Source organism: Antechinus flavipes, chromosome 4 (genome assembly GCF_016432865.1).
Source record: "Antechinus flavipes isolate AdamAnt ecotype Samford, QLD, Australia chromosome 4, AdamAnt_v2, whole genome shotgun sequence".
In the NCBI taxonomy this organism is placed as follows: domain Eukaryota; kingdom Metazoa; phylum Chordata; class Mammalia; order Dasyuromorphia; family Dasyuridae; genus Antechinus; species Antechinus flavipes.
The window spans coordinates 177,720,806-177,792,894 of NC_067401.1; the positions used below are offsets into that span (position 1 = coordinate 177,720,806).

The window sequence follows — 72,089 nt, forward strand, 5'->3', positions numbered from 1 at the left end:
GTTCTCAAAGTATGGTCTAGAGAATCCTGGAGATCTCTGACACCCTGTTAGAGGGTCTACAAATTCAAAAATAGTTTTTATTTCCAATATGGTAAATGTCTATAAATATAATCAAGATAAACAAAAACACTTTGGAGAGATCCTCAATAATTTTTAATAGGATAAAGATACTGAAAACCAAGGTTTGAGAACCACTGGTTTACATAATTAATTCTTGAATAAAATGAAAATATTCCTTTCACAATATTTTATTTTACAATAAATTTCCCTCATAGAAGAATTCCCTCCCCTTCCCCCCACATACATACATATAAATTTAAATGGATATTTATGAGTAATGTATTAATATATCAATAGATGTAGATGTAAATATAGATATAGATATCCATATCTATATATCTTAACTATTCCCCACTTCATGGATACTCTGTTTTCAATTCTTTGCTACCTCACAAAGACCTATACATATTTTTGTACATACTTAGTTTGAATGTGTTTTATCTAAGGCCAATCCCTCCCTTAATCTATTCTCCATCTTATGCCTCTTCTCCATTCTTTTTGCTACTTTAGGATTATACTCAGTTTTAAGCAGTATTCTTGCTTGTAAATCTTTATTTTTGCCTTTTAGAATATCATATTCCAAATTCTCCCTCTCCACCTTTATAAGAGTGGCTGCTAAATTATGTGTAAGGTGATTTTAGTTCCTCAGCACTTAAATTCTTTCTAGTTGCTTACAGTAATTTTTCTTTATTTTGGAATCTGAATTTTGGCTATAATGTACTTTGAAATTTTAACTTTTGGATTTCATTTGGGGCTGCCTGGTAGGTTCTTTTTTATTTTTCACTTTGCACTCTGGTTCTAGGATATCTGGTTGCCATTTTGAATTTCTGGAATATTTCTCAGTGCTTTTTTTTAAATCATAGTTTTCAATTTGCTTTTCATGCCAGTTGTTTTTGCTATGAAATACCCTACATTCTTTTTTTCAGTCTTTTAGTTTTGTTTTAATATTTCTTGTTGTTTCATAGATGCAATAGTTTCTATTCAGTCCATTCCAGTTATTAAAGAGTTTGTGGTTCACGCAGGATTTTATATTTCTTGTGTCAAGTTGTCCATTCCCTTTCCAATTACTTCTTCTGTATTTTTCATCATTTATTCCCCATATATTTTCCTCTAGAACTCTCATTTCAGTTGTTGTGATATTTTTATTTTTGAAATATTCCTCTTTCATGTTTAGATTTAGGGAACCAAAATAAATTAAGGTTTCTGGTGGTCAGGAAGTTAAATGATAAAATCTAGTGGCAGATTTGGGGTTCAGGGAACCAAATGGAGAGGTTTGGCTCCCTGAACTCCCTTGGGATTTGACTCAAGGGTAGGGAGTTTTGGGGACTCCCTTCTGGCAGCACAGAGGTTCTCTGTAAAAGAATTGACAAACCCGAAAACCTAGGTTGATAAAAAGAGGTTTATTATAGGAATTGGAAGTAAGGTTGGAAATCCTGACAGAGAGGCATAAAATCTGGTTAGGGAAATAGGCGAGGATAAGGAGAGGATAACACTGGAAAAGAATATTATTCCAGCAGGCAAATCTGTGGAAAATGGAGTTTTGTACTGAGAATGCAGTTCTCAGAGGACAGAAGGTCCTGGCAGAAAAGGGAACTGCCAAGATCCATCTGCAGAGACCTTGGTTGATGAAAGCTCATTATATTGGTTGTCTTGATGGGGGTTGGGAAACCTGAGCAGATCAGAACCAGATGGGGGCTGGGAGAGCCCAAGTTGGCTCAGATCCGGTGGAGGCTAGGACAAGCCCAAAACTCCTATTGGAATTCAAAGGGATGCTTTTGACCAGGATTTGTGAATCAAAGGCCTTGAAATCCTGGATTGATATGCCTCACTCAGGAGGGGCTGGGAATTTGAAAGGAATCACAGATCAATAGGAAACATAATTTCTTAAAGAGACCACAACCCACTTCAGTTCCACTATCTTTGAATTGTTTCTTTCTGGATGCTTGTAATATTTTCTCCTTGACCTGGGAGTTTTGGAATTTGGCTATAATATTCTTGGGGGTTTTCATTTTGTTGTCCTCTTCAGGAGGTGATTGGTGGATTATTTTCGTTTCTATTTTGCTCTCTGAATCTAGAATATCAGGACAGTTTCCCTTGATAATTTCTTGAAAGATGATGTCCAGGCTCTTTATTTTAATCATGATTTTCAAGTAGACCAATAATTTTAAAATTATCTCTCCTGGATCTATTTTTCAGGTCAGTTGTTGCTCTAATAATATATTTCCCTTCCTCCCCCCCCCCCTTTTTTTTTGTTTTGCTTTGTTTTTTTCTGAGTGTGTTTTGATCTTCCTTGTCACCATAGTCCCTTTCTAACTGCATAAACTTTTTCTGTTGCCTGCTCATTTTCCTAGTCGAGTTGTATAATGCTTTATGTAGTGTCCTGGCTAAAGCCCATCCCATAAAGTGTTCATCTCTTTGTCTCCCTGTTGGAATCCTTACAAAGTGTTAACTCATTAGAGTTCATAGAGACAATAATTATCTAATTTAGCATGGTTCAATATGATTGATCTGATGTCACAAGGAGATGTTATGGGCCAGAAGAAACAAGGTACTAAGTGGAACTGATAGAAACACCTTTAGAGAGCTCATATAAGCAAGAAGCTCTTAGGGCCAGAGAGCACTCTGGGAGGAAACCCATAATCCCACTCTCAGAGATGCAGCCAGATTCATTCACTTCATCTCACACCACTGTGGTGGCTGGGCTCCTGCACTTCCCCCACTGAGACCAAGGCTGGTCTGAAAGGCTCTCCAGAAAACTAGCCAAGCCCCAAGTGAAGGAGGCAAGAGAGATTCATTCCATTTTCCACCTGGCTGGCTGGAGATTGAAGAAAGCAGAGGCAGAAGCAAAGGACAAAGCTCTTAGAACCAAGGATAGAGAGAGAGATGCCTCTAAGAAAACTAACCGGGCTATTTTGGAGGAAGCAATAAAAGATCTGAACTTTTAGCACCTGGCTGCATTTGGGTAATTTATTACTTTTAACTGAAACTAAGGCTGCCTTCAGAAAACCTCCCCGAGAAACCTGCTCCCAGAGAACCATTATATTAAAGAAGAGAACACCATATCTCTCCATACTGACTTCATTTATAAGATAACTCACTGTGATTTTTTTCATTTTCCAATCAGAATTCTGCCTAAGTGATCTCTAGATTTGTTTGGAGTTACAGTGGGGAGAAGGGAAGGAGTTTGAAGTTCTTCCTGTTACTCCCACATCTTAGCTCTTCCTCTCCATTTAGTAAGTGGCCAAGAAAAAATTGTTTTCCATATTAGTGATGAGTAATTATTTACTTTGGTTCTATTGCCGGTCCTCTTTTCATTTAGTTCAAACTCTAATCACAGGTACTTGTCCTTTCTTACTTCCATGTAAAATCCTTATTCTTAGTCAATCTGCTGGGGGGCAGAGAGGGAGAAGAGCGCATTTTACTTATTACTAAGCCCTTCCTGAATCAACCTGCCATCTTTTGACCCTCTCATCCAGTTTCTTTCTGTTTTTCTATCAAAAAATACAGCAATTTCTCTCTGTCTCTCTCTTCCCCCCACCCTCACTCCTTCCATATTTATATAACACTCTTCTTGTACACCTTATATATTAAGTTCCATCCCTTGTCTTTCTAAGTTTATTGTTTCCTCTCCCTTAATACCATCAAAACACAATGAAACTATTCTCATGTCTTTTTTAACTCTCTCCATGACACTTTATGACATTAAAAGTGATCCTTCTGAATAGATTGCGGTACTCATGACACAGCATTTATACTCAATGTGCATACCCTGAAACTGCATAAGGCCGGTGCCTCCATTAAAGTCTTTTCTACATTCTTTGCATTTGTAGTCTCTGGTGTGGACTCTCCAATGTTCAATAAGATTTTAAGATTCTCCTAAAGGACTTCCTATCTTCTTCATATTTATAGGGTCTCTCCCCAGTATTGATTCTCTAATATCCTATAAATAGGCAGGTTGGCAAACAGTCAGATAGAGAGCAGTACTGCCTTTCAAACAGTGGATATATTTAATTATGTAGAGAATGCATTTAGTTGGTAGGGAGAATGAATATAATTAAAGCAAAGGAACTTATCTCAGCATTTCAATATAGCTTGATCATCTTAATGAGAAGAAAAACTTAAAAGCCTGTTCCACTATTTTATATACTTTTAAATTCTACTTATTTTTCTCATGACAATTCAACTCAGTTTTCATTAATACTTAGTTTCCTAGTAGTTCAGTTCTCTAAATTGTTTGTTCAGTTTCTTATTTTCTCAGACTTCTTTCTGTTTCTATTATTTACTACTGAAATTTGTACCTTATTAACTTAAAAATGTAATTCTTTACTGTTGACTTTAGTGATTGGGTCTATTCTTGGGGTTTTCCCATTAACTAATAATTAATAGCTCTGGTCTGATCTTACCAATTTCTTACACATAACAAAATAGAAAGCTGTTCTTTCCCAAACCAGCCCTAAAAAATATTGCCACATTTATTCTAATCTTTTCTTATCCATCTAGACAACAATAAAAAGAGAAATTGTCTCTGTTGGTCTCCTGCACTTCCCCCACTGAGACCAAGGCTGGTCTGAAAGGCTCTCCAGAAAACTAGCCTTTAGTCTACTAAAAAGATAAAGTAGAAAACAGCTTCAAGCTCTAATAATGACTATTTTCTGATAATATGTGGGGCTCCTGCTTTGTAATCAACATATGTCATTTCTTTACAAATGGTTTCCTACCTTTGTGGAATCTGAATAAAATTAAATATATTTGGATTTGTTAATAATCAAATTTACCTAACAGGATGGTTGTGAGGATAAAATGAGAATTGTAAAAAGTATTTAGCAGGGTGCCTAGCACATAGTAGGTGCTATAAAACTAACAAAAGCAAAATAACAAAAAAAAAAAAAAAAAAAAAAAAAGATAACAAAAGTATCTCTAATACAGATACAATTCTTCATCACTGTTGGGGTGAATGAAAGGTGTAGACCTGCACCCAAGTCTGAAGTTTCTTATCATGGTTCTAGCATTGCTCTTGCACTAATAGTGAAATGATTTATTCCTTTGTGTGCATTTCTGACCTGAGCCATTGATAGATGGCAAAGGTCCTGCATTTGGCATTACAAGGTTCAGATGTCTCTTGGTAGCAGAACTGCCTGGAGTTTCAAGGAGTTTACGGGGCTCTAAGAATTATCATAATCTGCCCTTTTTACTATCAGAAAGAAGCCCCTTCTGTTCATCTGGAAAGTGAATAGCTAACACTCCAATTATTTTGCATCGGAATTTCTTCCATTCACCTCTAATTGGGGTGGTTGGGAGATAGTTCCTTTGAATCACGCTTCTTTAAGTGAATTCCTAAGAGAAATGAATTCTCCATTTAAGCAGAATAGTACCACATACCAATGAAAAATACAAATAAAGAGAACAAAAGTATTTTATTAGACAGTAACGGTATAAAAGTGACAATATAAGAGAACAAATTTCAGCTGGTCCTTTTTCACCTTATGCTCCATATATCCATTTAAGTACCATGAGATAATGGCATTGTGGCAAGCTCTTCAAGGTGGGTACTACTAGGTCTATAATGTTAGGAAGATGGAGCAAGGAAGAAAATTTATTTTGGGACAAAAAAAGATTGCGTAGAAAAACAAAGATAAAAGGAAAGTTTACTCTCTGCTGCCTTTTTTGAATACATATTAGAATTTATGTTAGCATCAGATAGGGGCCAGGGTATCAGGCATCTATGATCTGGCTTACGTTAATGAAACGCTTTTCTATACTTAACTAGATGCAACAAATAAGAGGGAACAAAGGAGCAAAACAACAGGTTGAATTATACAGATGTAGTTTAGGGACAGTAAGCTCTTCATAGATATTCTTGATATCACACGAATACGAGGGCCGGAGACCGGCCATACCTGCAGAAAGAAAGGCAGGGAAGTGCAGTTCCAGTGCGGCGAGATCACGCCTCTGCCCCGCTCTACAAGAGACTTCGAGCTTTGAACGAACTCCTGCTTCCGGGCATACCTATCCACTTCCAGTCCGAGAGGGCACGCCGTACATTCGGACTCGTGGGTTGAGCTTCTTTAGTTACGAATACACGAGGAACCCACGGACCAAAAACCTGGAAGCTTATGGGCTTAAAGTCCGGAAGAACCAGAAAACGCCGCCTAACACTTGCACTTGTTAACTTCCTAGGTTTCCTAAGCAGCCAGGAGAGGAGAGGGGAAACAAACGGCTGCCCACATGCTTGTACTGCATTAAAATGCCAGCTTTTCCGGGACAGGAACAGTTTCGTTTTTGTTTGTATCCCCAGAGAATAGCATTATGTCTGAGACTCGGTGTTTAATAAAAAGGCTTGCTCATTGGGAGAAGCTGAACCATCGTGAGGCTGGGAGGAGGGAACAACGCCCCCCACCCCGGTTCCCGCCGTTTTCTTTCTGGTGCCTGCTTCCAGTAAATGAATGCTATAGTGCTCAACACAACTTGCTTTGCGAATTGCAAGCAAAGTTGATTTTAAAAATATTTTTTTTCTTTGCCCGTTTCTATCTCAGCCGAGACACTCGCTCGTTGAATTTTCAGTATGAGTATTTGCAACTCTGAAATATGCAAGTTACAAACTGGAGTTTTATTTGTCCTTTTGATAGTCTAGACTTGTGATGGAGAAAATATTATTAAAATGAAATTTGTGTCTATACCTCTACCCTCCACCGCTAAATTGGTTATTAAACATTTACCGGCACATCTAAACCACCCAGGATCATAATAAATTCATTTGTCTTTCAGACTTCCGGGTTTCTTCCTATCTTTTCACATTTAACTCTTCTACAGGCACTTTGGGTTCCAACCTACACGGGCCCTCTTACTATTCCTCCATGTCATTCCATCTTCAGGCTTCATGATTGGATATTATTTCCTTACCTAGCTATAATGTAATACCACCTTAATATGCTTTTTGGTTTGCATATTCTTCAAAACTCAGCTTAAATCCCACCTACTCCAGGAGGCCTTTATGCCTTGCCCCCTTCACACTCAGGGATGATTACCTTGTCAGGCTGTATATATTTTGTATGTATCTAATTGTATACTTGTCTGTCCTCTTGCTCTCACCCTTTGAATGTAAGCTCCAAAAAGGCAGAAACTTTATATAGTTTTTCATTGTATCCCCAGCACTTTTTAGTGTCTGGGACACTAATGCCTAGTTATAGGCATTATACTAGATGTTAGTTGACTTAATCTCCCTATGAATACTGGAATTTTATCCAGTAATTTAAGGGTAACAAGCTCATATAAAACTGGTATTTCAAGGTTGGAACTCTAAAATTGTCATGCTGTGGTTGATTTTTTATCTCCACACTCGAAGATGAAAGTTACTATAAGCCTTCTCATGCCATGTGATTCTTCTTTCAGGGTTCCCATAAATTTTTTATAAGAGAGCAAGGGACTGAAAGCTCTCTAGTGCTTTTTTTATCCTCTCTACTCTGCGACTGATCCTGATATTTGATATATATGAACAATGCAGGTCTCTAGCCACCCTGGAGCAATGAAATGACTAAGTGATTTTCCCAAAGTCTAGCAGGTAGTTTGTTCTGCTGTGTCCCACTCTTCATGACCCTGAAGACCAAGCTGTTCATTGGAGTCTAGTGGATTTGGAATTTGTGGCAGCATCAGACTGGGGCCAGCTGGAGTAAGGCAAACAAAGGTGACTTGTCTAAGGTCATATGGTTAGTGAATGAGGCTGGACTTGAACTCATCTCCCTCGCTTCAGGCTGAGAGCTCTCTCCACTGAAGCATCTGGACAGCTAGCAGGACTAAAGATGAGACCTTGTCCTGTAAAATGGCATCTCTACTCACAGTAGTCATACTGACTCTCCCTTTCATTCACCAACATAAATACAGAACTGTGTCTTATCTTGCTTCTCACACCCCCACAATTCCCACCTTTTCCCATCAGAGAGGTCTTCAGCAATTTATATTTTTATAACACATAAGCACTTTTTGTTATTTCTTGCACTAGTCATTCTTAATAATGTGTTGCTATTTCCTTATATTAAGGAGACGTTATATTTAATAATTTGGATTTCAAAATTTTGTATTTTGTAACCATGTGGCAATCAAGAGAATCTTAACTTTACAAATACACAAACTTCTGTGAAAGCATGAAGTTTGGGATAACTAAGAGCAGTGCCCAATTTCCCCATGTCCTTCTTATCCTCTGGCTCAGTTTGGGGCCTAGCTCACTGACCATTAGAAGTTCTTTAAGATTATTCAATTGGTCCCAACCAGCAAAATGTCAGCCTCTGGATAAGATACATTTTTTGCTTCCTTTTTATGGATATGAAGGATTTGATTGTGTCATTACTATGGATTTCATCAAGAAAGCAGTTCAGAGACTTTAATACTATTAGGACCATGTCACCTGAGAAGAAATTACTAATAGTGAACCTTTTCATGTGAACAGTATTTTTCACAATAATAGCAGACACCAAAAGATGTCAAGTAATCAAAGACTGCTGAGCTAACATATCTGTCAAATCTGTCAAATTCTTGAATTATTTTCTCCTTCCCTCTCATTTTTCTTGCATGACTTTGATGTGAACTTTGGAGGGAAAAAAAAAAACTTAACACGTTTAAAATTGCACTTTGCTTTGACTTACTTTATTCAAATCAGTAAAAATATGAAGGATCTTAAATTATCTTAAGTAGCTCTTTGTGTGAAAGTCATTGTACTAGTTCAAACCCATTTTGACTACAAAAGTTTCTGAAATGTTTTCATTTTCATTTTGTGGAGTCATGTCTTCATAAACCTTCAAAATAAGAGGACTAAGTGTAGCTACTTTTTGTCAATATGCTAAAAGTTCCATTAAATCCCTACTCTATTGCTTCAATAAAGGATGGAGGGGATTCTTGGTTCTTAAAGCTCTGATGACAATGCAATCTCTATCATCTGTCATAAAAAGTTTTGAGTAAGGGCCTGATGATGTACTGTCCATAGTCTGGAATCCAAACAGATTAAGTTTAGAGAGGCTTGGCCATTAGGTGATTTTTTTCCCCCTTGTAACAGCAACTTATAGACTTCAAGGTAAAATTCAAGAAAAGAGATCCTAAAAAGCAGAATGGCACTGAGAGCTAAAGAATGTGATAGCAGTAAGAAAGAAACAATACAGAAAACTTTGATACTAAGTATTAAGTTCTTTGCAAAAACAGGTTAAGATGGATGCTCTGAAGAAGCAACTGCTAACATTCTAATAAGTGATAATGAGGTTCCATAGGAAGATAGATTATCCCTTGAGGGTTGAGAAGGAAAAAAGATGAGTATTCAGGTTTGTAACCTGAGTGTCAAAGCAGATATTTGTTCACTCATAAAACTGACAATAGTGAGAATTACTGTTTTAAAGGCAAGAAACTGGGATATGAGATGAATATTTCCCAAGATTTGTGATTCATGAAGACAAAAGAGAAGGAAGTTACAATAAAAAGCATGAAAGTGAAGATGTTAGGAACAGAGATGATATCTACTACGAATACCAGAAACTTTAGAAGAAAAGGTAGATTTGGAAAGACGGTTTTGTAGTGATGTTTAAAAAAGAATTTTTTTTTTTGAATTGCAAGTTAAAACACAGGAATCATAAATTTAGGGCTAGAAGAGCCGAATTCATCTAGTCCACCCCATCTTATTTTATAAATAAGGAAACTCATGCTGAGATTTGCCCTACAGATAATAAAAAGAACAGATTCAAACCCAGATTCTCCTACTCCAAATCCAACAATCTTTCATATCATGCTGGCTCTTTGATAGACTCTTAGTCATTGATGTAATAAATCAAGGACTAGTAAAAAAAAATTTTTTTTTTGCCAAGAATCTTGCAATTGCAATCAAGAGGACTGTAAGTTGAAAAAAAAGAAGAGGAAAAGGACAAAACTTCCTATAGCTATCAACCAATCCAGATAGCACAGAGAACTATATCTACTCCACAGAAATCACAAAAATACTTTAAAAATCTAAAATCCAAGTCTTTTGCACAATAAAATCCATGGCACAAAACGCAGATTAATAGGCAAGACAAACTAGAGAAATTTGACTTCCTTAGGTATCCTTGAGATTTTGTGAAATAGGACTAATGAATGGAATATTTTTTGGAATATTTTTGAAGGGATATATAATTTATTGAAAAGATAAATAGGTAAAAAAAAAAAAAGTGGCAGAGAAACAGTGTATTAAGGAAATATGCTCATTAGAAAAAATCCAGGAAGCATATTGGGGAAATTAATGGAAAAGCATTTGGGTAAGATCAGCAGAGAGTAAAACAGAAGCAATAGTGTTATAGAAGTATACTATAAGACACCAGGACAAATGAAGGAAATGGATAATCTTTTAGAAACAAATCAGAAATCTTTTATAAATACATTAAGTAGGGAGAGAGAATATCTGTGGGAAAAGTGCTTGCTGCCAAAAACAAAGCATTTAATGATTTCTGGGTCTGGGTCATCTTAATGATATTTTCATCCTTTTGAAAGTTAAATTAAGACAGGTGGGAAACTGCTGTTCCTGAACTAATTCTGCCAAAGAAAGGGAATTGGTCTTGAAATAGAAATAATAACAGCCAAAATGTACACAGCATTTCAAAAACGGCATAATCCTCTTTCTTTCTTTGATCCTCCCAAACAACCCTGTGAGCAAAAACTATCATTTTTTTGTATTTCTTTTTTAGTGAAAAAAGTGAAGTGACTGCCCAGGATAACATGGTTTGTGTCCGAGGTAGGATTTGAACTGGGGTCTTCTCCAAGAAAAAAAAAACAAATTGGGATTCTTAGAGTGGTCACTTCTCCAATTTCAGTATCTGTGATGTATAAAATTCAACATCTGGCACATACCCTAGATTCAGAAAAAGTAGCTTTCAGAAGATTCAAGAAAAACAGCTTATCAGCTTAAAAGTTTTTAGGGTGAGTTAGCCCAGAAGGGATGGGAGATAATCTTAATAATGAAAATTTTAAAATAACAAAATATTCCCAAAAGAAAGGGGAAAATGACATTCTGTGAAGATACCATTATGAAGACACAGAAATTCATCAATCAACATGATTTAAATAAGATATGTTAATACTTGAGGGTGAATACAAGACCATGGCATAATCCTTTAAAAATATCAGGACTGCTAATGCTTGAAATGAGCAAAGGCTGGCAAACAATGCTAATGAAAACAAAAGGTTATAGGATTTGTTTGGCTTGGTTTTAGTTTTAGAGTATGTGGAAAAGAAAAAATACTTAGTGGGATAATGAACATAACAAAAAGATGCTAAATACTCACTGTACTTGTTTTCTTTGGAAAAATAAGAGACTTGTACTAGAAATGACAAAACAAAAACTGTTAATAAAAAGCTCCAAATATTTGCTGCAATTCTCTATGGCAACATATAAAGGACTGCTTGCCATCTAGGGGAGGGGGTGGAGGGAGGGAGGGGAAAAAAATCGGAACAGAAACGAGTGCAAGGGATAATGTTGTAAAAAAAAAAATTACCCTGGCATGGATTCTGTCAATATAAAGTAATTATTAAATAAAAATTAAAAAAAAAAATTCTCTATGGCAAAAGCAAAAGCATATCTTAGTATCTTATAATTCCATCCTTCAAAAGGTGGAGGAATCCACTAAAGGGAAATTATATTGTTCTATTTTTTATTGCATTATGCTGTATTATATTACATTGTGTTCTGTTTTCTGTTCCATACCACTACTTGAAAGCAGGTATGGATGCCATATAACTATAATCCTATTGAGGCGGCTTAAGATTAGTAATCTTCTGAGCTAGGGATATATGCAATATGGAGAACTGAGCTGAAGTGAGGTAAAGTGATGAGTGTTCAAACCACATCTGGCACCAATAAGGGTGGCTTCCCTCTCCAGATGATTAAGAAAGGGCAAACTGGCTCAGGTTGGAAATGAAGCAAATAATCCATTTTCTGTTCTTCATAAGGGGGTTCATAAAATGTTTCACAAACATCCCCTAAATGACTAGTCTAAATGAGGAAGGAATAAAAAGGAAAAGGAAGAGAAAGGAAGAAAGGAATGAAAAAAGAAAGGAAGAGAGGAAGAGAGAAAGGGAGGGAGCAAGTAAGAGAGAGAAGGAGAGAAAAAAAGAAAGAAATCTATATAACTGAAGATAAATATAAGATCAAGGCATAGTCTTGTAGGAAGTGTCAGACCTCCCATAATTTTTTTTAAAAGAGGGAATGTATCCATTACATAAAGTCAAACTTTTTCTATTATTGATCAGTTTTGCTGGAAGAGAGGTTGTTGTTTAAATTATGGGTTTTTTTTTAAATCTGAGTTTTCTGATCACTTTTTTATATCCATATCTGTCTCTTCAGACAAGTCCCATTTTTCCTTTTTCTATATATGGCAAAAAATGTCATTCCTGAGGATCTCCCATACCTCCTAGACTGACTTTTTCTTAAGAGCATTTTAATTTGTGAGATTTTCCTCTGAATAGGAAGGAAATTTATTTTCCAAAAAAGTCAGACTATATCTAGATTTCCTCTCTGCTGTCACAAATTCTAAGAATGAGTAACCATTTTTCATCACTTATGTTTCAACGAATAATAAGAAATGAAAGTTATATTTTGATGTATTAACAGTATTATATTATATTGATAAATGGTATCTAAGCTCAGTTCTTGCCTTATTTTAAATTCACAATGACAGATGAATGAAATTCTAAGATATGAAAATATTAAATTCTAAGTAAGAATCAACTCCCTGGCAAGGAGAGTCAGAGAAATAAAGAAAAAGCAAAAGAATATCAACATGAATTTTTAAAAGAGCAATTTCAGATAAGGGAAGATAAAAACAAAAAAAGTTGCTTATTGCTTAATGTTTTTAATATTGTTTTTAAAAATTATATTGGAAGATTACTTGGACTGAATGGGATAATATGTGGCAACAAAGAGAAGATAGAGCTTTCCAATTTTTATTTTTTATATTTTCTCGTACAAGAAAGATGGCCCTTGCCCTGAAGATAACACAACAAAAATGCCTAACAAGAGTTAAGAAAAGTAAACAAAGAATGTGAAAAAAGTTTTCTTCAATAAATTAAAATTATCTAGTTCAGATGAACTACATCTATGAGTCCTGAAAGAATTGGAAGATGTAACTGCTGGACCATTGTGAGTGATAAAGAGTTTGGAAAACAGAAGACAAACTAAAAGACTGGAAAAGGGCAAATATACCAATTTTCAAAAAAAGGAAAGTGACCAGAATCTGAATACTATATAGGTCAGTGATCTTGAATTTCTGAAAAAACCCCAGAGATCATTTAAGAGATAATTGGCAAACACAGAAAGAGAAGTGGTGATTTCATGAACGGGCCATGCCAGATTATTTCCTTTCTGTTCTTGACAAGATTAAAACTAATCTGTATCTAGATTTCCTCTCTTCTGTCACAAATTCTAGGAATGAATGATCAGGGGGATGCTGTAAATATTATTTACTTAGATTTTATAATAATTATTGACAAAAATATCTTCCACTATTCTTATGAGGATGTGGATTAAGAACAGAATTGATGGGCGTATTCAGAGAATTTGTAAATGGTTCAACATTAACATGATAGGAGACCTCTAGATAGAATATACTAAGGAGATGACCTAGGCATTGGGCTGTCTGACAAATAAATCAATAACTCAAATAAAGTATAGATACTTATTAACTGACATAATTAAAGCAAAGAGAGGTAATCAACATTAGCAAAGTGGATGACAAAATTGATATCCAAAAAATCTTGACAGGCCGTAACAGGGATCTTCAGTTTTTTATCTGTGTCAGGAAAAATTTCCTAACAAAGTTTACCTAAAGTGGAATGAACTATCTACAGAGTGATGTTTCCCCTCCTTGGAAGTCTTTAAGGAAAGTTTAGATGACTCCTTGTCAGATATGTGACAGTAGGGATTCCTTTCATCCTCTGAACTCTCAAATGCTGTAATGCTTGAAGTTAAAACCTAAGTGGGGTAAGATTAACTTGATTCCTAGAAAAATTATAGATTCTTCTACATACATTTACGATCTCTCCCTCCCATTCCTCTTAACTCCACTGAACAAAAAAGAAAAAGAAAACTGTCATAACAAATTTTCATAGACCAACTTAAGAAATTCCTATATTGACTATATTCCAAAAATGTATGTTTAAATCATATTATTAAAGAGATTTATGATAATCTAGAAAATGAAGTAGCAATTATCAAGAGCCAAGATGGCTTCATCAAAAAGAGACCATACTTGACTAACCTCATTGGTTTTTTTTTGTTTTTTTTTTTTGGTTTGTTTTTGTTTTTGTTTTGTTTTTGATAGGTCTGCCAGACTAGGAAGATCAGGAGAATACTCTGTGTGTGTGTGTGTGTGTGTGTGTGTGTGTGTGTGTGTGTGTATAATTTAGCCAGGTTTTGACAAAGTCTGTGGCAAAAGTCTCACACTAGCTTTGTGGAAAGGATGGAAAGATGTAGGCTAGGTGGTATTCTATTTATGGGGAAGAAGAACTCATTAAATGATAAAGATGCAAAGTGTAGTCATTGATGACTCAATGGAAACTTGGTCTTCATACCATTGCTGTATCTAGTTACTGAAATGCCTATTAGATTTGTGTGTGATTAATCTGGCAGAGACAACTAACAAAGACAAATAATAATGGATAAGAATCAGAATCCCCAATAATATTAACAAGCAATAATTATGGTTCAAATCTAAAAGAAATAAATCTTTAAAATAGATTTAAGTATAAAATGGAGGTATGACTAAGCAGCAATTTATGAAAATGCCTGAGGTGAACTGCAGGGAACTACAAAGATCAATATAAGTCCACAGTGTAACAAAACATGATTTTAACCTGTACTGATATAATATCTAGAATTTGGGAATTGATAGTTTCATTGTATTCTGCTCTGGTCAGAACTATTTCTGGGATACTGTGTCTAATTCTAGGTATCCCATTGTAAGAGGGACTGTAAATTGGAGGTGCATTAAAAGGAGTAAAAATTTGACTAATTAGGGACTTCATTCCATTTGAGGACCAGATGAAGGATTTGGTATTTATCCAAGGCAGAGAGAAGTCTTAAGGGTGAAATAAGCCCTCGAAGAGCTATACAGAAGAGAAATTAGAATTGTATTGCTTAATCTTAAAGAGTAGTCTTAGGATAAATGGCTGGAAGACTGAAGAAGGCAGCTTAAACTTGACATAAATAAAATTTCTTAACAGAGTTTTCCAAAACTAAAATGGGAGTCCATAGGAGATAAGGAGTTTGCCATCACTGTATGTTTCCAAACAGAATCTGGATGAGCAAGTACTGGGAAACCGTAAAGGAAATTTTTGGTTAATTGTGTAATTATCTTAGGTATTTTCTATTTCCTCCTTTAAACTCTTAGATTCTGTGATTCTGGAAAAGGAACGAAATATTTTATAGCATTAATTCTTATAACATTTAATATTTTTTTCCTAAAGATTTTCCTTCCTAATTATGGCTGAAAGAAAATAAAGTAAAAATGGGTGTTAGATTTAAATGGATGTTACTTAGAAATATCTATTCCTTTGCTGAGTTGGAAGATACAACTCCAACTTCTAAATGCCACCAATCAGACTCATTCTACTGAAGCAAACTGTGAGGAGGGATTCCTGATCCTTAGCCTAAGTCAACCTTCATTTTGGTAGTCAGAGTAAAGAGCATGAGGAACACCCTATGTTGTTGGAATCTCTATCAAACTGCTAACTTATTAGAATTGATAGATTATGAACCTTATCTGGCCAGAACCTGAAACAAGGTACTAAGTAGAACTAATTGATACAATGTTTATGTTCACACCTTTACTCATTGGAATTCACACATTTGGGAGATTTCAGGGTTTAGTATGAGATATCTGAATTCACACCTACCTTAAAGCTCTTAGGGCCAGAGAGCACTTTGGAAAGAAACCCATAATCCCTCTCTCTCATATCTCACAATTCCTCTCTCTCATATAAAACAGAGGCTCTGGGGGGAGGGGAAGTGGAACTGAAGATTGAGAAGGCTCTCTCAGAGGCACAACCAGATTCATCTTCATCTCACATCACTGTGGTGGCTGAGCTCCTGCACTTCCCCCACTGAGACCAAGCTGGTCTGAAAGACTCGCCAGAAAGCTAGCCGAGCCCCAAGTGAAGGAGACAAGAGATTCATTCCATCTTTGTGCTGGCTGGAGGCTGAAGAAAGCAGAGGCAGAGGCTGAAGGACAAAACCTTTGGATTTGGAGACATTCGGAGGGAGTTCTTGGAACCAAATAGAAAGATAGGCCTCTAAGCTAACCGGGCTATATTAGAGACAATAAAAGATCTGAACTTTTATCACCTGGCTGTGTTTTGGGTAATTATTTACTCTTAAATGAAACTAAGGCTGCCTCCAGAAAACCTCCCTGAGAAACCTGCTCTCTCTCCCAGAGAAAACCTTTATATTATTTTAAAGAAGAAAAAGAACACAACACTATGTCACTGACCATTAGGTAATAGGTAATAAACCATTAGGGTGAAAATCAAGATAAACACTGGTTTTGATGGTTTAACCAAAAGCTTATCTCATTTATGCAATGAGGTACACCTGAGATATAGGTAATATTAGACAGACTTAGGGCTGAAAGATACTTCCGGATAAAAGAAAAATCAAGTTTATTATAACTAATTCCATTGTGATCTTAACATACATATTACTGAGTGAACCCAAACAAAGGACTGTTCACTCTTAAAATCTTACAGACCACATGCATATGTAATACACCATTAAAACCAAGTATATGTACTTTTTCTAAGAGCAAATCACAAATGATTCTATTTTTCTTTTCACTTGTTTTGTATACATCTAGCCTAAGACCTAACAATTCTACATTCCCAAGTCCCTTGGCATTCCTAATTTAAGCAGAAGTGGACAAGCAATTACTGAGGGATTAAAGAAATCATTTCTTAACCCCCAAATAATCTTAGAGGGTAGATAAATTCTTTACAGGTAGGAAGCTTATGATTTTAAATCTTTTTAATCTTTGCTTTCCTAGACTGGCTGATTATTTGGTTGTATTAGTAATAATGGATATGGTCTCATGCAGCCACATCTTTAAAAAAATTAGCCTGTATGTACTTCCTAAACACACAATAAGTGGCAGGAAGTGCTATCCCAGAACTAATGTGGAGTAGGAAGGAAACTTAAAAATTCATTGCAGATAATTCATATAGTGAATATATATTTTAATTCAATAAGCATTTGTTAAATTCCTACCATGTACTCAGCACTGTACTAGGCACTATAGGATACAAAAGTAAAAGATACTGTCCCTTGCCCACAAAGAGCTTACAATCTAACTGTAAGAAAACACATACAAAATGAATCTATGGTACTAGCTAACTGTTATCATTTAGGAAGTACAAAATAATAAAATATAAACTATTAGTGATCAGTGTAAGTAATGTGAGATTAGTTAAAGAAAGCTGAGAATAGGTGATTTGAGTGCCATAAATAATGGACGTGGAATGATTTTAAGTTAGAGCAATTCCTAAGCAAGGAAAACAGGATCAACAAAGTAATACTTTTTAAAAAGGCAAATGAATATATAGATGATGATTTGAACTAGCTAAAAAATTTGAACTAGCTAAAAGATTAGATTAGCTACTTTTGAACAACTAACTGATAGAGAACTTGAAAAGGCAAACTAAGTTTAGATTATAAGGAATCCCTATAGCTTCTTGAGGGGAAATATGCCATGAAAATAATATTTAATATGTGCAGAAGACAGTAGAGGAGGACTTTAAGAGATGGGGAGAACAAAACCAAATAACTGAAATAATTCATACATGTGACAATGGGCCAGTTTGATGGGAGGCGTGGCTGTGGAAATTAAAATGAGATCTGAGACATATTACTAAATAAGAAGGTTAAGTGTGTGGCACTGGATAAAGGAGAAGTTCAAAAGAATTACAAGACTGAGGTATTAATAAGTTCAAAGGATGCTGCACAAGGTAATGAGGGAAGGAAAGGGAAAGAAACAATGACTATATCTACATGGTGAGAGGAGAAGCTAAGTTATAATTTAAGAATTTAGTAAGAAAATGCAAAGAAGAACATATAACTCATTTGAGGAGCTAGAGTCACCAAAAATGGGGTTTTTACCAATGTGAGAAATTAGGATACAATTAGTGACAACAGAAAAATTATTGAGACTGGAGTAAAGAAGATTTGTTTTCTAATATGGCTATAGACTTTTACTGAGCAATTCACTTAACCTCTGAGCAACTCAATGTCTTCAACTGTAAAACAGGAATAATAATGGCACCTACCTCCCAAAGCTGCTGTGAAGATCAACTAAGATACTTGTAAAGCACAATATCTAGCCTATAGAAGGCATTTATAAGTGCTGGTTTTCTTCATTCCAGGAAGAGTAGAAGGGAAACAGGACTGTAGATGGAAGAAGTATCCCGATTAAGAAAAAGTTCTTCATATTTCACTTAGTGGGTAAGCTAGACTTTTTTCCTATGCTTTTTTTTTCCCATCTCCTTGTTGAGGTACAAATTCTCCTCCTTCAATCATTCTGCTCAACATATCTCACTTCCCCTTAACAGATAGAAGCATTAGATGCTTTAAGGTAACTGCTTTATTTTTTTCAGTTACCATCCTAAATTCCATCTCCTATTTGCAGTTATTTTATGCTCTGCATATTTCCCCTTAATGGACTAACACAAAATGACAAAAACTTGTTTTTTCACCCTATTTCTACAAAGACCCAAAACTTACTCTAAAAGCAAAGCAGAGAAATGTAATTTTTGTTAGGTGGAAAGGCACTTAACCTTTGTGGATCTCAGATTCTTCATTTATAAAATGAGTAATCTATAACTACAGTTCCAAAGTATTATGCTGTAATAAAAAAAATGGTTTTGGAAAAGCAGTTGCTCCTAAAAGTGTTGGTGGTTGAGTAGAAGAGAACTGACTTTAAACTAAAAACAAAAAGAGAGAGCACTGCTTAAGTTCTTTTACAAAGCAAAATACAAGAAAGAGAAGCAACAATATCACAAGAAGAATAATTCACAGGATGTTAATTTAAGTAATAAAACCCATGGTCTCAAGGTAAGGATAATAACAAAGTCAACTAAAAATCCTAATGAAAGATTTTGCGGCCTGAGAATTACATTTGGACTACAGTTCTATAATACCTTACTTGAAAAAAGAGAAAAATTAAAATTAAAAGAGTAGCATTATATATGAAGAAGCTATACTTGTATGAGGAATTCCAGAAATCAGAGGAGGAAAGTTTGAGAGCATGTGGGTGGTGAGCAGAGGGAGGAACAGTGGCATTCCTGTCATGAAAGTATGTTAAGGGACAGGTCAATTCTCTGAGAGCCTCCATAGCTGTGGATCATAACAACTGAAGGAGTTGCAAGGCAGTCTTTGCTTACACAGGTGTTATAGACTGAGAATTAGATAAACAGGAGGCAGAGGGACGAGGAGAGAGGCCAGACAATGCAATGGCCTCTCAGTCAGAGATCAGAGAACAGCAACTGCCTCTCAGTCTCCTTGTCTCATCTCTCACAAGAGAAGATCCATTCCACAGGTCTGGGTTGGATCTCCAGCAGTCACTGTCAGGTGGCTCCTGTGTATTTCAAAAGCTCCCAGGAATTCCAACAAGAGTATATTATATGTCAATAAAAAGTTATTATAAATTTTTTTTAAAAAGAGCATATTATAACTTTTTTGAACAGAAGGAAAAAAATAAGTTCAAGAAGAACAACACAGGAACAGAATATTATAATTCGGAATTCTGATTATCTATGTATCTGCTAGAACTCTCTTATTGCCCAAATAAATTCTTGATTTGGCATTGATCCTTCTAGAATTAAATGGGGTAATTGGAAGGGGAGGAGGAAAGGAGAATGAAATGGAGAAAGGACACAGAGAAACTAAGATGCCATTATTTTAGACTTGATTTTTAGTAACAAAAAAATAGTGGAAAATATTTTAGAATTCATGATAGCAAAGAAGATAGCCAAGAAGTTTAAAATGCAGTCTAGATTTTGACAGATTTTCAAAGATTCAAAGAAATAAGAAAGATCCCATGGCCCAAATTCAGTAAGATAAGTCCAAAAAGGATGAGAAGATCTCAAGAATAAAATTCTGAAAACACACACACACACACATACACACACATACATACTCTAATTTCAATGAGTAAGAGGACTCTAAAGAGGCAAATGTAGACTTGCTTTGGTAGAAAATAGGATGAATTAAAAAACAGGGCATGATGCTATGAAGTATAATTATCTGGAGGACAAAAGCTCAGAATGAGCTACTAGCTAGGTAGGAAACAAAATTCTTTTTAAGCTTTGTTAGAGTATCAAAGAATGGATAGGCATACTCTTAGAGTGGATCAGATAATGAAAAATAATGGAAAGGATAAATTAATTCTTATTTTGCTTCTATTTTCTCTGCCAAGGAGAATAAAGGCTAAATTCCTAAAAAGGTTTCAACATCCTAGATAAGAATACAATTAGAAAGTTCCTGGATGCTCTGACTTCATGTCATCTGTTCCAAATACACATCAAAAACACTGGAAAAAAAAATACCAGGTATGAGTAATGAGTCATTATTACTAATCTTTCAAAGACCAAGATAATTATCTTCAAATATCTGAAGGGCTGTTAGGTAGCAGTCATTAGATATTTTCTATTTGGTCAGAGTGGAAAGAACTACAGCAATGTAGAATCTGCAGATTTAGGCTTGCAAGAAGAAAAAACTTCCTACCAATTAAACCTATCTAAAAACTGAATGCCTGTCTAAGGAGGTAGATTACTACTGGATATCAAATACAGACTGTATAATCACTTGTTGGAGATTTTTTAAAAAGCACTTTTGGTCAAGAATAGATTGAAGAAAATGACCCTGGATCTTTTCCAGCTCTGAGATTCCATAACTATAATGACATCATTTTAGAATGTAAACTCCATGAAGGCAGGTAATGTTTTCTAAACTTTTTTGAAATCCCCTAGAACCTAGTAAAGAGCTCTCCTTACAGAAGGTGCATAATTGAATGTCTCCTGAATAAATGAAAAGGGGAAAGATGAGAGACATGATAGAGCCCGCATCACAGATGTTTTTACTGTCCATCAGAAATTTCATCCTAAGGTTCCTTAGAATAAGGTTACATGTGTATCCACAAAACATTTCCTAAGCAAAATCTTTATCTTAAAAAAACTATGAAGAAGAATCTATAGTAGGTTAAGATGGCTTGGTTATGGGATTTTCTAAATCATTAATTAACAGGTAAATGTCCAAAAGGAGTTTTCTATGGTATTATCTGGCTCAAAATCAGCTTACTCTGGGACTAAGTACTCTGGGAGTAAGACAATTGACTAAGAGAAGTGAAATGGGGAATGAAGAAAGGCTAAAGCATTTGACAATGAAGTACTAGGTAAATAATGGAGAAGAACCAGTGTAACAAAAACAACCAATAAGTTGAAAGATTGAATCTAATATTCAAACAGTTTGGTAAGGGAAAATTTAATTAAGGAAGGGTGTTCCTTAAAGATGTTATTAGGAGATTTTAGTGGGGAGAGGCAGACGGAGAAGAAGGAACGTGATTTGTTATAACAGATAACCTATAAAATAAGATTAATAAAAACATACATAAGAATCTAATTTTGTCAGCTTAAATAGGGAACTCCCTTCCACTACCACAGATTACAACCCATCTTTGATGTAACAGGTAAGTTCTAGAGAACTGATTAAGCCACATATAATTAATCAGTATCACAAAGTTATTGTCAGAAGCAAGGTTTGAAGCTAAGTTTTCCTGCTCCAAGTCCAGCATTCGATGCACTATTCGATATTACCTTTCTCATATCTCCAAATGGCTGCTATTCTTTTAAAGGAATTACATTAGGAGATCTTATAATCATTCCAATAAAATAAATACTCAAAGCATTCTTGGGATTCCTTTGAAATTATGTTCAGATGCCCTATTACATGCTTTTTAATATCTTCACAGGTAGAAAATCTTTGCTCTTTTAAAGGACTGATGGTATCTGGTTTTTAAAAACAACCCAGAGGAGTCTGTATCCAAGCTACTAATGAAGAGATTATCAAATTGGAAAATAGTTTTAGGGAAAAAAAAGTAATATGCATGAGTTTCTAGCATGACTTTTAAATTGACTCTAAAGCTAACTACAAATAATAAGTTCCAAAGAAATCTTAAGGAAAGTATAAGAAAGACTTCCTGAGTTCCAGTATGGTAATTTATAAATCAATCTCATCAATTCACACCTCATATCCTGAAAACCTCAGAGATAGAGCAGTGACCCTGGTGGTCAGTCGGACTAACAGAGTAAAGATGGAGATCAATACAGTCCTAAGAATGGATCTTTAAAACTGAGGTTATATGTGGATTTTCAAAAGAGATACTGAAGTCACTGAAGCTAATAGCTAGAAATAAAGCAAAAAGAAATAATATGTACCAGCTGTACATCAACATCTGTGGAGGTTGATTAGAACATGAGAGAGGAAAATAATGATCAGAAGAAATGTATATTCTTTAGATATATTTTATCTTAGCCTCTGTTTTTTCCCAATCTGTAGCATTCGGAAGGTTGTATGGCATGGGTCTGTCCCAAGTTTAGAATAGGTGGATGGTACTGTATAACATACAGTTATCTGAACATTTACCAAAAAACTAGGCAAAGATTTCAACTCACCTATTTTTCTATATTACTCTTATCATTATTACTTTGATTTCACTTTCTTTGATAACTTCATCAAAAGTAATGGACATAATATGTCTGTGTATCCAAAGGAGTCAACAAAATGACATGACAAAAAGAAAAGACCCTTTGGGTATGGTTTTAAAATATAGCATTCTGAATTCAAATAGCAATAAAGAATTCACAAACTGTGGAAACAATCACAGAAGCATTACAATAAAATGTAGGTATATTAGCATGAAAGAATTAAGTGTTTTTCAAAGTTTTCCTATGATTTTATAAAGCTTGAAGTTTTTCATGAAGCCTCATTGATAATCTAAATACTGTACATCCAATTAGAAACATGACAGTAATTTCAACAAAGAATATGAAGGAAAACAATGGGAAAGACAAAATGTGGTGATGAAAGAAATAGTAGCAGCTTTCAAATCCATAGCCACTTAGCCAGAACGGTAGTTAAATTCCTTGGGTGGTAAATAAGCAGCTTATTCAAACATTTTTCAATTTCAGAGAATAAATAGGCAACTTAAAAGTTCAATCCCATTACATAATGGGTCAAAATATCAAGTAAATTTTGCCCAACTTGCTCTGAAGTGTAGTATAATGTAACTATACCATATAGATTCTATGATACTAGATACTAGATAAGATTATAATGGTGACTAACTTACTTTTCACTCATTTACTACAATGACAGGGACTCTCTCCAGTGTAGTTTCAATTCAAATTTAACAAACATTTATTAAGCACCCTACTAATTTTGCAAAGTACTCTTCTTCTAGGCTCTGAGGAATGGCAGCTAATTCTCTAATGGATGAATAATGCTTGAATTGTGACTGAAAGCTTTCATACATATTATGTGGATTCAGATTTTTCTGCACTGTGTATTCTCTGATGTCGAATAAGGCTTGACCTTTGAATAAAGGCCTTTCCACATGCACCACACTGATAAGGTTTCTCCCCAGTATGGATTCTCAGATGTTGAATAAGACCTGTGTTTCCATTGAAAGCTTTCCCACATTCTTTACATTTATAGGGTCTCTCTCCTGTATGTATTCTTTGATGTTCAATAAGACCTGACTTCTGACTGAAAGCTCTCCCACATTCACCACATTTGTAGGGTTTCTCCCCAGTGTGGCTTCTCTGATGACCAATGAGGTGTGAGCTCCTCCTGAAAGTTTTTCCACACTCATCACATTCATAGGGTTTCTCCCCAGTGTGGATTCTCTGATGTCCAATAAGGTGAGAACTATGACTAAAAGCTTTTCCACATTCATTACATTCATAGGGTTTTTCCCCACTGTGTATTCTCTGATGTAGAATTAGGCCTGCACTCTGACTAAAAGCCTTCCCACACTGATTACACTCATAAGGCTTTTCCCCAGTGTGGATTCTCTGATGTAGAATAAGTCCTGTGTTCTGACTAAAGGCTTTCCCACACTCTTTACAATGATAGCGTTTCACTTTGTTGTGAATATCCTGATGTGAAAGAAGGGCTGACCTATAACTGAAGGCTTTACCACACACATTACATTGATATGGTTTTTCCCCAGTGTGGATTCTCCAGTGTCGTACAAGGCCCGAGCTTTGGGCAAAGCTCTTCCCACATTCCTCACATTTATGTCGTCTTTCTCCTGTGGGGGGGTTTCCTCGCCGTCGATCTATCCTGCCTGTATATTCACTAGCTTGTCCATGATCTTTACTCTCAGGAATATTCCCAATGCGTTTGGCAGTTTTCTCTCCATTTGGTTCCATTTCAGAAGATATTACCTGTTTTTGAGTAAGATCCCTGTTCTCACTCCTGGTCTCACCACCTGAAACAAACCAAAGAAACCAAATAACACTAGAACACTCAAATGGCACAGGGCTTGATAGCAAAATGGCATCATAATATAAGAAAAGAAATACCAAGGTTCAAAATACCATGGGATAACAGTGATGCAAAGGTAGCAGACAGGGAACAAAGCTCCCAGCCAGACTTAATCAAAGAAAATAACAAGAGTAATTCTATTCATTTACTCATTCCTAATGCTTGTTCAAGATTTTATCTTTTTTATCTTAGCATGAAGGGAAGAATAGAAAAGAGTCTGGAAAAATAAGAGATACTCTGTTAAATTAATGTGTGCTGTTTAAAAATGTTTTCTAACTATAAATTGTAATCTAAGAAACTACTAAAGAACAGTAGACAAAAGATATGTTCAGCATGCTCAGAGCAACAAAAACAGATTAGGATCTAAAGTACGTTTAGGAATTTGGTGTTCACTACTTCTTAAAGGAATCTATCAAATGATTCTTGCAATAAGTGGGGAGCTAGGGTCAGGTCACTAAAAGGTATATGTTCAAAAATGAAGAGATCATCAATCTAGGAGGAAAGCTTAAGCTGGAAGCCCAAAGGGGGAATGGAGGCTTTCACTCATGACTCCTAACCTCCAGAAGCACAGGAACCAATGCCAAACTAGTGTAAAAGATATAAAACCAACATAACCACAAAGATCAGAACCAATTACTAAAAATCCAACTTGGTAAGTGCAATATGGGAGAAGAAGATGAGTTGAACTGGGGAAACTACTGTCTTAAGTCCTAGGTTTCTACTCTCAGACCTAAAAGTTGAAAGAAGCAGATTGCAGAAGCTGATCTATAAATCAGTCTTACAAGATCAAATTCACAAGTGAAGTGAATTAGAATTCATAGATTTATGGGGTACTGTCTTCCTTATTTCCCATTCTTCCTTAAGTGTCACCTCCATGAAAGGTCTGATACTGTAGAAAAAATAAAATTGTTCTGTAATAAAATTCCAGCTCTTATCTGTGTGACCCTGAGCAAGTACCTTTCTTGGCCTGTTTCCTCATCTATAGAATTATGGAATAAAAACCAGATTACCACAGGCCCTTTCTAAGTCTAAATCTATGATCTTAAAGCTGGTAAAAGGCTCAAGTGAGAAAAACTTGGACTTTGGTTTGTATAAGGACTGGAGGAAGAGTATCAAAAAGAATCAAAGGGATGGAGAGTTGCTAAATGGATTTCTATAATTATGGCAAGAAGATCTAGCAAAGATAGTAAGAATGAGAAAATACCAAGAACAATATAAAAAAAGATAAACAATGGTAAATAAAATTTGAAATCTATATATCAAGTATCTGTCAGGGAAGTGGGAAGATGGAAAAGGTGACAGTAAGGAAAAAAAATCCAGAAATTTGTTTCCAAACAGAATCCAACCAAAATTAACAAAATATCCTTTGAAATATGAGAGCAAGAACATGATATAGGCGAGCATGGCAGTGATTAGAGTACTGGATTTGGGAATTCAGGAAAACTTGAGTTTAAATCCTACCTCAGACACTTACTGTGACTTATGGAAAATCACTTAATCTCACTCAGTTTGTTTTTTTATCTGTAAAATGGGAATATTACCTACTTCATGAAGCTGTTATGAGCAACAAAAAAGATAAGCATGTTATTTTAGGATCTTACAAGAGTCTTTATATTTTAGTTACCTGAGGCTAAACTTAATTGAGGTCTGCATATATACATACATATATAGCTACAATCCCATGGTAAGTCAATAAAATTTTAAAATATGCTAATCTGCTATTGGTCCTTACCCAGGGAGTACATGTGACCATAATTCTCTGGCCTGCCGTCACTACAGAGGTCTTTCTGTGCTGGATCAAGAAGTCCCCACTCCTCCTGGATAAGAGACACTGCCATGTCCTCAATCTTCACCAAAGTCTGGAACAACACAAAATCCCCACTGAGGCCTTTTGTCCCAAAAGTTATAGTCCTACTACTTTAACCCAGAGTAAAGAAATGAACTAGCAGGATCAGAGTAGAATACTGAGAGAATCTATCTGATTGTGTTAGGTTGAAATGGGGAGAAAAATATAAAAGGTAACCATCAGAAAACCAGAATGGTTATCTCCAGGAAGAAGTATTTAGAGTGAATACCCTAGGTGAAATCTACTAGCAGATCCAGGATGATGGCAAATAATCAAGTAGCAGCTATGGGATTTTAATAAGGGGTAAGCAGACCACAGCTTACCTGGAACCCAGCTGTGAGAAGTGCAGCTGCCATCTCCTGGTCTCGGGGGCTTCCCTTCTGAGATGAAGCAGGAGCCTGGGAAATGGGCAAAACTAAGAGAAGAAAAATAAGGCATAAATGGTATTAGCCTTGTCCTTAGGTCTCTCCTCACTAGGATCCAAACTTGTGGGATTCTGAATTAATTACCCACCAATTTCAAATCTGCCTCTTATCTTTTTAAAATGTATACTGGATATTTTGAAACTAGTCATATCTAAGGGTTTTCCTACTCTATACTTAAATGCTCTACAGACATTTATGCTTTGAACAAGACTTCAATTTCATTACTATTAATAGCATGTAACAAATAGCTCCTACTCCTTGTGTCTCAGTGTAATATCTCTTAGTTCCATATCTGTGATCAATTTGTCCAATTAATCAGGGAACTTGCAGAATTAATTTAATTTATACTAATGTTGTCTGGAATGTCTCTTTTGACCTCCAGTGCCCACTTTCTATCATAAATCTTATTGCCAAAATCAACACAGGTCTACCCAGGTTCACATTTCAATCTTCAGAGCTTTTGACTAAGGAACTTCAGATTAGGTAGTTTAAGAAAGAGTGGAAGGGTAAGTGAAAACATATGGTTTTATGGTGAAAAGATGTAACAAAGATAATGAGTAAATGCTAAATATGTTCTACTGCAAAAGTAGATTAATATAAACAGATAAGGTGAGGTCTTTGTGGTATTCTTACTGCATTTTTGAACTCAGTAGGTTATCAACCTTCCCTAATTCCCTAATGTGATTTTATTTACATAAAGTGTGTGTGTGTGTGTGTGTGTGTGTGTGTGTGTGTGTGTGCATGTGCACACAGTCAGTAGAAAAGAAAGAAATATAATGTATTTATCCTTAGGTTCTTTGGGGGATAGTCTACTTTGAAGCAGAAAAAAAGGTACTAAGCTCCTCTCTGTGGCATAAAGAAATCTTTAGGAAAGATTAAGGCAACCTACCATCTTTTCAACTCCTCTACTTTATTATTACATCTCTATCAGTGTATTATATACACTCTTCAGTTCTACCTCCTTTTCCCACAAATTATTCAAATTAAAGCTGTTATGTCTCCTTTGTTCTTGGTAAGCTAAATGGTTTAAGACAGTGGTTCTCAAAGTGTGGTACAGTGAATCCTGGACGGTCTCTGAAATCCTTTCAGAGGGTCTACAAATTCAAAATTAGTTTTTTTTTTTCTATTTATGATAAATATCTATTATGTAATCCATATAAACAAAACTCTTTGGATATATTCTCAATAGTTGTTAATACCGTAAAGATACTGAGAAAAAGAGTTTGAGAACCACTGGTTTAAGATCATCTAGGAAAGGAAGCGGCGATCACAAAGAGAGATACATGGTTTCATCAATTACAAATCTGTATAAAGTAATCTTATTTCCTTTTCGGAGGGGCTACTAAAACTAGTACACCAGAGAAATACTACATAGTTAACAAGATTTTTGCTATTCTTATGGAAAAGCTGGGGAGGCAGTACAATTGGAAAGCTTCAGAACTGGCTGAATAGTTTGACTCAAACAACTGGTTCCATGTCAATTGGAAGTTATGGCCTAGCTCTGTGCAGCTTAACATTTTCATAAATAACTTACCTAAGGTCACAGATAATAAATATCATCACTGTCTTCACTTTATAGAAAAGAAAACTGGGACCTAGAGATGTTAAGTGAAACGTCTGAGGACATACAAGTGGCAGAGCCAGTATTTATATCCAGGTCTCGGACGCCAAATTCAGTGCTTTCCAATGTACCACAGGCTTATCCAATAAGTAAATAAAATAATCCTGAAAAGGATACCTAATAAAGTGGATGATAGTTAAGATTTTTAAAAATCTTGACAGGCAAACTTGAAATCTAAAGCAAATTTAATTAAGATAAATCTAAGTTAAAAAAAAAAAAAAAAGCTTGAGGAGGCATGGTAGACAATAGTTTAAAATAAAATTCAGGAGTTTTAATGAACTACCAACAATATGATAGGTCAGTAAAAAAAGTTACTATTATCATGGACTGCATTGATAAGAACTGTTTTCAAGAATTCAGTTCTGAACATGTCACCTGAGGAAAACATGAACAAGCTGGTGAGCATGCAATAGAAACCAGTCAGAAGAGTAAAGAGTCGTAAATTCATGCCACATAATGATTAAAGAAACTGAGGGTATTTAGCCCAGAGACAATAAGATTTTTGATTTCAACTACATGAAAAAGGAATCTGACTTATTTTATTTGGCCCCTGAGAAATCAAATTAGGAGCAACAGGAAAGTATTTTTAAAAAGTAAATTTAGGCATGCCATAAGGAAAAACTAGGCCAAAATGTAAAACTATCTGACAAGAACCACTTAGTATATACAAGTTTCTGTTTCTGTTCTGAAAGGAGGGACCTGCATTTCATTGTCTTCAATATTCTAAATTTTAAAGAATTTAGTTTTTTGCAGTAAAACCAGACAGTAGAATGTGACTGATTTTTCAGTAGTCAATTAACTTTTCAATACATTAGATTGTCTAGTTAGTTTAAAAGGTAATACATCAAAAAGTTATCACACTGAAAGAAACATAATAATTATATAGATCTCAGCTTTGTAATTTCAGAGTAGCATTTAATTCTCCTTATCACCACAATATCCAATTTCAAAGACTTTTCCTTTAAGATGACCACATGAATCGATTTTTCATTTTTATATTCAAAACTATACTCTATATATAATCACTGCCCTCTACAAGACATATTATTTCTAATCTCTCTACATTTCAACCCATATTCACCTGGCTAGGGAAATGATATTATTCATATACTGTATCTATGATCTTTCATTCAGTCAGAAGTCTATAAGCATTTTTAAGGCTTAATTTCCCTAGCTTCCCACTGTAAGTGTTGAATAAAATTATTTTGTCTAATTGATTAAACTTATTATAGCACTTTAATTCATTTATATAATAGGCTTTTTGCATTTTCTACTTTTATCATGCTCTGTCCAGGATAGCTATTTTCTGCTAAAGATTAATTCAAGGATTATATAACTATGCAGATTTAGTTTATTAAAAGCTGGTTTATGTTCTACATACACAGTATTTCGTATGAATTTTTTCTCATCTCTAGAGTTAGGTTGTGGAATAAATCAAATATTACTCAGTTTTTCCTATGCATCCACATATTTTTTTATTAAAGCTTTTTATTTTTCAAAACATATGCAAACATTAGCCCTTGCAAAACCTTCTGTTCCAATTTCTCCTCCTTCCCCCACGCCCTCCCCAAGATGGCAAGTAGTCTAATATATGTTAAACATGGTAGAAATATATGTTAAATGCAATATACGCATACATATTTATACAATTATCATGCTGCACAAGGAAAATCAAATCAGAGAGAGAAGCAAAATAAAATGCAAGCAAATAACAACAAAAAGAATGTGATGCCTCTAAGTCATCTAAATCAATTTCTTAGAAAAATCCTGGTGAGATTTTTTAAAGACAAATAAAATGGTAAAATGACAAAAGAAAAGTATGGGAATGGGAAGAATTTTTAAATCTGAAGACTTAATTCAATTAAGAGAACTTAAATTGAAAGTGGGAAAGGATAGACAAAAGTACCCAAATACAGTTACTAAACCTAATATTGTAGTTTTTAAAAAAAATATTTCTTTAGATATGACCTAAGTATCACTCAGACTTGATTGGATGGGATTAGAATATGGGATTGGAGAGGTATCCTTTGTATAAAAACAGAGAGAATAATTTAGCAAGATAACACTATCGTATGTGTTATGTTATGTTATGTGTGAAAATTCATAAACTCAAGGAGAAAAGATCATGGTAGAGAACATTTGTATAAAGATTAAAGTAAGACAATAAATGGCAAAAGTATATAATAGGGGCAACTAGGAAAATCTTGAATGATGAATTCACTGCCAATAATATCTAACCAATCTGTGGGCTTCGTGGTTGAAGAGAGCTGAAGCACTGCTGATTTGCCAAGCAAAAATGATAAGTAAAGGGTAGAACAAGTCCAATCAATCAATTAATCAATAAATACTTATTAATGATGTGCCAGGAACTACAGTAAGCACTGGGAATACAAAAAGGGGGCAAAAGACAGTCCCTTTCCTCAAGAAACAATCTGAGAAGGAAGACAACATGCAAATATATACACAAATATATACAAAATAAGCCACATACAGGATAAATAGAAAATAATTAACGGAGGAATAACACTGGAATTAAGAGGAGCTGGGAAAGGCTTTATGTAGAAGATGGGATGTTAGATGGAACTTAAAGGAAGCCAGGTAGGTCTGTACTCAGGTTGGAGGAGATAAGAGTTTTCCAGGCATAGGGGACAGCCAGAAAAAAAGCCTGGAGTCAAAAGACAGAGGAGTGAATTGTTTGTAGAACAGCCAAAAGGCCAGTATTATTGAAGTAAAGATTATGTAGCTAGAAAAAAAGGTATAAGAAGGTTTTATAGATAGGAAGTAGGTTAGGTTATAAAAGGCTTTGAATGCCAAATAGAACATTTGCTTTTTGCTCTTGCAAGCAATAAGAAACCACTAGGGTTTACTGAGTGAGGGTCTGACATGATCAGACCTATGTTTTAGGAAAAATCTTTTTGGGCAGACCCACCAGCAGAGTATTGCAATAAGCCAGAAGTGAGGTGATGAGGGTTTCACTAGAATGGTGGGAATGTCAGAGGAGAGAAGGAAGTGTAATCAATAGATGTTGCGAAAGTAAGATCAGTATCCAGGATGAATCCAAGATTATAAACTTAAGGCATTAGGAGGATGGTGTTGCCATCCACAGTAACTGGGAAGCTAGTTACAGGAAAGAACTTAGAGGGAAAGATAAAGTCTATTTTGAACATAATTGAGTTTAAGATAATAACTATCTTATAATTATTCATAGTTATTATGTTATATAGTTATATAGTTATTATAATAGAAATTCAAGGTTGAAGGTCAGCAGAAAATTTGGGTAGCTACTCTCTAGGGTTGTTGTGAAGATAAGATAGAAATAAACTAAATTACTTTTCAAATCCTAAAGCAGCATAAAATGCTATTATTACTATCCTATTTTCTTCTCTAAACCTTTTTGTGCCAGTAAAAATATAGAAATACATATAGTAATAAGCTAATAGACCTCCCTCTAAAAGACTTTTACATTCTTACTGTTATAGGGCAAAGGAGTAGGGAAAAGGGAATTTGCAATGAAATATGTATTAGGCTTGCAAGGAAACATGTGCCAACATAAAGAACATTATGCTGAGACTAACAAATTCAGGAAGTGCTGTTTGAATGCTACAAATAATTGCTGAATTCAGGAGCTAAGAAAAAAAGATGTTGAGCATTATTTTGCCACATGAAGAAAAAGGGGAATTCTTTCCCAGAATAAAAGCCAAAAAAATCTAATGTAATCTTGGGCTTTACTAGGAAGGCAGAAAAAAAGATGTTGAGCATTATTTTGCCACATGAAGAAAAAGGGGAATTCTTTCCCAGAATAAAAGCCAAAAAAATCTAATGTAATCTTGGGCTTTACTAGGAAGGGCATAGCTTCCAGAAATAGGGAAGCAATGTTTCGTCCTTTCAGACTTCATCTAGAGTATTATGTTCAATCTGGGCAAGAATTTACAAAGGACTGGCAAATTGGAGGGTATTCAGAGAAGGACAAGCAGGATAGTATAAGGCCCTGAGTTCATGAAAGACTAGGAATATTTATCCTTGAAAGAAGACCAAGGAAGGGAAAGAAGGGGGGGGGGGGATGGGGAGGTGAGGGGAGAGAAGGGGAAGGAGGAGAGACAGTGAGATGAGGAAGAGGAGGAAAAAGGGGAAAACTGAGGGAATAAAAGTAAATGATACTTGAATTTAAGTATCTGAAATATTCCCATAGAGAAGAATGATAAAATTTGTCTTGTTTGGCCCCAGAACACCAAACCAAGAGCAATGGGCAGAAGTTGCATGAAGACAAATTTGGGAGCGTGGTATAAGTAATAACACTTGAGGAATACGGGAGGAATGATGCCTGTGAACAACACAAGGTCAAGGTGAGAAGGCAAATAAAGTTATTTATAATTTTGAGGAAATAGGACTCAGCATAGGTTATAATATTTGTTTTCCCCATGGGTTACAATATTTGTTTCCCCCATAGTTTATGCTGAAGTAATGTAAAGAATATAAAATTTTAAGATCCAAATTCCTTTACATTATTGTTTGGTGACCTGGGGCTACAAAAAGGTAGAGTTAAAATGCTTATTTACACTTGGTCCCCTTCTCCAGTACTGGTTGTTCCTTCTTTCATTCTCCTGACAAAATAGGCCAGTCTTTACTGACTCTTCTAGATCCTTCTTTATATGCCATCACCATTTAGCAAGTACTCCTCTTTTGAGGTACATTCACTTTATCTCACACTTTTCAGATCTTATCTTCTGGTCATTTTCTGACCCTTCCCTTCTTAAAAAGTTAGTCCCTAACTCACAGACTTCCCTCTTCACCTCAAACCCTGTTCCCCTCCTAAGAACTTTAATATATTATCTCCTCTTATTGTGGAAAGAGTAGGAATAATGATGGTGATGCCCAATACAAAGACAATGGAATCAATGAACATTTGTAAAATACAGAGAAAATGGGTGAAGAAGTTCAAAAATAAGCACAGACAAGCAGGATAGTTTTGGAAGGCAAAACACTAGTGAGTTTATTTTGTCCCTTTAAAAAACCCAAATTGTATATAATAGAGAATCATATAATAGAGATTCATACATAATCTTATTTTTTGTCCTTTATATATGGACATAATCATGTTTTGCTGATTTTTTTTGTCAAGATCTAAATAACTAAATAAATTTAAATATTATGCTCTCTATTAAACACCTCAACTTCAACCCTAATAACCTGTCTTTATTCCGTAACTACAGCCACTATATATCATCCCACAAACTACAGCCAAAGTAATTTTCCTTATATTTTCTCTTGATCTGTTCTTCAGATTCATTGTTCTTATAAGATTCACATTCTCTTCTATTTTTTTTTTTCATTACAATCTGTTTTGTTATTTCTTGGTCTCTCATAGCATCACTGGCTTCCCCTTGCCCAATTCTAATTTTTCAAAGAGTTATTTTTATCTTTGAGACTCTGTAGCTTCTTTTTTACTTGGTTAACTTTTTTCCCATAATCATCTTGTTTTTTTTTTTTATTTTTTTTATTTAGTTTTTTTCCACATTGTCTCTTATTTGATTTTTAAATTCTTTTTTGAGTTCTTCTATAAATTCTCTCCAGGCAGCCATTTCATATTACATTTTGGGATAAAAGCAGCTCTTTTTACTTCAATATCCTCCTATAAAGATGAACTCCATTTTCTCTGTTCCCATAAGTTTCTATGATTGGGCTCTTTATTCTTTCCCAGGTTGTTTTTTTTGTTTTTTAATAAGAAGTTTTAGTGTAAGCACCTCTAATCCTGGAGTGGGGGGATGGAGGAAGGGTGTCTCTGGCTTTTCTTCAGCTCTCCCATGAGACCAGGAATAAACCTAAAGCTCTACCCTTCAGCAAGTGCTTGAAGCCTGCAGTGTCCCTGGCCCCCTGCCACTGCACTCACTAGATGTGCGGGTTCTTTCTAGCTCTAGGGTCACTCCATGACATTTTTAATTGGTCAAACTTCTAGCCATACTTAGCTAGCCCCAGGGCTCCCACTTGGGGTTTCTGTGGAGCTAGCCTGGAAGTATTTGCACTTCACACAGGTTAAAAATGGCCCCAGGTCTTTCTTCAGATTTTCTCAGGTTATATTACAAACACCCAGGTTTGGCCTCAACTTTTCTTGATTTTTCTCACCAATCTATGTTTGCCCGGAAGGGCAAATTTGTACTATTTGTAAAGGAAATCTGGAGAGCTTGAAATTTACCAATCTATTCTGCCATCCCAGAATCCTCCCCCAAAATCATTTTTCCTTAAGCAGAGATTTATCCAATGGACACTTCTCCCCCAATGGCCACATGCCCCCAAAAAACTTCATAAAAGAACTCAAAAAAGACTTTAAAAATCAGAGAAATTTTTTTTTAAAAATAAGAACTATCCAAGAAAAAACAAGATTATGAAAAGAAAATCAACAAAATAGAAAAGGAAATCCAGAATCTTACTGAAGAAAATGACTCCTTGAAAATTAGAACTGGACAAGGGGAGGGACAGAAAATAAGATACACATAAACATAATAAAAAACAGAAGTAGAACTTTTTAGGTTAAAAATAAGGAGGAAAGATAAAGTTAAAATGGAGAAAAATTGGCAAACCATATGCCAACCATATTAATCAACATTGTTTTAGACTATTTAAAATAACTAGATAGTATAGGGTTGGAATATTGTTGTGGTATATAAAATGATGGCCTGGTTGATTTAGAAAAATATGGAAATTTGGACTTGTGAACAAAGATGTTATCCATTTTCAGAAAAAGAATAAAACAAGAGGATAGTCTTACATAGATATATATGAATGTAATGAGTATACAAGTGTATGATTATGGATATCTATGTACAGTATATAAATATTTATATATATGTGTGTGCGTGTGTGTGCATGTGTATATGTGTATAGATAAATATATATGAGTTTAATTGTAGCCTTAGGGAGAGGAGGGAGAGAAGAAAAGGGAAAAAATAAAGTAAAAAGTGCATATAAAAGAAAAAAAACCTACAAGAAAGCAACAAAAAGATGAACATTTCTTGAACACAATATATAGTATTTATTATATAGGATTTTTGGAATGAAAATTTATTGTTCATATTTTGAATCTTCTCATGTTTTGGTACACATGGCAATGTATTTTTTTTTTTTTTGCCTTTTCCTATTTTGTATTTAAGTTTTAAATAAAAAAGGAAAGCGGAAAAAACAAGACAAGTCTTACTACCAGACAGCCTGAACCTCTGACACAAAGTTGCCATTTTTTAGTCTTCGTGCAGCATCTAACATTATCTAGCAAATAAAATGATTTGAATTGACTAGTTTATCTACTAGCTCACGATATCTTAACTACAATCAGGACTTCATTGTTACACAGCAATCATTTTATTCTTCTGAATGATTCTTAAGCCATATTCCCTGTAATGACTGTTTTCTTTTCTCTCCCCAAATTCCTGTTCATCCCTCTCAGCAGAGGACTTCACCTGCTATTTTGCTGAGAAAATGAGACCATCTACCTTGACTTCTCCCCTCTTCCCTAATTCCATTCATCAAAACCCTTTAATCATTTCATCTTTCTACTCCTTTGCTTCAGTTTTTGAGCAAGAGATGGCCTTGCTCTTCCTCCACTTTTGCCCTTGCGCATCTCCTTTCCTATCTCTCAGGAGTCATTTCCTCTTTTCTCATCTTCAATCTCCAATCCTTCGATCTCTCTTTTGTTCTCCACTGCTTACAAGCATGTTCAGGAGTTTTTCATGCATAAAAACACACAAAAACTTTCAACTGGCCCTGTCATTTCCTCAAGCTATCATCTAATTCAATAACTTCTCCCTTTCTTAGCACAAGTCTCAGAAAAAGTCAACATAACATAACTTCCATTTTAATCTCTCTATTTTTCATCCATTGGTAATCTAGTTTAGCATATAGTAGACACATAATAAATGTTTAATGATTTGATTTGACTCTTCTCATCCTAATATCTAAGTAGTTTCCTCATCTAGTTCATAATATGCTTAACAGCTTTTGAATTCTGTTCATTCATCCATATCACTTCTTGCTTACAATACTCTTTAATAGTCTCTTAAATGGTCTCAGTATCTACAAGGTATCTCCCTTAACAATAATCTCCACAAAACACTAAAAATAATTTTGAACACCCATCTCACTCCTTTGCTTAAAAATTTTAAGTGGTCCCCTTCCCCCACCATTACTCTCTTCCATACAATTTACATTCCAAACTGTTAGTTTCTTAAACAGTTTTCCATCCTCTTATCTTCATGTCTTTACAAAGACTGAATGATCCACCTATCATTTTCATTTATATTTCTTAAATAGTAACTTTACTTCAAGATTCATCTCAGATGCGACCTCCTATGCAAACTAATTCCCCAACTGTTAGAACATTCTCTTTCTCCAATTATCTGGTACTTATGCAGATATATAGTGTAGATTAGCTTTTTGATATCAGAATCTGTTTCATTTTTGTGCTTTTCCTTAGCATATATTAGCATTTTAAAAATGTTAAACTGGGTTATTCATGCTTGCTCTTGATTCTCTCACTTGTTTTTTGTCCTAGGAAATTCTTGTCCCTCAAACATTTCAATTCTATCTTACTCTCAATGGTCAGTCATTTCATCTATATTTTTACTAATACCCTAGAATTGCTTGCGCCTTTCACTCTGCTGTACCGTCTTTAACAATCCTAAAACTTGGATAAACTCCGTCACTTATCTCCTTTTTTTTCTACAACTCAGACTTCTAATAACTTACTGAAAATTACTTAAGTATGCCAAATAACTATTACCTGTTTAACAGCTAACCTTACTGCTATCTTATAACCCTTTTATTCATCATTCACTGGCTTCCAATTATATTTCCCAGAAGTTATCTCATATTACTACACCATAAGTTCCCTAAAGGCAGATAATATATTTTATTCTTCTTTTATTCCATTTTACAGATCCTGGTACATTATAAAAAATCATCTATGGAACTGAAATGATAGACAAAAGACGTTAACAGACTGAGAAGCTAAGAGTGTAGCACTAGACCTTGTTACGAATGTATCATATGGCTATTCAAGCTAAAAATACCAATAAATTCAAAGAGCAATTTATTGATGCTAGTGACACAATGAGCTAAAGAAAAGTTAAAGATGTCAGAAATATATCATACGTGATATGATTTTTGCAAAACAAATTTTCACAAAATGTCTTTTAGAATCACCATGCTCTCATAATCTTTCACTTTCATCAAAATTAACTAATGAGCTACCTCCTAGAGAAAGCCTATCCAAATCCCCTGCAATCTCCTGTTGCTAATGCCCTCAGTCTTGAAATTACTTAGTATATAATTTGTATTTAATTTACTATATATATGTTGTTTCTACCCAATAGGAATATAAATTCCTTAAGAGTAAAGACCATTTAGTTTTTGTCAGTATACCTCCAATGACCAGTACATAGTGAGGTGTTTAATAAATGTTTACTGAGAGATGATTCAAAGCAATTCCAATAGACCTGTGATGGAAAGTGCCATAACATCCAGAAAGAGAGTGCCATTACATCCAGGAAAAGAACTATAGAGAGTGAATGTGGATCAAAGAATAGTATTTTCACCTTTTTTTTTTTGTTGTTGTTGCTTGTTATTTTTTCTTTCTAGTGTTTTTTTTCCTTTTTAATCTAATTTTTAATTGCATAGCATGATGGATATGGAAACATGTCTAAAACTGTATATATTTAACTTGTATCAGATTGTTTGCTGTCTTGGGAAGGGGACGGAGAAAAGAGAGAAAGAAAAAGTTGGAACACAAAATTTTGCAAAGGTAAGTGTTGAAAACTATCTTTGTATTTATTTGGAAAAATAAAATACTATTAAGTTTTATAACCCTAAAAAATAAAATAAATGTTTACTGAATTTAATTCAATTTAATCTTTATTTTAGACATGAAGAACTGAGGCTCAAAGATAGTTAACTGACTTACTTATGGTCACACAATTAGTATGTATCAAAAGTAGAACTTAAACACAAGTCCGTGATCCTAAGTCAGGCATTCTTCCTACTAAGCTGCTTTGAAATATGTATATACACATACACATACAAACACACCATCTGAACAGATTTATATCATGTATTTCAGATGTGAAAAATAGATTTCCTGAGTTAAATAATCTTGAACACACAATAATTTCTTTGTGTAATAAAACTTCTTGGTGAAAACATAGGTCTAATTTCACATAGTGTGCCCTTCATTATCAAAGTTGCACAAGATGAAGGAATAAATAGCTCTCTCCCTAACAAAAAAAAAAAAAAATCCTATTCAATATTTTATTTCTCACATAAGAAGTTAAGAGGGAAAAGATTCAGACAGGACTAAATGTAACTGAGAAATTAACTATATTTTGGCAAATTAATAACCTAGGGTATATAAACTGTGTGGCTTAAATATATATGGAAATCTTGTAGTTTTCTCCTGTTGAACTTTAAGACTAATCACATATAACATGGAATTTCAGCCTCAGTTTGTAAGTATGTAATTCTTGAAATTAATAAAAGCTATAATCATAGTTCCTGGGATTGGCCCATAAATAATTATTTTTATGCGTTACTTCTTCAAATATGGAGGGACTAAGACAAAATCTATGGCTATTATAACTCCTCTGTAAATTTATCACCTCTCCCTTCATGAATAAAATTTCATTCCTTACCTCTTTCCTGCAGAATCTGGGGATCTGAAGAGTCACACTTGAGTCCCATAGGCTGTGGCTGAATATTTGTTGGCTCCTGTGCCATTCCCAGATTTGTTCTCTCTTCCCAGGGCATTCCACTGGCATGAGCTGGCACCTGAAGATATTAGGTTCAGATAGTCACTTGAGAATTAAATGTATAATTTCAGTAGACATTATAGGAATTCTCCCCAGAACACTATACATATAACACACTCCTAGAAAAACCTATAATGCCTCATCATAATACAGAGAAGACTCTGGGGTCCTGAATATATAAGCATAAAGACCATGAAGCTGAGGAAGTGACCATCAAAGGGAGAATGGAATAAAAAAATATGGCACATGAACTTAATTGTATATAATTGTTCTATAACAATTAAAGGGCAGTTTAAAAGAAATCTAGCAAAACTAATGTGAACTGATGCAGAGTAAAGTGAGAAGAACAGGAAAACAACTTATGCAATAATAACACTATAAAAACAATTTTGTTTTCACAACTTTTTATCACTGATCAAAACTGATCAATGTAGTAATCAATCAGGATTCCAGGGGGCTGATGATGAGAGACTATACACCTAAAAAAAGAATCATTTTTTTAGACATGGACAAAATGGGAATTTGTTTTCATGACTACAAATATCTGTCACAAGAGGCTTGTTTGGGGTTTTTTTCTGTTGGTTTTGAGGAGAGAATAGGAAAAGAAGAAAGTAAATGCTTGTTAAATGAAAAAATTAATTTAAAAAAGGAATATATTTTAAAATAAAAGCAAAGTTTCATATACAATCCCTTTTTTCTTTTCTATTATGTATGGAAATGCTCCTTGTATTTGGTGTTTAAGTTTGCAATCAAACAAAACATGAAGTTGATTATATGTTAACAGACTGCTTACTAATTTTGAAGTCACTGGCAAACTGGTAAAGCTTCACAAAGTCAAAGCATTTACCAAAATTAATAATATTAAAGAAAAATATAATGAAATATAATGAAAAATACAATTAAAACAGTTTCAAAGAGGCAAAATAAGTCTACTTCACCTCAATCTAAGAGCAGAAGTAAAGTCTTACTGAAAACCATGCAACTGATATATACTCCTCTTAATCCTATAATGTAGAAAAGAATGCAGTTAGCCACTTCTGAATGAAGTAATTTACTTCCTCACATCTTAAGCCATTAGTTCTTTCCAAAAAGTTAACATTTAGGCCACAAGACTTTTAAAGGCTTTTCCAATGGAAAAAAATAGGGTAATATCAAAGAAACAAAGTGGAAGAACATTGATGGTTGTTTCTTCAAATGTTATATACTTTAAAATCTCGTCAATACGGCAAGTGGAATAGATCACACATCATCTGAAATTTAGTCCAAAAAGTTCCTTTTGACATTATCATCAAAAAAGGTACTGTAGACTTCTAGATCATCTGTTGGGCCACAAGAACCAATCAGCTTTCTAGGCCAGTAGGAATTTTTATTTTATAACTTACTCCTTTACAGATCTCAACATTTTCAATTGTTTAAAACATGCTTTCAGATTAATCTGGCACTAATATATATATATATATATATATTTTTTTTTTTTTTTGCAATAATCTTGTACAAAAGGATTACTTTCTACAGGGCAATCTTTACTAGAAGATACTGTTTCTTACAACATCATTTGGGCTTCCAGGAATAAGTATAAATTTTGAAGGTCCAGAGCAGCCCAGAGTATCTAGTAACCTGGCTGAATTATCACCATGGAGGCAGAAAAAATAAATACAAAGGAATAGAGTTAAATACTGCAGAATGTTGTCTTATGCAAAGACTAAAGATAACAGAATTTTATCACAAGAAGAAATAAACTGAGCACCAGAAAAAAAATTTTTAAGGTCTAACAATTTTGGTGATTGTTCTAAATTGCTTACAGAGTGGTTGTACAAAAACTCTTATCAAATATGTGTGCTTGCTCCCTCCAAAAATTGTAATCTTTTTCCCCCATCTTTGCCAATCTTATGAATGAGGTGGAAGCTCAGAGTTATTTAATTTACATTTTATTATTATCGATCTGAGGCATATTTTGATATTGCTGATAACTCGGTCTGTATTCCTCTGAAATTTGTCCATGTTCTCTTGGAAAATAGCTACAATTCGTGTATGTGTGTGTGTATATTTGCAATGATTCCTTAAATATCAAAGCTTTATAGGAAAAAATTTATATATAGTTTTCCCCAGTTAACTGTTTACTTTGTAATTCTAGCTGCATTTATTTGGTTTCTATAAAAACTCTTCAGTTGTATTCAATGAAAACATGTTTTACCTCATAAGATCTCTATTACCTTGTTTGGTTAAGAACTCATCCTCTAATCATACTGATGAAGGACATCTCTTGCATTACTTCTAATTTGTTTATGACAATTTTAAAATCTAAAATTTTACATCCATTTTGGGGGTTTTTTTGCCTGATGGTTTAAAATTGTGATCTAAATATGTTTTGTCAGATTGCTTTCCAATTTTCCTTTAAGTTTTTGTTTAATAGTCCTTAAACCAGGGGTTGGGAGTGCTTGAGTTTCTTATATTACTAGGTTCAATTACTTCTGGGTCTTGTGTACCTAATATGTTCCACTGATCAACTTTTCTATTTTTTACCAAGGATGATTACTGTTTTGTATTATAATTTAAAAATCTGTTTCTGCTAGGCCTCATTCATTCCAACTTTTTCTCTGTCAATGTTTTCTTTGGGATTAACACATTGTTTAGTAAATAAGAAGCATTTAAATGAATGTTGACTAACTAGGATTCTTGATCATAGGGCCCCTCCATATGAATTTTGTTATTTTGTATTTAATTCTATAAAATGATTCTTTGGTGATCTAATTGGTACAGCAGTGAATCTATAAATTAATTTAGATAGTATAGTCATTTAAAAATTGTATTAGCATGATCCAATTCAATATCTATCCATTTGTTTAGGTCTTTGATAGGTGTCTCGTAGCACCACTTCCTCTCTCCACCATGTAGAATAATAGCTAGTTCTTTGCCTAAAAAGAAGATATCCCTAAGATTCAATTGGCTCAAATTCACAGGTACCAAAGATCCAGATTCCTGGTGACCTAAGCCTGGGCTGATATGACTTCCTGTTAACCTTAGGGCCCACCCACATGGAGCTGAAGCTCTTTGGATTGTCACAAAGTCTCACAAGTTACCATACCCTGAACCTGCTGACCAGACATATTTCATATGCAAAGAAGGCTGCATCTCTCTGACCAAAGAGTTGCATCTTGTTAAGAATCCTTTGTATGCTCTCTCTCCTCATCTCTGTCTCCTGGCCTTCTTCAAGTTCTAGTTAAAATGTCACCTTCACTGAGACCCTGCCTTTCTTACTTTCCCTTGATGTTAGTATCCTCCATTTAATGATTATCTTCAATTTATCCTGTATCTTTCTCATACACAGCTGTTTTCACATTGTCCTCTCATTAGAATATGAGCTCCCTGAAAACAGGAAATGGCTTTTTTTTTGCCTTTATTTGTATTCCCAGCACTGAACACTGTGCCAGGCACATAGTAAGCAGGTGCTTAATAAATTCTTGCTGAATGGAAAAAGTAAAAATCAATTTTTTAACTGCTTAATGACTTAGAAAAATCTCGTTTTGGTTAAAGATCTGTTAAGTCCAGTGCCCAATGTATTATATAATCAGTAATTGGAATACTTTGGCATCAAATAATACAAGTATGAAAAAGTGATCAAATAGCCAGCTATACCACTGAGGCAGCCCTTAGTAAATTATCTTATGGTGGTACAGAGAATGTAATAGAAAAAAAAAAATACCACTCACGTGGAGTAATTAGTTCTCATGATGCTCAGAAGGCTGACAGCAAAGGTGAAAAAAGCAACAAGGACTTCTGAACAACAATGCAGCCTGAAAAGAAACTGCCACCCCTGAAACCCCATATGCCTACTTCAACAAAACCCTAAAAATGACCAAATGTCAAGTAATTGTCAAACAATGAATAACTTAAGTAACTAACTTATTCTACCCCAGAAAATGCACAAAATATTAGCCAGAAAATCACAGACAACTGGAAATAAGATCCAGAAGAAAAGTCAGCACAGATGAAAATCAGAAGCCATTCAGTGTGACTAGGGAGAGCCAGAGAAATTTCAAGAAGTCTTGTTTCTCTTTTATTACTTTTGTAACATGTAATATAAGAATAGCTTTTAGGCATCTTACATTTTCTTCCACCTTTTTCCATCTTCTGACTTTGTCCCATGCTAACAATCTGTATGAGATGGCTGGTATTAGGCCAGTTCATGCCTAATATTTCAGTATCCTAGCAGTCCATTCCTGGTCCTGGATTTAACCATTTATGTTTTCTGCCTTGCTGTGGTCCTAACAGGTCCCAAAGGGGTATTTGGGATTATACGTGTCTCAAGCCTCCTATACATGCTCACTGCAAAAGTGCCATTATCCCTGCCTGCTACAGTATATTCCCATGTAATGACCTATATATGAATACTAGTTCTGTCACCTATTTCTGTTCTGACCAGCTATGAACTAGTTCAGGTAACTAATTACCTTGTAATTTATCCTCTTCAAAGTAATGATTACCTTCAGGCCTGTTTACAAAAACCTCAGGCCATACCTTTAAAACACAATCATATTAAAAGTGAAAAGCTTACAAGATTCCACTGTGCTTATTGGTTACTGAATATTTTAAAAGCATTTAATCTGGTAAAATAAACTGCTTTTTTTTAAGGTTCCTCTTCCAAAAATGGAACTCCTATGCATATATCAAAGTCAAAAAGGTTCTTTGAAAGATGCAGTGACAGGAATAATATTGAATCTCTGATTATTAATATCAAGTGAAAGAAAACTGGAAGATATATGCTTGCCAAATGTGTTTGCTAGTGCCATGGAAGATGTTCAAATGGAAACAGGATTCCCTATAGATGATGAAGTATTCCTGATGATTCTGTTTGTAGATAGATGCTTTACTGATTACACCAAGCCCAGAACACTTTAGGGCCTCCTAGATAAGATCCAAAAATATTCAAGAGTTTGAACTACACAAACAGGAAAAAACAAATCTACCAAAAAAATTCTTATTTTCCAGAGTTGCATAGAAAAATCTATAAATCTGGTTCATCAGCATATATAGCGTATCCCAAAAGTTTTAATGCAATTTTAGGTTTAACTAAATCTAAATGAGTTTAAAACTACACTGGGATTTTTATATATCCTGAACAGACACGCCAATTGGTCAATGAATTTGATCCAGAATTGAACAAGAAGAAAACAGACTAGAATGCATTTGGGAAATTGCAATACTTTTAATTATATCAACCTCTGCCTTGGGACAAAACAAAAGGCCCAGCATTTTAGCCCCAACATTTTTCATTAATGCTACATGGCTACAAATCATGAAATATCAGTCAAGCAAGAACTAAAGCTGCAGATAATCCAGAGCACAATGCAGAATATGCATTAGATAAGAATGAGTTGTATTAACATACCAAAAAGTATATTAACACACCACAAAGAGCATAAAATTAATTGAAAAAATGTACCAATGGAAGAAGTGGATCAATCCTACAAGAATGGCAAGCAAATGGCTAGCCAATATGCTCCACTGGTACTCATGCAATGAAAAGAGATCTCAAAGAAGGCTCTCAAGAATGTTAGGTGAATTTTCTGTGAAAGATTTGTAGGAGAACTGGGACAATAAAGAATTGCAAATCATAAAAAGGTATGGATAGGTTATAGTCTACACCTAACAAAGTATCCCAGGACATTGAGGAAGTTAAATAAGACAAAGATTAAACATTTCAGCATAGCCCAGTGTATATTAAATACCACTGCTTTGAAAGTGGCCCCTTATATTTGTTTAGATATACAATTTTTTTTTCTGTTTTGGGAAAGAAAGTAGAAAAGAGATTTACATAGAACAAGTAAAGTCAGCAGTTTTATGAAAAGAGTACTTGATTGGTGATCAAGAGATAAGGTTTACTCTTAGATTTAGCATTAATCAGAAACAGGAGCCTAAGAAAATCAATTAGCCTCTTGGCTAATTTGTTTGTTAATGTGTCATTTATTTGTTAATGTGTCGATGGAGAAACAGCTTCAAAGGAGTGCTATAAAGTTAAAAATAGTATGACATCTATAACAGTACTCTGATAAAATTAATTGTTTTACACACACACACACACACACACACACACACACACACACACACACACACACACATACAGCAGCTGGTATTACAGAAGTCAAGAAGACCTGAATTCAAAACTGACCTCAGACACTTCTAGGTATGACCTTGAACAAGTCACTTGACCATTTGCCTCGATTTCCTCAATTATTAAATGTGAATTACACAAGTTGTTGTCAGGATCAGAGGAGGTAATAGTCCTTAAAAAGCAGTAAGTACAGTTTCTGGCACATGCAGGCACTATATAAAATGCTTACTGTCTTTCCCTTCCATGTGTCCCTCTGTGTGTTTACTATATTGTTATTACTATCTGCAACCTAGAATATATGACACTAACATTTAGCAAATCTCAACTTGCTCAATTAAGATCAAAGTTCCATGGTCCTTGACTTATAAAAAAATACAATTGCTTCCACTTACCTCTTGTCCTAGTATATTAATATGTCTCTCCAAATCCTCCAAAACAGTTACCACCTCCTCTCCACTCTCTAGATGATGTTCCTGCACCAAGGTCTGAAGTTCCCCAGGCAGGATGGACAGGAACTGCTCTAGCACCAGCAGTTCCAGGATCTGCTCCTTTGTGTGCAAATCTGGTCTTAACCACTGATGGCAAAGGGCTCGAAGCTGGATCAAAGCTTCACGGGGCCCTAGTGTCTCCCTGTAGCAGAACTGTCTGAAGCGCTGGCGGAAGACCTCCTGGCCCTGAGGGTTAGGCTCATGGAAGCTGGATTCCTGGTCCCAGTTGTGGTCTTCCTCCTCTACTTTTACTATTACAAGACCTTCCTCTGGAGCCTGGACCAGAGGAGATAGGCCTACTGTCTCCCTTGATTCTACAGCCATCTGGAGCTGGAAGAGCTTGGGAGAAAGTAAAGTAAGCTCTTTAATTGGGTTCTTTTCACAGGAAAGATCTTCTTGAAATTCTCTTCTCTCAAGGTGTTGTTTCTGAGATATAAGAAAATGACATGTTGCTATTTAAGGTTATTTAGAAAACAATTTATAAAAAAATATTAATTTAACAAAACTTGTTACCCAATCTAGCCCTTTTGGTCAGTCACTTCAAGGATGTCCTTGTTATCACTGAAAATTATTCCCCTTCTTGAATTCTCATTATGCCAATCTTTACCCTTTGGCAATACACTGGTAAAAAACTAATACTGTACTAGTTTGATCCACTATATATTCTTTAATCTAAAATGGGGCATCACTACTTCTCTGAAAAACTTTTAATTTGTGTGAATGGGAACCCTTTCATATTCCCCACAGAAGTGGGTCCAAACTTTTTTTTCCACACTGAATAAAGGCCCATCAACTTCAACTACTTTCTTTCTCTTCAGTCTCAAAGAAAAGAAGTCTTCTTTTTTCCATCTCATTCTTATTCTGAATAGCCATTCCCAAACCCTGAGATTTATGGAAGAAGGCCTAAGGCTGGAGAAAACAGAATTCCATGGGCAGAAAGGAGGAAGAAAAATGAAAGACTGAAGAAAGAGGAGAGGGGCCAGTATGGCAACAGTATCTTAGAGGTAATGTGTTTTTAGAAAAATAAGAATGAAGAAGCCTAAATTTGTTTTATTTTACCAGTGTCTCCAGTCTAGAATCAAGCATAAAACGGGAGGATACTAGGTCATTGTATCTACAGAGCCTTATATGGCCTACTTCTGGAAAGCTACATTTATTTTTTAACAGCATTTTATTTTTACATTACATGTTCAAATAAATTTTAACATTCATTTAAAATTTTTGAATTTTTAATTTTCTCCCTCACTTTCCCTCTCCTTAAAATGGTAAACAACTTGACATTAACCTGAGTTTGCAAAATATATTTCCATATTAGTCATTTTGGGAAAGAGAAAACAGACCAAAAGAAAAAAAAAAGAATAAAGAAAAATTGATAAACTTCAATCAATTGAGACTCCATCAGTCCTTTCTCCAGATATAAATAAAAAGCATTTTTCCTCATGAAATATTTCACTTTTCATCACTTCATGGAAGTCTTGCTAGGATCATCTTTTTTTTATAGTAATGTTCCATCACATTCATATATCACACAACTTGTTCAGTTATTCCCCAATTGATGGACATCCCCTCATTTTTCAATTCTTTGCGACTACAAAAAGAGATGCTATAAATATATTTGTGTATGTAGGTCTTTATCCATTTTTTAAAAATCTTCTTGGAATACAGACCTAATAACGGGATCAAAGGACATATACACAGTTTGACTGCTCTTTGGGCATCATGCCAAATTGCTCTCCAGAATAACTGGATCAGTTCACAATTCCATCAACAATGCATTAGTACTCCAATTTTCCCACATCCTCTCCAACATCATTTTCCTTTTCTGTCACATTAGCCAATCTGACAGGGATGAAATGATATCACAGAATTGTTTTAATCAGTATTTCTCCAATCAATGGTGATTTAGAGCATTTATTCATATGACTATAGATAGCTTTGATTTCCTCTGAAAACTGCCTTTGACCATCTGTCGATTGTGAGAATGATTTGTATTTTTATAAATTTGACTCAATTCTCTATATATTTGAAAAATGAGGCTTTTATCAGAGATATTTGCTGGAAAAAAATTGTTGGGCACCTACATTTAGCACTTATTAGAACTGAGAGCCAAATGATAGAACAAAGTTTTAGGAAAGAAGGTGACATAGGTAATGTGATTAAAAGCATCAATTGATGATATATTGATTTTAGTATTTGTGTAGTGGTGATTTTTTAATTAAATTGAGTATATAAAGTTTATTGATCAATTTGCAATTTAATATACACTTCAAAAACCTAGATTTCTATGATTAATCTTGCTAATTTGTACTTCAATCAGCAATTTCAGCTGGCTTCTTAAACTAGAATATTTTAAGTTAGATATTTTTAGTATCTTTAGTATTTTTAATATTAGTTATAATTTATAGTTATATTAGTTATAATTAGTACAAATTAGATATTTTTATTATCTTTTAGTATTTTAGTGCAGCTATATCCAGAGTAGGTACTTTGCCTGACTAGTTTGCACTCTAATTGGACCTCTAATAAATTCGAGAGTATAAATCAAAACTTCAAACATACCTGTCCTTCACCAATAGAATGTGAAAGAAGAGACTGGATTTTATCTTTGTAACCCCTCAGTTTCCAGCACAATGTCTTAATGCTTAATTAAGCTGAATCCTCTCAAACCTTATGCAATCTATCTATTACCCACTTTCTCACTCATGTTTTTAATCTTCCTCTCAGGCTCTTTGCTCTGTCTATAAACATAATAAATCATTTTATAGCATTTCATAAACCAAAAGCATTTATTTTTGTTTTTACTTAGTATCATTCCAAACAAGTTCAAATCTTTCTTTCCTAAAAGAAACCTTCTCTTGATCTTCACACTTTTCAAAATGTGATCATCTCTCTTACCCTTCTTTTATCACCAAATTTGTAAAAAGAACAATCTATTATACAAACTACCTCACTACTCACATATTCCTTAAACCAGTTCAATCTGATTTCTACTCCTCACATATTATAGTAAATGTTCTTTTTAAGTTAGGAGTAACCTTATATTCTCTAAAATCATCTTCCCTTAACAATATTTATGACTGCAATATTTAATACACTCATCCCATGGCTTCTTATATTTTCTTTGTTCTCCTAACTTAAACTCAGCAAATGCCCTTTCAAATATCAAGCATTCCAAAGTAGATTTACTCAAACATAACCTGCACTGTCTTGCCTTTGCCCCTTGGATGCCATTTCCTCTTCCAAAAGAATCCTTTCTCCTAACTTCCATTATTCAGAATCCTACTAATCCTTCATGGCCTGCTCAGATTTTACCTTTTCCATGATGGAATTGATCAACTTAGATGATTTTCACCTTTCTTGAATTTCTATAGCATACATTTCAACTTTTACAGATAAAAATCTTCATTTTGTGGTAGTAATCATGTACTTTCTAAATTAGTTATTTATATATAACTCCTTTACCAGATTGAACTCCTTTAGAAAATAAACTAACAACTTATATTTACAAAGAAACATAAATATATTTTGTTTTGCATAATTAATTTTTCATTTTAAATGAGCTGTAGTAGAATGAATAAATAAAAGCTGGGTAAAGTGATCAAGAGTTAAGAAATTCTATTTATGTGGATTATAGGTCTACTTCTTTTCAGCATTTGGCACTTGAGAGAATCAGATTAATAAGCCGAAGAATACACTTATTAATCTGCAAAGAAGACGATGACATTGAGCACTGACTTTATTGGTAGTAGTGCAAGGTAAGGACAATAAGCAGCATGTGGGAAGAACAAAACTTACTAAAAGGCATTGAAAATCACAAGCACTTTGAAAGGAAAGATTGGAATTATGTGGGCTTAAATTGGGGAAAGAGGAAAATTTTTGCAGAAAGAGTGGATTTAAAGAAGGGGCAAGAAGGCAAGAAATTTAATAATTACAATGGCATAAATTGTTTTATTATTTTTTAATTTAAAAAATTTTTAGTATTAATTTCCTTAATACACATTTCTGTAAGCAAAATACCATGTTTATATAATTGGACTTAAAACAAGTTAAAATTCAAAGATCAAAACAACTAGTAATTTCTCATCATAATAGTTTCTCCATAATACCAATTACAAAATATATTAAAATTAAGTATTTTAAATAAAGAACTCTGATGATGCTATTTTAAAGAATGCTTAACAAACCATTTAAAACTATTTAAGTTTTAATTTAGTCAGAGCATTAGTACATCTAATTGATTTTTAAATCCTGCATTAGCATAGGCCCTTGTTATCAGTCATCTGGTTTTACTACCTGCCCAACAGATTAATCTTCTTAAAAATGCCATTTTTAAAAATCATTTCACAGCCCAATTTCAAAAACTTACAATAGTGCCCTATTCCATATTGGATCAAGCTCAAAAATTGCAAATCCAGGCTACATTTAACCTTAAATTAGCTCTATCTTACCCATCCAACTTCAACTGGCCTCCCACTACAGTAAAGAAATTCTTTCATTTCTCCCCCATAACACATTCCATGTCTCACTCCTCAAAGGAGTTATTTCAAATCTGTCCTCAATTTTCTTTCACAGAAGCACCTAGTGGTACAGTGAACAGATAAGCCAGGTCTGTGGTGAGGAAGACCAGAATTCAAATGTGATCTTAGGTACTTATTAGCTGACTCTAAGCAAGTTACTTCATTTTTGTTTTCCTCAGTTTCCTTAGCTACCAAATGGACACAATAATAGTTCTTGTGAGAACCTCATGAAAAATTTGTAAAACACTTAACACAATGCCCCACACAAAGGAGTCATGTAAATGCTTATTCTCTTCTCACTCACCTTTCCTTTTCATTGCCCTGGCCACCTTCTTATGTGTCCTTAATCCCATCTTCTCCAGTCTCCAACAAATTGCAACCTCAATCATCCTCTGTTCCTTTCTCCCAGCCTTCAAACATACTACAAAAAATTTTCACTAGACCATAACAGTTTCTTGATTTATCTTAAATCTCTTTTCTGTATCTCAAACTCTTAGAAAAAGTCACATATACTTAATTATAAGAGCAACATTGACCTTGGAATCAGGAGGATCTGAGCTCAAATCCAGCTTCACTTACTCGATGTGTAATCCTGGGCAAATCACTTAATCCTAACTGCCTCCCAAAAGACAAAAACAAAGCAAAACAAAAATTCATATATGGCGGTAGATATAAACACATGCAGGTATATGTTATGTGTACGCAAACATCTGCATACACACCAAAAACCAATTATAAACTTAATTATGTTACTAAATAACTATGAAAATCACATACATCCCAGTTTTTTTAAAAGCATTACCTTTTCTGCAGATACAGAAACAAACTACTTTGAGCTAATTATATAAATTGAGGAAAATAGGTGGAAATGGAAAAAAACAAAATCATCTTTCTTTTTCAGACTATGAATAAAGAGAAAGTAAAAATCAAGCTGCAATATTTAAAATTTCTCATATTGACTAAACTAAATTAATGCTTGGTTATCAGTAATCAAACTGAGAAATTTTACTTTTATTAAACGTGGACAATTATAAAGTATATATCCTTTATATTAGCAACAAAGTCCAGCAGAGAGAAATAGGAAAATTTCACTTAAAATAATTATAGACAATATAAACTACTTAGCATCTACCTGCCAAAACAAACCAAGAACTTTATGATTTTATAAAGCACTTTTCCCACAAATAAAATCAGATCTAAACAATTAGAAAAAACTCATGGGTAGACAAGTTCAATATAATAAAAATGATAATTCTCCCTAAATCAATCTATTTATTCAGTACCACACTAATCAAAAAAAAAAAAAAACAAAACAAAACAGAGAGAACTAGAAAAATAATAAAATTCAATCTGGAGGAACAAAAGCTCAAGGCTGTCAAGTGAATCAATGAAAAAAAAATGTGAGTAGGTGGTCCAGCCATGCCAGATCTCAAATTGTATTATAAAGGAGTTAATTATCAAAAACAATCTGGTATTGACTATGAAATAGAGTGGTACATTAGTGGAACAAATTGGGTATAAATTACATTACAATAAATGATTACGTAATTCAGTATAAGATAAATCCAAAGATCCATGCTTTTGGAATAAAAACTGGAAAACAGTATGACAGAAACTATGTAAAGAACAATATCTCACACTATATACCAAGATAAAGTCAAAATGTGCACATGATTTATACACAGTGATACCACAAGCAAATTAAGAGAGAATGGAATAATTTATCTGTCAGATCTATGGATAAAGGAAGAATTTAGGACCAAAGATTTTAAGTACATTACAAAATGTGAAAGAAATTTTGATTAATAAGATTAATCAAAACAAACAAAATCGATGCAATCAAAATTATGATGAAGGTAGAGAACTGGGGGCAATTTATGTAACCAGTATCTCTGATAAAGACTTCATTTCTCAAATACATAGAGAACAGTCAAATTTACAGAAACAAAAGCTATTCTCCAATTGACAAATGGTCAAAGAACATGTACAGGCAATTTTCAATAGAAGAAATCAAAGCTATCAATAGGCATATTAAAAAATGCTCTACATCTATATTGATTATAGAAATGCAAATTAAAACAATTCTGAGGTACTGCTCCATTCTTGTCAGAATGACTAATATGACAGAAAAGGAAAATGTTGGATGTTGAAAGGTATGTGGGAAAACTGTTGGTGGAGATATGAACTGATCAAATCATTCTGGAGAGCGATTTGGAACACTGCATAAAGTGCCATGGATTATGCTTTGATCCTTAACTAGATCTATATCCCAAAGACATCCAAAAAGAAAGGGGGGAGGAAAGGACCTAGTTCTACAAAAATATTTAAGAAGCTTTCTGGGTTATCTAAGGATTAGAAATCAAAGAGATACCCATCAATTGGGGAATGACTACAGTTCTAGAATATGATTGTAATGGAATATTATTGTGCTATAAGAAATGGCAAACAGGATTTCAGGAACATCAGTAACTTACATGAACTGAAGCATAGTTGAACAGAACCATAACATTATACACAGTAACAGCAAAAACTCTGATTGATTTAGCTATTCTCAGCAATAAAAGTCCATAGGATTAATGGGGAAGCATATTATCCATCTTCAGAGACAGAATATTGACTGAATAAAAAATGAAGCATGCTATTTTTCACTTTCATTTTTTCTTTTGATTCTTCTTGTACAAAATAACTAATATGGAAATCTTTTACATAATTGCACATACATAAGCTATATGTGACTGTTCATGTGTGAGGGGACCAAAGGAAGGGATAGAATTTGGAACTCAAAACTTTAAATAAAAATATTAAAAATTGAGAAATATCTATCTCCTTGATTTCTTAAAATAATTACACGATATTGAAGAATAGTGTAATGTTATTCGGTGAAGTAAACAATTTAAATAGCAGATTCTTTCTGGACATAACTGAAAACAATGCCCAAACATCCATGATTACCAGTTAAATTAGTGGTGGTTCCCTCATAATGATGTCACATTTCTTGTTAGCTTTGATCCACTAGATGGCAGGAGGGGGACAGGGAACTTTTATAAGGACTTAGAGAGTCTATTTGATAGCTGCTCTGTATTTTTGGTCCTTCTTTCTTCACTTTGCATTATTTTACATCTTAACATATTTCTTATGCTCCATTTAATCTAATACATTCCTTATATTTGATTTAATCACCTAATTAATATTCTATTTCTTTTCTATGAAAATTTCTAATGAGAAAATTTAACTATATCATTGCAATTAAGTACTTTCTTAGCAATTTACTTATAGGGAGCCATTTAAAATATTGAGAAGTTAAGTGAATTGTCCAGCATCACACACTCAGTACAAGTCAACAGCTAAGATTTTAAGCCAGATCTCTCCTCTCTCTGTTCATATGGCATAGTTTATCTCACCATTTCCTAACTGCTGCACAATTGGGTCGTGTGTATATGTGTTCAATGCATGTATATAGGTATATATGTTTAAGGACATACACACATAATAATGCTATAAGAGGCATTGGGATATAGGGAAAAAGGTGCTGAACTTGGAATCAAGAAAGTTGACATCAAATGCCACACTCTAACACCAGCCTCAGTTTCCCCTTCTCTAAAATGGGGATAATAATACCTATAGTAACAACTTTATAGGGTGACAGTGAGGTCAAAATGAGAAAATGTATATAAAATGCTTTGTAAAACCACATAGTAAAATTCTTATAAACTTGTTTGTCTGTGACTGTGAGGATAGTACCTTAAAATTGTTTCAATTTGCATTTCTTTATTAGAGAAGTTCAAAGTTACTTGGGATGATTATCTACATTTGCAATTCATATGCTTTGACTTTGGGAACCGGATTTTTCCTCTGTGTTTATTCTGTGTTGTAGAGTTGACTATATATATAAAATATGGTGAAATGTAGCCTCAGTTCTTAGCACAATGCCTGGCACATAGTGGGCACTTAACAAATTTTGATATATTGAAAAAAATCAAAAAATTAAAAGCACTGATAACCTATTATCCATATTTTCTTTCCATATTTAAATGTAAATGGTGTAAAGTATGTTTAACTGGTCTTGTTGACACTTAAAAGTTCCTAATATCATTCAAAAATAAAACAAAAATAGCCTGAATGATTTTTCAGGATAGCATGCCAATTCTTTATAAAGCTAAAAATTTTGTAAAACTTTTTTCTGGATTTGAGGTTTAGCCTGTGGAAACACAAAAATGCAGTTTATTATTAGCTTAACATTGATCTATTCGAGTCCTGCGAGGGCCCCGAAGAGGACAGCTGTTGAGTACACCTACTATCATTTTTTAAAACCAAGTCATTTAAACGATAGCTCTCTGCCTCAATTTACTCACCCAAAAGGGTAGTTAACAACTCATCGTGCTTAGTTTGTTATTAGGATAGAAATCATACTCATAAACGCTTTAGATGCTGATGCCCTAAATGAATGTTTTCTAAAAGTCCAAAGCGCCAAATGGAAAAAGCAGGGCCCATCTCAGCGCCAGAGATGGGCCTTGTCCGCCACCCCCCCCTAAAGGCGGATGCCTCTTCCTCAGCCCCCCACACTTTAGTCTGGACTTTCCCGGAGCCCCACTCTCCGAGGAGATGGCACTTCTGCAATCGCCAACGCTGGCGATGATGCGGAGAGGGCTCCTCTTTAACCCACCCAGGACTGGCCTCTATCTGACTTTTACAAAGCCCTTTCCCCTGCCTGGACCCCGGGCCCGACTCACCGTGAATTCCCAGCCGGAATTGCGTGAAGGCGGTAAAGGGCAGAGCGGGAGAAGGGAAGGTGACTGGCCGGGAAACCGTTCCCAAAAGAGAACCCAGAGCCAAAAAGAGGCCTTAATACACCTATGGCCGCACCCGGGAGTGGATCACAAGCAGCCGACCCCTAGAGAGCACTTCCGGAGACTTTCTCTAGGAACCTTGGGAGGTTTAGGCATCTCTATGATTTCCGTTTTAGCTGACTGGGGAGAGAGGAAGCGACTTCAGTTCCCGACTCCATTTTTTTTCCTCGTCTGTTTCAATCTCGGACTAACTTACTGTCACCCTTTCAAGTCTCCTCTCATTTCCGCTCCTCCGCCGCGTCTGTCTCTGCGTGTCCTTCTCTCGGTCTGCATATCCCTTCCTCCCTCCTACTTCCCCTCACCCCCTAAACCCCTAGTCTACAGGAAGCCAATTCCTAACCCTTCATAAGTTTAATGCCTGCACTCTTTTAATTAGTTTCCATTTATCCTGAATATAGCTTTCTTCGCTTGTACATATTTACTTCTTTAATCCCATTTGAACCTGAGCTCCTCCATGGTGCACTCTTGCCTCTTTTGATATCCTCTGCACTAGTAGCACCATGCCTGACTCATAGTAGGCACTTAATAAATAGATTGCCTGCTTGACTCATATCTGTTTTTATCTTTGTGTCTCTCTTTCCACCTACAACCTCCCCTTCCCCCTACCTCCTCCCAAATCCTGTGCCTTTGTTATTTAATAATAAAATTGCATTTACATTGTGCTTTACTGATAAAAGCCAATTAATATGTAAAAATTACTGATAGTGAATTCACATCCTATATCCACACTGACAAGTGTATAGCTTCAGATACTAACATATTTACAGACTAGTCATTAGAATTCCAGTTTAATAACACCATGTGTGGACGGTTAATTTAAAACATATTTTTCCCCTAACAAATTGCATTTAGCCTAATGATGCTCCCATCTATAATAACATGTCAAAGTTTGAGTACCATTATTTTTGTACACATGCATCTTACTTCCCTCAATATAACTTCCCTGAACTATTGTCTTCTAGTTCCACATCTAACTGGCCTAATCTTAGATATTTTCTGCTCAGGTATTTAAGAATATGTACCAAGTAGTAAAAAAGTGAATTTGTAAATATTGGGAGGATGGGAATGGGATTCTGAACATTCTAAATAGGAAGAAAAACAAAATGTTATGTGAACTCATAAAAATAATGCAAACCTAATGTTCATCCCAAGGAAACTTTTTTCCAGTGTGATCAGTGAGAATCTTTTCCAAAATGCCAAGAAGTATTTGCTGTTTAAGATTTTGAGTTTCCACAGGAAAATGAGGTAAACTTTTGGGAAAAAGAACTATTTACTCTGAGTGATTTGTAAATGATAATACAGTACTAGAAATAGTAATGTAAAAGGAGTTAAGTAGGTTTAACCTGGAAAAGGTTGTCAATATGGAAGAGGAAGACTAATTCTATGTTGTTCCAACAAGTATTCTAGGTAGAATGAATAAAAGAAAAAATAAATATAGATAATTTATAGCTAATTAGAAAGTTTTGTCATTTATAAGTAATTCATTATCCCACTTTTTAGCCTCACAACAACATAGTGAGAAAAGTCAATCAACAATCAAATAAACATTTATTTAGAGCCTATTATGTGCCAAACACTGTGCTAAGTGCCAGGTTTACAAATTAAGGCAAACCCCCCCCCCCCCCAAAAAAAAAGGTCCTGCTATTAATAGAAACTCAGTCTAATGAGGGAGACAATCTCTAAATTGTTATGTACAAACAAGACAGGTGTCTGCATTACATACATACATATATACATATATATCTACCTATATACACAAATAGCATAAATTAGAAATTAACACAGAAGGAAGACACTAAGATCAAGGAAGGCTTGGAAGAGCTTCTTGTAGAAGCTAGGCCTATGAGGTATGAATTCAGTGCTTTCCCCACCACTATCAACTTTGATAGCTCCAGAAGTTTTATGATATTAAAAGTGTTTTTACAAAACAAATTACATTGCCAGAATGAATAAAAATAATGATAAAAAATACAATGGACAATCACTAGCCAGTTGTGCCATCTTGGACAGAGCCACTCTCTGGGCTTCAAATCCTTCATAGACAGAAGGAAATTATTAATAAGATTAGTAGTTAGCAGTTATATAAAACTTTGAGTTCTGCAAAACATTTTAAAAATATTATCTCATTTTATCCTCACAACAGTTATAGAAACTAAGACAGGCAGTGCTTAAATGACTTGCCCAAGATTACATTACCAGTAAGTGTCTGAAGCTGAATCTGAACTCAGGGACAATGAAAATACAGCAAAGAATATGTGGGTTAAAAAACAAATAATAGAATCAATAATTTCATTCAAGAAAATGGCACTATTTTAAAACCATATCAAAATTGATGGTATATCGCAAAAGCAATAATAAGAGGAAAATTTATATCTCTTAAGTGTTTACAACAATTAAAAAAAGAGAAAAAAAACAGATCAATGAACTGGGTATGCTATTAAAACTAAAAAAGAAACAAATTAAAAATCCTTAATTAAAAACTAAATTGTAAAACCAATTTTGGTGAAATTAATAAAATTGAGTGTAAGAAAATCGGAGTTAATAAATAAAACTAACATCTAGTATATGAAAAAAATAAATTATATAAACTTTTGATTAATATTATTTCAAAAGAGAAAAGAAAACCAAATTATTAGTTTCAAAATGGAAAGGATAAATATATATCACTAAAGAAGATGAAATCAAAGTAATTATAAGGAGTTATTTTTGTCCAATTATATGCCAATAAATTTTAACAACTTAAATGAAATAGAAGAATATTTACAAAAATACAAACTACTTAGATTATAAGAAGAAACAGAATATCTAAATAGACCTATTTTAGAAAAAAAAGAAATCGTACAGGCCATAAATGAATTCCCTGAGAAAAAAAGCACTAGACTAATACATTGTTGGTGGTGTTGTGAATTGATCCAACCATTTTGGAGAGCAATTTGGAACTATACCCAAAGGACTATGAAATTGAGCATACCCTTTGACCCAGATGTGCCATTACTGGGTCTGTATCCCAAAGAGATCATTAAAAAGGGAAAAGGACCCACATACATGTGCAAAAATGTTTGTAGCACCATGGAATTATAAATTGAGTAGATGTCCATTAATTGGGGAATGACTGGATAAGTTATGATATATGAATATAATGAATATTGCTGTTCTATAACAAATGACAAACAGGCTAATTTCACAAAAGCCTGGAAAGATTTACCTGAACTGATGCTAAAGGAAGTGAGGAGAATCAAGAGAACACTGTTCACAGAAACAACAAGATTATATAATGATCAGCAGTGATGGACTTAGCTCTTTTCAATAATGAGGTGATTCAAGGCAATTCCAATACACTTGTAACGAAAAAAACATCACAAGCAGAGACAGAACTATGGAGACGGAATATGGATCAAAGTACAGTATTTTCACCTTTTTGTTGTTACTGCTTGTTTCCTTTTTTTTTTCTTTCTCATGGTTTTGTTCTCCTTTTTGATCCAATTTTTTTTGTGTGTGCAGAATGTCAAATATGGAACTATGTTTAACCTATACTGAATTGCTTCCTGTCTATAGAAGAGGGGGGAAGAGGGAAGGAAAAAAAATTTGGAACACAGGTTTTGCAAAGGTGAATGTTGAAAACTATCTTTACATGTATTTGGAAAAATAATATCTATTATAAAAAAGGAAAAGAAAAAAAAGGACCAGAACCAAAAAGATTTACAAATAAATTCTATCAAACATTCAAAGACCAACTAATTCCAATATTAAATAAATTATTTGGAATAATAGGCAAAGAAAGGGCCTATCAAACTCCTCTAATGAAATAAATATGATGCTAAAACTTAAACTAGGAAAAGTAAAAACAAAGAAAATTATAGACCAATTTCATCAATGAATAAAGATGTAAAAATCCTTAATAAAATACTAGCTAAAAAGTTATAACAATATATTATAAAGATTATATATTATGACCAAGTGGGTTTCATACCAAGAATGCAGATATTAGGTTGGTTGAACATAAACAAAATTATCAATATAATTGGTAACATCAACAATAAAAGTAACAAAAATCATATAAAATATCAATAAATACAGAAAAAGCAACATTCATTTCTTTTTCATTAATATTAAAGCTTTTTATTTTCAAAATATATGCATAGATAATTTTCAACACTCACCCTTAAAAAACCTTGTATTCCAAATTTTTTTCTCCCTCTCTTCCTCACTCTTTCTCCTAGATGGCAAGTAATCCAATATATGTTAAACATGTGCAGTTCTTCTATCCATATTTCCACAATTATCATGCTGCACAAGAAATATCAGATCAAAAAGAAAAAACATGCGAAAGGAAACAAAATGCAAGCAAACAACTACAAAAAAGTAAAAATACTAAGTTGTGATCCAAACTCAGTTCCCACAGTTCTCTCTCTGGGTACAGATGGTTCTCTTCATCACAAGGGCATTGGAACTGGCCTCAATCATCTCATTGTTGAAAAGAATCATGTCCTGTAATGTTCTGAGTGGCTTTTTGGAGGTCTCTGGACCAATCTTCATTTCAGCAGAGTAATCACCATAAGAATAGCCAGGGATAAAATCCAAATAATAATAAGTCTCCTTCACAGTCTTGTCTCCTTGCCTGGGGCTTTGGCTAGCTTTCTGGAGGTCCTCCAGAATGTGTCTTGGTTTCTATGGGGGAGGCAGAAGGACCACCATGACAGTCTCTGTCTTGAAGTCTGTCCCAATCCAAAAACTTGTGCTCCAGTTTCCAGTCCTCTGTCTTCCCTGAGTCTGTCTCCAAGCCCCTCCAAGTCTGTCTCTGGCTGAGTTTGTCCCAGTTTATATGCAGTATTGTTGTAAAATTAAATCAATCATTCTGAACTAGAGAACTATTTATTACCATGCTAGACTAGATAACTATTGTTTTATCAATTCCACTTAGTTAACATCTTGTTTAAATCAATCATATTGAGACTGCCCTTTACAACATCCATCAGAATTGATCATTGCATAATCTCACTGTTGCCATGTACAATGATTTCCTGGTTCTGCTCACTTCATTTAGCATCATTTCATGTAAGTCTCTCAGATCTCTCTGAAATCATCCTGCTGATCATTTCTTATAAAACAGTAATATTCCATAACATTCATATACTATTACCTATTCAGCCATTCTCCAACTAATGGACATCCACTCATTTTCTGGTTTCTTGCCACTACAAAAAGGGCTGCCACAAATACTTTTATACATGTGGGTCCCTTTTCCCCCTTTATGATCTTTTTAGATATAAGCCCAGTAGAGACACTGCTGGATCAAAGGATATGCACAGTTTGATAGCCCTTTCCGCTTAATTTTAAATTGCTTTCCAGAATGGTTGAACCAATTCACAACTCCACCAACAATGTATTAGTGTCCCAGTTTTCCCACATTCGCTCCAACATTATCTTTTCCTGTCATCTTAGTCAATCTGTGAGGTGTGTAGTGGTATCTCAGTTGTCTTAATTTACATTTCTCTGATATATTTAGAGCAATTTTTCATATAATTAGAAATAGTTTCATTTTCTTCTTCTGAAAATTACCTATTCATATCCTTTGAACATTTATCAATTGGGAAATGGCTTGAATTCTCTATATATTGTAGAAATGAGGCTTTTATCAGAATCCTTGAATATACACATTTTTTCCAGTTTATTGCTTTACTTCTAATCTTGTCTGCATTGGTTTTGTTTGTCCTAAAACTTTTCAACTTAATATATTCAAAATTATCCATTTTGCATTCAATAATGTATTCCAGTTCTTCTTTAGCCACAAATTCCTTTCTTCTCCACAAATCTGAGAGGTAAACTATTCTTTGTTCTTCTAATTTGCTTATAAGATCAGTCTTTATGTCTAAATCATGAACTCATTTTGACCTTGTTTTGGTATAGAGTGTTAGATGTGAGTCAATGCCTAGTTTCTGCCATATTAATTTCCAATTTTCCCATCAATTTTTATCAAATAGTGAGTTTTTATCCCAAAAGCTGAGATCTTTGGGTTTGTCAAACACTAGATTATTATAGTCATTGACTATTGTGTCTTGGCAACACTCATTTCTATTAAAAAACATTTTAAAATATAGGCATAAATAGGATTTTCCTTAAATTGATAAGAAGCATTTACCCAAAATCATTAGGAAGTATTATTTGTTATGGGGATAAGCTAGAAGCCTTCACAATAAGAACAATTGTGAAACAAAGATCCCCACCATCACCAACATTATTCAAAATTGTATTGGAAATCCTAGCAATAGCAATGAGAAGAAAAAGAAAAAGGAATCTGAATAGGGAACAAGGTAATAAAACTATTTTGCATATAATATGATGACATACTTGGAAAATTGGGTTATTATATTCATTTGATACTGTAAGTTTTATGTATTTTTTTATTTCTTAAACAGTATGACATAGTTTTAATAATTACTGCCTTATAATTTAGTTTAAGACCTGCTACTGTTAAGCCTCTTTCTTTTACATTTTCCCCCAACTAGTTCATTTGATATCATGAACTTGAATTGTTCATGAATAGGTTGAGCCAATATAATAAAAATGATAATTTTACAAAAATTAATCTATATATTCAATTCCATCCCAGCTAAATTACCAAAAAGTATTTTGTGAAACTAAAAAAAATTAATAACAATTCATTTGGAAGAATTAAAGGTCACAACTTAAGTTTTGAATTTAAGAATTCATTATTTGGTAAAAAAAAAAAAAAAAAAAAAAAATTGTTGGGAAAGCTGGAAAGCAGTTTGCCAGAAGTTGGCCACAGACCAATATCTTAAACCATTTACCAAGAAAAGGTCAAATGGTTACAAAACCTAGGTATAAAGGGAGATATTACAAGAAAATTTCAAAAACATGGAATGTATTATCTTAAGGATAATACTTAAGGATTAATAAGACTTATGGATAGTTGAAAGTTTTATGAACAAACAAGAGATAGAGAATATTGAGAGATGTAAAATGGATAATTTTGGTTATATTAAATAAAAAAGTTTTGTACAAATAAAACGAATGTAGCCAACATTATAAGGAAATCAGAAAATTGGGGGGGAGGGAATTTTATAGACAATTCATCAGATAAAAGTTTCATAGCTCACATATATAAAAAACTTTGTCAAATCTATAAGAATGTGAGTTGTTCAAACTGGGAAAACATCTTCACAGTTAAAGGTTCTGATAAAGGCCTCATTTCCAAAATATATAGAGAACTGACTCAAATTTATAAGAAATCAAGCCATTCTCCAATTGATAAATGGTCAAAGGATATGAACAGACAATTTTCAGATGATAAAATTGAAACTATTACCACTCATATGAAAGAGTGTTCCAAATCATTATTGATCAGAGAAATTCAAATTAAGACAACTCTGAGATACCACTACACACCTGTTAGATTGGCTAAGATGACAGGAAAAAATAATGATGAATGTTGGAGGAGATGCGGGAAAACTGGGACACTGATGCATTGTTGGTGGAATTGTGAACGAATCCAACCATTCTGGAGAGCAATCTGGAATTATGCCCAAAAAGTTATCAAATTGTACATACCCTTTGATCCAGCAGTGTTTCAATTGGGCTTATATCCCAAAGAAATACTAAAGAAGGGAAAGGGACCTGTATGTGCCAAAATGTTTGTGGCAGCCCTGTTTGTAGTGGCTAGAAACTGGAAATTGAATGGATACCCATCAATTGGAGAATGGCTGGGTAAATTGTGGTATATGAATGTTATGGAATATTATTGTTCTGTAAGAAATGACCAGCAGGATGGGTTGGAGAGACTTACATGAACTGATGCTAAGTGAAATGAGCAGAACCAGGAGATCACTTTACACTTCGACAACGATATTGTATGAGGATGTATCCTGATGGAAGTGGATTTCTTTGACAAAGACTCAGTTTCGATTGATAAATGATGGACAGAAACAGCTACACCCAAAGAAAGAACACTGGGAAATGAATGTGAACTATTTGCATTTTTGTTTTTCTTTCCGAGTTGTTTTTATCTTCTGAATCCAATTCTCCCTGTGCAAAAAGAGAACTGCTCAGTTCTGCAAACATATATTGTATCTAGGATATACTGCAACATATCTAACATATATAGGACTACTTGCCATCTAGGGGAGGGGGTGGAGGGAGGGAGAGGAAAAATCAGAACAGAAGCGAGTGCAAGGGATAATGTTGTAAAAAAATTACCCTGGCATGGATTCTGTCAATATAAAGTTATTATAAAATAAAATAAAATATTAAAAAATAAAATAAAAAAAATAAAAATGAATCCCATCTTTAAAAAGTTAAAAAAAAAAAAAAAAAAAGAATGTGAGTTGTTTGCCAATTGGTAAATGGTCAAAAGGAATGAACAGGAAGTTTTCTGATAAAGAAGTCATGACAATTATAGTCATATGAAAAATACTCTAAATCATTATTGATTAAAGAAATATAAATTAAAATAATCTTGAGATATCATTTTATATCCATCAGATTGGCTAAAATGATAGAAAGGGAAAATGAAAAATGTTGGAGAGAATGTGGAAAAACTGGACCTTAATTCATTTTTGGTGAATCTGTGAGTCAATCCAGTCACCTTGGAGAGAGATTTGAAATTATGCCAAAGGAGTTATTAAAACTGCCTACATCCTTTGACCCAGCAATACCACTCTGAGGTCTGTTTCTCAAAATGATTAGAGAAGATGGAAAAGAACCTATATGATCTACAATATTTATGGTAGCTATTTTCATGGTAAAAATAAATTAAAAATTGCAGAAATTTAGTTGGGGAATGGCTAAAATAACATAACTTTGTTGTATATTTGAAAGGAATAGCAAGTTATACATAACAGATCTACAATTCCATATCCAAACTTCTGTTTTTCTACCTCCTTTGTTATGGAAATGCTTATCTCATTTCTTAAATTCAGAATAAAATAAATATTTTTTTAAAACGAAAAAAGATTATGATATAAAAATGTGAAAATTTGAGTAAATAATAGCAATTTTATCTAGTGTTAGACTGAGAAAAAAGATCTACCCAGATCAAAATCTTTAACTATGTGACCTGTAGCAAATATAATTAACCTCTATGCCTCAGAGAATTTCTTAAAATTTAATGAATTAAATCACAGATTTTTATCTATTTTAAATGGAGAGTTGTCACAGAGAAATCTCTGTTCCTAACAAAATCAGAGATCCATAAAATATAAGAGAAAAATAGAAATTCAGTTACAATATAAGACGGAAACTAAAGATATAGTGGAAAGAATGCTGCATTTGTCATCAGACATGGGTTCAAATCCCAACTTTGGGGCTTACAACTTTTGTGGATTTTTTTAAGGCTCAGTTTCCTCATATATAAAGTGAGGGACCTATTATGACTCTTCTAGTACCAATGTCATAAGATACTAAATGATTAAATATAAAGTGAGTAGCAACTATAACTACTTTAGAAATTCATCTCCATAGTGTTTTCTCTTTCATTGAAAGTAGGCTGGAAAGGCTTAATGGAGTAGAATGGAATGGTCTATTTAGACTTAATATAGTTTTCTCATATTTTTTAAAATCTAATTTTAATACTTTAAAATTTTTTAAAATTCTGAATTCTCTTTCCTTTCCTCCCCTCCTTCTCCATTGAAAAAGCAAATCAATTATCTATGTAGATGGTGTTCTCCTAGTGAAAAGAGATCTATTTTGTTTATCTTGCTCAGTTGAGCATACAGCAGGGTCTAGTGCAAACAAATAGCAAATATGAGGATAATTCTTTTGCCTGGTGTAATTTCCCACAACAATGGACTAAAGGATATAAAGAGGACATGAGAAAGTTGGTTTCTGCTATCTCCTCTTATTTTAATCATTCAAGCAATAAACAGTTATTTAAACACCTACTCTGAACTAGGGATACAAAAAGAGGCAAAAGATAGTCCCTGCTCTGAAGGAAGTTTATAATCTACTAGAGGAGACAGCATGCAAACAAATACATGCAAAGCATATATCCTGCATTTTGTAAAGGATAAAGAGAAACTACTTAACATAGGGAAGACGCTGCTGCCTAAAATTTGATCTTCAGTGTATGTGGCCAAGTATAGAATTGTTTTAATGGGAGAGGGGGAAATAAGCTTATAAGAGCCTGAAGAAAATAGGGAATTTGAGCACAAAAGTATAAAAGGATAGAGTGAAATGTATAGGACTAACTTTTTCTTCTTGAATGATTAGAACACAATCTTATTTGTACATTGGTGAACTTACCCTAGGAAGAGTGAGTAGTCATCAGGGGAAAGGTACAGTGACAACAGAATTTGCATAGGACAGCAAAAATGTATTCTCCCCCTGTAATTATCTTTTTTTCCTATCAGAATCAACTCAAATGCCCTACAGAGTCCACAGAATTTTAAGGTTTTGAGAAAAGCACAAGTCATCTAATCCAATCTATATTTAACCAAAAATCTCTCCTACAATATGCCCAAAAGTCATTCAGCATTTGTTTGAAGACCGCTAATGAGGGGGGAAAATTGCCTTTTGAGGCAATCCATTTTACTTTTGAGTAACTTTGTTAAGAAGTTTTTCATGCATTGTCAAAATTAGCCTCTCTACAACCTTCAATCATTATTTCTAGTTTTTGTTCTCCATACCCAAATAATACATCTTATCCCTTTTTCACATCACAGCTTTAAAAATTGTCCCACTTCAATTCTTTCCCTACATCTTGGGGCATTCTACTATAGACTTGTCTCAATATTGACATTTACCCACTTCTTCAGAGCCAACCACTCACCCAGTTTCAGATCCACTTGACTGAACTACCACTAGCCCACATATCTTCTTATCCACACATGCATCAATGGAAGATTATTGAATCCTTTCCTGAAACTTAAGAATACCATGTTTATAACATTCCCCTGATTTGCTGATCTCATAACCCTAACAAAAAAGGAAATTAATTTAGTCTTTCATATTCTATTCTTGATGAATCCATGCTAGCTTAGAGTGATTGTTGCTTCTTCTTTTTTTTTTCCCTTTAGACAATTGGGGTTAAGTGATTTGCCCAGGATCACAGAGCTAGGAACTGTTGTGTCTTAAGACCAGATTTGAACTCAGGTCTTCCTGACTTCAGGACTGATGTTCTACCCTCTGTGCCACCTAGCTGCCCCTCTTCTTTTAATTGAAGTTTTTATTTTCAAAACATATGCAAGGATAATTTTTCACTATTGACTTTTGCAAAACCTTACGTTCCAATTTTTCCTCTTCCCTCCACCCCCTCTCCTAGATGGCAAGTAATGCAATATATGTTTTTTTTATTAAAGCTTTTTATTTACAAAGCATATGCATGGATAACTTTTCCAACATTTACCCTTGCAAAATCTTTTGTTGCAAATTTCCCCCTTCTTTCCACACCACTCCCCCATCTGACGGGTAGTCCAATACATGTTAAATATGTTGAAATACATGTTAGATCTAATATGTATATACATATTTATATGGTTATCTGATTGCACAAGAAAAATCAGATCAAGAAGGAAGAAAAAAAACAGAGAAAAAAATGCAAGCAAATAACAATAGAGAGAGTGAGAATGCTATGTTGTGTTTCACTCTCTTGTTTCCATGGTTCTCTCTCTGGGTGTAGATGGTTCTCTTCATCACAAGTAGAACTGGTTTGAATCATCTTAATGTTGAAGAGAGCCATGTCCATTAGAATTGATCATCATATAGTTTTGTTGTTGCTGGGTACCATGATCTTCTGGTTCTGCTCATTTCACTTTACATTATCAATTCATGTAGGTCTCTCCAAGCCTTTCTGAAATCATCCTGCTGGTCGTCTCCTACAGAACAACAGTACTCCATAGCATTCATATACCACAACTTACTCAGCCATTCTCCAATTGATGGGCATCCACTCAGTCTCCAGCTTCCCACCACTATAATCAGGGCTGCCACAAAAATCCCTGCACATGTGGGTCCCTTTCTCTCCCTTTCTCTCCTTCAAGATCTCTCTGAGTTATAATCCCATCAGAAACACTGCTGGATCAAAAGGCATTATTGCTTCTTTTTAAGTGCTTTTAATACATAATCCCACCAATATTGCAAAAGTTTGGGATTTTATCAATATAATACTTCCTTCAGTGGCACAGACCACAATCTTAGAAGGCTTTTGTATATTGGTTGTTAGAGCTAAAAGTATTTATCTCCTTGAGACCAACCTAGTAATAACACTCACTGACCTTAAACCTGTTCTTCAGAGGTTTGTTATCAGGCCCTTTTTGACTTACCAGAATTTCTATTCTACTAATATAGCATTCAAAAACACAGCAAAACTTCCACGCAATGGTAGACCTAATTAATGAATCTAAGTGGAGCTTACAAACCATTCCTTTAACAATATGTAATGAAATTTTACCAGGAATAGAAGTTTACTAGTCTATAGTTTCTTTTATCTTTTTAAAATGTATTTATCAAATCTTCAGAATCTTTTAAAACCCCAGTAACCTAGTATATAGTACTCTAGAACTGATGGTTTAAACTCAAAGAAGGAAGGTAAATACTGACATCATCTTGCTTATATTGGGCTACTGCTATAAGTCTGTTAAGCATTTTTGTTTTATCCTTTACAGTATAAAGATCATTCATTCTCTTTGAAGGGGAAAATAAATACAAGGATTGAACACTTGGGCCTTTTCAGTGACATATTTGATCATTATCTCATTGACTATGAGCAATAGCTTTATCTTTACTCTCAACAAAAATAAATAGCCTCCTTTCCCCCTTAGTATTAGTATTCTCAGTTTATTTTGTGTTAACATTTCTGATACCATTCTTACAATATCATGTTATGCTTTTATATTCATTCTTAGTTAGTTGCCTTGTCTTTATATATTAAATGAGTTACTCAATGAGTTCCTTGTGCAACTCCATCATTCATTTTATGCAACTTTCTTTTCTTTCTTGTCAGAATACTTTTCCCCTGCATCTTCAGAATGTTATTCTTTAGTTTTCTGTCTCAATAAGCTCTAATAGTTCTCTATTACTTCTGAAATCAAATATAAAATTCATTTTTCAATCTTTAAAATTTGGACCCTCCCGTTTCCAGTATTGTCCTTCAGGTACTCTATAATCCAGTGAAACTGGCCTTCATGCTTTCCTTGCACATGACACTCCATCTCCCAATTCTATCTCTTTTCATTCATCTTCCTCAAAACTTGAATATTCTCCCTCCTGGTTTCCTTCAAGATTCAGCTCAAATCCAACTATTGTATAAGTATTCTTCTGGTCCACTTCCATGGCTAGTTCTTTCCCCTGGAGATTATCTCTCTGTAAATTGTAGATATCTTGTGTGTGTATGTATATATGTGTATCTCTCTCTCTCTCTCTCTCTCTCTCTCTCTCTCTTTCTTTCTCTCTCTCACTCTCTCTCTCTATATATATAAACACATTTAAATTTGTTTGAATGTTATCTCTTCTATTAGATTGTGAACTTGCTGACTGTATAACTCAATTAATTTACCTTATAGAATTTTAAAGCAGGTTGCCAGGAATTATTATCCTTTATCCTTCTTATCCTTACTAGACGATCTCTTTCCTGATTACACTTATAGATCCAATTCATCATTTCTTAAAATATAAGCTGCTAGGTATTGATAAAAAAGGAATTCTTGGCAAACAAAAGGTAGAGGTAATTGCAAAAGACAAAATACATCATTGTGGTAATGTGAAACTGAACATCTTTTGTTCAAACAAAATTAAGATGTGTAGCATAAGAAGAAAATGATCATTTGGGGAGGAAATCTTTTAATCAAATATTATAGTTAAGGATTTAATACTTAAAATATGTAGAAAATAGAATATATATAAAGCCATGTAATGGGCTGAGGCTTGAGTTGATGCACTGAGGTCCCAAGCACATGAGGCTAAATAGTAATTGGGCCATACTCAATTAATATATAAGCTTGGAGAAAGAATGGCCCCTGCCCATTCTTTGTGCAAGTCCTGATGTGTTGTATAGGAAATGACGATTCTGGTGGGTGGAGGCAGGGGAGTGAAAAAGGAAGGGGAGGAGAGCTCAGGCCCCACTTTCTCTGCTACCTGGCTTCCTGTGGCAGCTGCCCATATTGCTATCGCAATCCTTCTTGCCCATATTGCTATTGCAATCTTTTTTCACCTCTTCACTTCAATAAAGACTGAAGATATTTTCCTTAACCTGAGTTCCTGACTCTGGCTGATTTTAAATACGCGATCATTACATTTGGCACCCAAGCATGGGAACCAAGGACCCTACTTTCACAGAAGAAGTCTCCAGTGACCAGGAACTTAGGTGAGTATAAGACAAACAGGGAACTTATTTTCTTAAAGACTAAACTAGTAACCTTTTTTGGCTGAAATGGGACAGATCCTAGGTAAAGATTCTCCATCCCCCACCCTAACCCCCCCACCCCCCAGCCCCACCCAGGAGTGGTGCTATAGAAAGCCTGCTTAAGCTGATAGAAGATCAAGGGCTACTTGTAACTTGGGAACAGGCAGCTAGACTTCTGGGTACATTAAAACGCACCTCCCCTTGGTTCTTAGAGGAAGAGCAAATCTCTCTAGATAACTGGGCATTGATTGGTCAACAACTCTCCACATATAACAATGAAAATGGTCCTCATTCAATTTCCATCGAGGCATTCTATTTATACAATATGATACAGTTGGCCTTAAGATACTGTATAAGTTCTAGAAGAAAAGGAAAAAACAATAGGAATAGCCAAATGGGGAAGCCTGAGATAAAGGAGGAAGACAAAGAACAGATTAATGGCCATATCCCCACAGGGCATGGAGACTTAAGTGAGGCTCAAGGGTGGGGTGAATCTGAGGCAGCTTCAGCCCCACCTAAGGGGCAGGTAATTGGCTCTCCTCCATCAACTCCACCCTCTGGGATGAAGGGAGGAGGAGTAGTGGGGAGGGCAGTGACAGCACCAGCACCTCCCCCCCAGCATCCAGCACCTCCCCCCCAGCATCTAGCTGCTCCTATGAGTAGATTGCAAAAGGGACTAATTAAGGACAAAGAAGAAAGGAAAAATGTATCAGAATTTCAACACCACATTTTTCCTGTAATTCAACAGTTTAATGCTTCAGGTCAAGAAAGTAGAAGATACTCACCTTTTGATATAGAAATCCTCAAAGACCTGAAAACTTACACTCTTTATGGGGCTACATCAGCTTATGTTAAGATGCTATTACAAAATTTGTCTTTTGAAATCTTGACCCCTAATGACTGGAAATCTATAGCAAGGATATGCCTAGAACCTGGACAAAACTACTTGTGGCTTTCTGAATATAGTGAACTCTGTAGAATACAAGCCCAACAAAATAGTCAAAGTGGAGTTCATACTGCAATCACCTGTGACTTACTAAGAGGTGTAGGTCCTTATGCAGATGTCACAGCACAAATTAATTATTCTGTAGCAGCATATCAGCAAATTGCTACTAATGCTATCAAAGCGTGGGCTTCTCTCCACAATAAAGATGAAAAGGGTGGAGTCTTCACAAAAATAACACAAGGGCCAAATGAACCCTATGCTGACTTTGTGGGACGTTTGCAGACAGCCATCACAAGAACAAATGGAGAAAATGCAATAACAGACATTTTGATAAGGCAACTTGCTAAGGAAAATGCTAATGAGGTTTGCAGAAGAATTATACTAGGACTGCACAAGGATGCTCCTTTAGAGGAGCTCATAAGACCTGTGCCACAGTGGGCACAGGTGCCTTTTATAGCCAGGCTATGATGCAGACTTCCCAAAATCCAAACATGGGAAGACAGAGTCCCTCCTGGCAAGGCACTTCCAGAGAGACTCGTAGATGTTTTCAGTGTGGAAAAGTAGGACATCTGAAAGCTCAATGTTGGTATAGAGATAGAATGGGAAAACATGGTGGGAGAACAAGACCCAATACCCCATGTCCAAAATGCAACAGAGGCTTCCATTGGGCCTCAGAATGTAGACAGATTCAGGGAAACGGGATGAGGGGCCCAGCCCCAGAGCCCAAGGCAAAAAACACTTGGGGCATGATGGCAGCCAATGGTGCACCCAGAGAGTGCCTAGAAGTCCAGTACCCAGACATGACCAATCAGCCAGAAAACCTGGGAGAAGGGGTTTACATAGTCAAACAGCCAGGAAGCAACCTGATGGCAGAAAGGAATTACAATTAGGGAGAATAGAGCTGTATGCAGCTGGGACAACTGAGATACCCCCTGGAGAGGTGAAATCTGTTCCTCTCCAGCCTATGGATCCCTTACCTCCAAGCACAGTAGGCTTGACCATTTCACCTCCTTTTTGTACGTACAAAACAATGTCCATCCACACACTGATGTGGCAAACTGGGGAATGTGTAGATAATATCCCAGTCACTAATACAGGTAGACAATGTGTGACATCACCCAGGAGAAGTAGTAGCATCAGGTTTACTCATACAGAATCCTAATAAGCAACCTGGTGATAGTCGCCCAGATTCTGACTCCAGACTACAAAATCCAGAAATATACTGGACAGCAGCTGTAACAGCTGACCGACCTATGCTCATGATCTATATAAATGGCCTACCATTGGAAGGATTGGTAGACACAGGTGTAGATCGTACAGTTATTAGAGGAGCCAGCTGGCCCAGTCAGTGGCCAAAGATTAAAGCAGACACCTATGTGTCTGGAGTAGGAGGATCAATAGCAGCTGAAGTTAGTGCTGCCCTATGAGATGGATTTTGAAGGCAAAACAGGAGTTTTTACTCCTTTTATAGTTGAAAAAATCCCCATCAATCTGTGGG

General features: G+C 34.6%; 1 protein-coding gene across 2 annotated transcripts; it reads right to left on the reverse strand.

Annotated features, from left to right (window-relative positions):
- Positions 1-5,455: 5,455 nt before the first annotated feature.
- On the reverse strand, positions 5,456-55,899 carry LOC127560751 (zinc finger protein with KRAB and SCAN domains 8-like). 2 transcript variants are annotated; one of them, XM_051995587.1, is made up of 6 exons: positions 55,176-55,899; positions 45,833-46,354; positions 39,212-39,347; positions 26,819-26,910; positions 26,382-26,508; positions 5,456-24,593 (listed from the first exon to the last, which is right to left on the reverse strand). In XM_051995587.1, exons 2-6 carry the CDS (start codon positions 46,250-46,252, stop codon positions 23,635-23,637), a joined length of 1,734 nt encoding a protein of 577 aa, XP_051851547.1. In that variant the 5' UTR covers positions 46,253-46,354; positions 55,176-55,899; the 3' UTR covers positions 5,456-23,634. The 2 variants fall into 2 exon arrangements, with proteins under 2 accessions (XP_051851547.1, XP_051851548.1); XM_051995588.1 differs by lacking the exon at positions 45,833-46,354.
- Positions 55,900-72,089: the final 16,190 nt, after the last annotated feature.

Coding starts and splice junctions, on each gene's coding strand:
- LOC127560751 (XM_051995587.1), bottom strand. CDS start 46,252: ATGGCTGTAGAATCAAGGGAGACAGTAGGCCTATCTCCTCTGGTCCAG. Junction 26,911..39,211: donor CCAGATTCTGCAGGAAAGAG/GTAAGGAATGAA, acceptor TTCTTCTCTTAG/TTTTGCCCATTTCCCAGGCT. Junction 24,594..26,381: donor TGGTCACATGTACTCCCTGG/GTAAGGACCAAT, acceptor GGTTTGTTTCAG/GTGGTGAGACCAGGAGTGAG.